The 72,089-nt window shown below is 39.5% G+C and overlaps 2 protein-coding genes and 1 long non-coding RNA gene across 7 annotated transcripts in view; 2 read left to right on the top strand and 1 right to left on the bottom strand.

Annotated features, from left to right (window-relative positions):
* The window catches only part of AADAT (aminoadipate aminotransferase), a 15,977-nt gene extending 9,740 nt beyond the window's left edge, over positions 1 to 6,237 (top strand). For both annotated transcript variants that reach the window (XM_039551422.1, XM_010401438.4), the window contains exons 10-14: positions 482 to 543; positions 2,764 to 2,828; positions 3,316 to 3,422; positions 4,071 to 4,172; positions 5,310 to 6,237. In XM_039551422.1, the coding sequence (XP_039407356.1) occupies positions 482 to 543; positions 2,764 to 2,828; positions 3,316 to 3,422; positions 4,071 to 4,172; positions 5,310 to 5,351 (378 nt within the window). In that variant the 3' untranslated portion in view covers positions 5,352 to 6,237. The remainder of the gene's footprint in view (positions 1 to 481; positions 544 to 2,763; positions 2,829 to 3,315; positions 3,423 to 4,070; positions 4,173 to 5,309) is intronic.
* A 12,269-nt stretch (positions 6,238 to 18,506) lies between these two features.
* On the bottom strand, positions 18,507 to 37,201 carry LOC104690543. 2 transcript variants are annotated; one of them, XR_002046012.3, is made up of 3 exons: positions 24,557 to 37,201; positions 23,477 to 23,557; positions 18,507 to 23,272 (listed from the first exon to the last, which is right to left on the bottom strand). It is a non-coding gene; the product is annotated as an uncharacterized LOC104690543 (long non-coding RNA). The 2 variants fall into 2 exon arrangements; XR_005601865.1 differs by having other exon boundaries at positions 18,507 to 23,557; positions 24,557 to 24,746; positions 36,665 to 37,195.
* Positions 37,202 to 37,440: 239 nt separating this feature from the next.
* MFAP3L (microfibril associated protein 3 like) lies at positions 37,441 to 58,040 on the top strand. 3 transcript variants are annotated; one of them, XM_039550292.1, is made up of 4 exons: positions 37,453 to 37,507; positions 48,832 to 49,232; positions 52,868 to 52,930; positions 53,048 to 58,040. In XM_039550292.1, exons 2-4 carry the CDS (start codon positions 48,950 to 48,952, stop codon positions 53,728 to 53,730), a joined length of 1,029 nt encoding a protein of 342 aa, XP_039406226.1. In that variant the 5' UTR covers positions 37,453 to 37,507; positions 48,832 to 48,949; the 3' UTR covers positions 53,731 to 58,040. The 3 variants fall into 3 exon arrangements, with proteins under 3 accessions (XP_039406225.1, XP_039406226.1, XP_039406224.1); XM_039550291.1 differs by having other exon boundaries at positions 37,441 to 37,482; positions 52,868 to 58,040; XM_039550290.1 differs by having other exon boundaries at positions 52,868 to 58,040.
* Positions 58,041 to 72,089: the final 14,049 nt, after the last annotated feature.

Genomic DNA, 72,089 nt, shown 5'->3' with positions numbered 1-72,089 from the left:
CTACTTTTCAATTAAAACAATACTGGCAGCCCACAAAGACATTTCAAAGCAAGCTGCCAACTACAGCCCCTTTATGGTTAGCAATAAGGAAAGGAGACATTGAACACATCTAAATGTGGCTTCCATCTTCCAGCTCCATTAGTTCGTCACAGAGGCACTATTAAAGCGGAGAGGCCGATGTGGACAGGAAGGTAAATCAATATACATTGCCTTCCTCTTTCTCCCCAGTTATCATATTTAGCTCTTCATCCATTTTTCCCTCCCTCCACCCCAACTTCCAAATACTGCCCTGGACCTTGGAGACACCAGTAACATGGACCTGTTGCCCTTGGCACCTCTACTTATAAAGGGCTCCAAGAGACACCACATGCATTTTCATATCTGGGGAATGCTCAATAATGCATCTGGCTATGGATCTTTTGATGATTGTGGAACAGTCCTCTTTAAAACATGGTCTTGATGATGTGTTTTATTTCTTTAGATTATGATATCACAGCTGCTTCAGCAATGGGGACAAAAGGGTTTCTTGGAGCATATAGACAGGTAGGGTTATGTCATATGCTGATACCCATCATCGGTCATTCTGCTACTTATTACCAATATCAAACATGCTTTGTAGTAAACAAGTCAGAGGAGGTGGACTAGTATTAGGCCAAGTAGGTGAGGCAGGTCACCAAGACTGCTGGGTTCACACAAGAGCCCTGAAGAGACACAGTATGAAGTTACAGACAAGCAGGTCAGGGTATATCACCTACCAATCCTCCAGTCCACTGGCACATTATGCAGCTCCCCTCTGAAGGGAACTTGAGAGGATCCTGGAAGCTTCAAGCCAGTGAATAAAGTTTTGATCCCTGCTAAAGTGTTAGGGTCTGTAGCAAAAGCTAAGATTTCTGAGCACAGAATCCATTGAGAAAGAGTTAGCATAGCCTTTATAGAGTTCTTGCCTCACTAAGTTAACAGGAATTCACACTCTTGCCATCCTTTATCTCCTGATTGTGGATACAGATGGAAAAGCAGTGAGGTTCATCTACACACACTAAACATTGCCTTGTTCACTACTCTTGGAGAGAGAGCACTGGGCTACTGTCTAACTCTCAAGGCATTTCTTGCAGACTGACTGAACCACATTTGGTTTTCATTTATTATGCAGGAGGAGCACAGCTTCTTTTGACTATCACTGTCTCATTTTGTATTCTCTACTTGGATATCACTAGAGCCCCAAGATTCCCACTTAGGTGGGAGTGTGCTACACTCTGCAAAGGTCCATAACAGAAACATGAGCAAAGCATGCAAAAAGTTCTTGTATCTGACTGTAACAGCCACTTCTGTCTCCTGGTGTTCATACTGTAAACAGCAAAATTTGAAAAAAAAAAAAAAAAACAAAAACAAAAAAAAAAAAAAAAAAAAAAAAAAAACCAAAAAAAAAAAACCAGACACACCAGCCTCAGCTTTGCCTTGTTTTAAGATTTAGGAACATAAAAGATAAGTCTCACAGAGAAACTTGGACCACACTTTAGCTCAACTTCCAAGAGTTCTAAAAAAAATAAAACCCAAATACATCTCTTCACTTACCTCTTTCTAGTAGGTCAAAAGGCAGCCTTACTCAAGCCCAAAAACCGTTCTTCTGCTTCAACTAATGAAAATAGAGTTGTAGGAGGGCAGCTGCAATCCTTTATAACCTAACTGATGAGGCCCCACAGCTGACTGGAATCTCTTCCAGCTGATTTCATTTGCACAAGAGTGAGGTGTTAGATCAATCTTTTGAGTAGAAGCTTGTCTGGTTTTTGGGGCAGCTCCATATTTGGGGAAGTTTTGTCTTACTAATGGGTGTAATTTCAGCATGTAATTAAAATAGTAACAGGTAAAAACTTTGCAACAGAATTTGCAATTTTGGTAAAAACTGCACAAAGGAGATTTACATTTCATACAGAATGTATGAAATATACACTAGATATAGCTGGGCCCCAAAACTATATAAGTTTCTGGAGCTGTTGGTGTTTGTGTATCAGGTGTAATGAAATACATCCACAAATCAAAGCTATTGATTCTGAGGGTGTTTTTAAAAGTACAAATGTAAAATTATGTAAATTATGCAAATTAGTAAGGATGTTTTCTCAAGACATGGGAACACATTTGCATCTGAATTACGAACTCAGTATCAGGCATTTCTCTTGTGTCTTCCATTGCACAGCTGTGTTATTTTATGTCAACAAAAGCCACTGCACATGACTTGTCCATGGTGAAACTTGGATTAGGGTTATTTTTCCCAGTAAGAGATTAAATTATTTGAAATTTTTACTTCAAGTATGAAGGAGGTAGGTTCAAAAGTTTAGAAAAGGGGAAGCTGTCAAATAGTTATGACAGGTTTATCATGTGATTTGCTTTTTACCTTGTCAAATGCCATTTCCATGCATACCTGTTACACAAATTCAACCCAAATGCACAAATATCAAGTCTGTGCTTTTGCATATGTTTAAGTCCCTAATTTTCTTCAGTATGTGTGCTTTGTGCAGTAAATACTGTTAACAGGACTTGCATCTACTGCTATAATAGACAGAGTGGAGGTAATATATAAAAGGTTTCTATGATACATGCAGAGCTGAAGAAGCAGCCATACAGGGAGTTCCTCTGTCTGGTTGATCAGTGCTTTGTTGGAGATGCTTTTGGGTTGTTCAAGTAGAAAAGCTTTGCTTCTGCCTTCAGAAACAAATGGACTCTGAAATTTTATGAGTTCATGACTTTCAATTGATAATTTGCTTTCAGAGTGGTGGATTTCTACAGGATCCAGCGGGATGCAATGCTCACTGCTGCTGACAAGTGGTTAAAAGGTCAGAGTGCAACACAGATAATCATTTAAAATTTTTTTCTAGCTGTTTATCGTCTTTGTGCTCAAGAAAAATCACTTAAGTTCATCTCTTGACTGAAGTGACAGATAAGCACTATAAGCAAATCAATTACATTAAATATTAAGCTTAGGACAAATTGTCTACTGCTGTGTTTTTATGCTTTCTGGTAGGACAGGGAGATAGATGGTGATGAAAAAAGCTCACCACATTACTATTTAAAGCAATTTTATGAAGAGCATGTATTTCACTTCATTATGTTCTTATACTTACTATGTTTAAAATATCTGTCTTTAAAATTTCTCTGAAATAGTGACCTTAATTTAAAGCAAGATATAAAAAATCACTATAGCAATAGTGATAATAATGTTTGTATCAGCAAATCCAAAACATCACTGAATCTATGATGTATCCATTAAAAGTGGGGCATAAGTTTCTTCCTTGATTCCATTTTCTCTCTCTCTTTCTCCAGACTTGGCAGAATGGTACCCTCCTGCTGCTGGCATGTTCTTGTGGATCAAAATTAAGGGTGTTTCTGATACACAGCAGCTGATAATGGAAAAGGCTTTGAAGAAAGAAGTATGACATATGATTTAATGACTTATGATCTTAAAATGAAAAAAGGGAGAGATAAAATATGTGTCCACATATACAGACATAAAAAAGCAGGGGAACTTGCTGTGCACCATCATTAAGTCTGCAAATCAGGCACTGTGGCATAGTTACTCATTAGCAAAATATTTTCATGACTCTATTCAGATGCTGATATTTAATCAGTTTACTTAAATTGAAACCAATATAACATATGGTACAATATGTCATTGTATGTTACATATATATAATATATATGTATTACATATGTAATATATGTACCTATATGTATGATGGCTGTTCACCAAATTTTTTTAATGAGAGAAATTACATTTGATTTTATTTCTCCAATTTATATGACCTAGCACTGTGTACTGAGTAAGCTACACCCTAGGTGCTTCTAAGCAATGTGATGATATAAGCCAGACCTGGTAACCAAAACCTGAGACCATTTGGTTTTATTAAGAAAAGTCTGGTTACACGTTGCATATTTTTGTCTCCTTGTTTTGAAGAAAAAAATATTACACCGTGTTCTGATACAAGTGTGTAAGCACTGATCTTTCTTAAATTTAATTTAACATAGTTTTTTTAAAGTGTAGAAGTGGTAATAACTGTGTGGTTAATCAATTTTCATAGGTATTACTGGTTCCTGGAGGAGCATTCAATATTGATAGTTCAGAGCCTAGTTCTTATGTCAGAGCCTCCTTCTCTCTGCCTTCTCCTGCCCAGATGGATCTGGTGAGGTTTTTTTTTTTTTTTTGCATTCTTATCAAGACAGTTTCTCACACAGTAATGCTCCCTTATTTTTATACCCTTCTCCGTATATTTTTTGTTAAATGTTAGAGGTTTTAGTCCGTAGGTGATTAAGCAGTACTTTTGCAGCAGTATTAGCTGTTTCTTAAGCAAGATACTCATCCAAATGACCTGAAAGGTACCAAATTTTTAGGACCACTTAGAATTTTTCTGTATATCTCATACATGCAGTGTATCACACTTGAACCTCCCAGACATTATTTATAAATGCTTTACTGAAGCCAGAGTAAGTCCTGCTATTTGCTTAAGTATTAGCAGGCATCATGTATCTTTGCATTCCTGAGATTCTGAGATTGAATTACCTGTGTTCTTTTGTCTGTGTTTTGGCAATTCTTTGTAAGAAAGAATATTTTCTGTCATACTATTCACATACATGCTTTATTTTTTTTCTCAGGAACTAATCTTTTATGTGTTTTAGGAGCATTTTTAATTTTATTTGGCTCTATCTATAAAATCAGTGGGAGAAGAGATAGGAGACATTTATTTGTGCAGATTTAATACTGATTTGATTAGGGTGCTTGAAACAGTTCTGTATCTGTAGTTGTACTTTCACGCAGTTGTGAAGGTTTGTAACAGCCAAGTGCTTCTATTGCCTTTTTATTTCTTCTGTATTTCTTCAATTTTTTCCTTTTTCTTTGTTAAAGTAATTCATAACCATACATTGACAGTCAAGCTGTATTTTTTATATATGTCTGTTCTTCCTTTTTTTTCACCTTTGGAGTCTCCAGGCTGTAATATTAAGTTAAAAGAGATACTCTTTCAGGGATCACCAGTTTGTTAGAAGTTACATCTGAACTCCAAATAACCTTTGAACATCAATATATGCATTTTTCTGTTTCAGAAATCTCTGCCTTTTATTTTCTATCAGAGAATCAGAAGCTTTGTGCAGTCAAAGCCCATACATTATTTTGTAAAAGGAAAAAAGAGAATATCAGCAGAACTTTGCATTATAAAATATTGATCCTATATGGTTAGGGCAAGTTTTAGTAGCTTTACAGGTTTGATGTGTTCCCTGTTCATGTAATGCTGAAATATAAATGTGAACCATATTTGTCATTGCAGGCCTTCAAGAGACTGGCTGACCTTATAAAAGAATCTTTGTGAAAAAGCTAAAGAGAAATCTTGCAGTAATAAAAATCATCTCCTGAAAATACTTATTGACATTTGGATTTCATCAGAATACTTTATAAGCAAGCGCAATACAGTGGATGTTTCCTTAGATCTTTTCAGCTAAAAAAAGACAGAAAATGAAAGTCAAAAACAATTTGCCTAATTTTTTTTGACAGGACATTGTATTACTAAATTTATCCAATTCAGAAGCATTTAAAATACTCAAAACCAAAGTGTTCTATTTCCTGTAAAATCCATGGTTTTATCAGATTTGAATTGATTTGTATTCTGACTTTTGTTTTCCATTTGAGATGGGAAACACAAATCATTTACTTAGAAAGTTGCACTTGAGGTGGTCTTAGCCACTATTATTTAATCTCAACTGATACATTCCTCCAAAACCTTATGCTGGAATTGTCTCATGTGTCACTTTCATTCTTGTCCTACTGTATGGTGTCTGGTTTTAATGATATGAGGATCACTATTTAATTTTACTTAAGTTTTGTCAGATAAAGCTGATGTAAGTATGTTAAAAAATTGAAACTGATCCAGTAAAATTAGGCTATGACTGCAGATAAACTGAGGTCCCTTGCAATTTGCATGGGCTTTCCAGCTCATTCTCTAATTCATTAAAGGTATTCTGATTGCTGGCTTTTACTACAGTCTGTGAATTATTGCTCTGTAGCTGTGTTAGAAAATCTCTGGTTTGCCAAGGCATGTGGATGTGCCAAAGGAACTGCTCTTGGCTGATCAATCACGTGGTTTTGAATGAAGAGTGTAAGTAACTGAACTAGGGACATGGTGGAATGGACACTACCCTAACACTGCCAGAGCTACAATGCAAGCAAATGAAAAAACAAATAAATGTTTCAGTCTCTTATCCCTTGGTCATTGTCATCCCAAACATTTGATACTTGGCAGCAGGTAAAAAACCTTCAGAAAGTTTCAACTGAACTGATTCTCCAAGGCTTCCCATTTGGATTAGTACTTAAGTTTATTTGCTGTTTGGATGAAAGCACTGGGGTTTTCCACCAGTATCAGATGGCTGTTTCTTTATGTGCAAGTGTTCAGGATTTCAAAGTAAAGCATTGTTCCAGGATCTAGTTAGCCATCCAGCAGCGCAGGTAACGCAAGCAAATAAGGATCAGGCACAACCTTGCTTCATTGGAAGTTTCACAAGAAACATGGTTTTAGTATTAACAATAATTTTCATTCCCTCTTTTCCCCCTAGCTATAAATAGCATGTGTCACAACAAACTAGCACAGATGTATGCCTTTCCCAGCATCCCTCCCATTGGCAGCATCATTCCAGTGCCTCCAGCCCAGCATCACTGTTCATGTCTATCTCAAGCCTTTTAATTTAGTCACACATCCAAGCCATCCTGAGCAGCATGTCTAAGGTCAATCCTTTGCTCCATTACCAGATTACTGCAGCTTTTAGGTAAATCCACTGGAGAGGAACTGACGTGGGTGGGCAAGGCGGTGCAGTGGTGGTGCGGTGGATGGGGCTGGCTCCTCCACAGAGTCAGGCTGGGTTTGGGCAGCCAGGACCCGTGGAGTGACAAAGTGTAGGGAGAGCCTGCAGTCCCAAATCTGCTCTCAGGGTGCCAACACTGTCTTTGAAGACAAACTTGTCTCATTTTACACTGTTTGAAGGTGCTAATGGGGGATCCAAACTAGCAGTGCCTCCTGTTCAGTGCTGCTTAACAAGAAGTATTCACATCTCAACTCACTTTCATAAGCATGTGTAGAAATTATGAAAACTCTGATGTTGCTGTCAGGCAATTTTTATATTGGGCTCAATTTAGAAAATTATTTTATATGACAATGAATGTGTCTTCAATTAAAATTATACTTTTATAGAGAAATAAATGTAAACATCATTTAAGACTGATTTTATTTCTCAGGTAAATTCTATTGTCATTGTCAAATACTTTTGTCATATTGTCATTCAGCCAAACCTGAATTAGAAAAACATAATCAAAATATTAAGCAAGCTTTATATTGGTGATGTGCGGAATAAAACATCTCTTAATTTTCAGAGATCTAAATGTTAATTTGGTTGAATGTAAGCAAAATGCAATTCCATTTGTGCCACATTACCTGGTTTTGCTATCAGCTAATTTAATTTAGAGAGAGGGGGATTTTTTCCCCAACTGTGGTGAAGCATCTATAATTAAATTAATATCCTGAACAATGCAAATCGAACGGTGACAGTGAAATCCTATATACACATGCTGTTTCCCTGAACCTCTTAATGCACATTTTCTAGTCTCCTGGGAGATAGCTTTCACTGTTATTAAATGTTCATGGAGGAAGCCACTCGAGACGAAAGGAAAAGGGTGGGCAGCCTGTTCACGTAGGAAGAAATGATACGGCAAATGAAAGTTTTGGTTTTGCCTTTCCATTTCATCTATCCACGAGCAAATAACCTCTCTCATTCATAGCTGGGTTTAAGCCATCTGATGCAAGTAACACAATCTGCCACTGGGGAAGAGAGGACACAAAAAGGGAAGGGCCGGGCTCGGTGTGGTGAGCGCAGCCCCTGTGCTGCTCTGGTGGGGGCAGTTGAAGAGGAGGTTGCTGCAGTGCTGGAGGGATCTGCCTGGTACGGACAGCACCCCGCAGCCTGGGTCTTACTTCTGAGTGAGCATTAAGCTGCCCATTCTCTTGTACCTGCACTCTGGTTCCACTGTATTTTCATGCTTTTGGCAGATGAAAACCACCTAGAAATTCTGGGCAAACTCTGGACACTTACAAATTCTATTTGCATTCTTAAGAATCTACTTGAATTTCGCTTCTAGTTGTACTTTAAAACCTTGTGACCTACAGATCCACAGTTCCTTTGGTCCTGCCTTTGCAATCGGGATTGTGACCCACTGAGGCAAATATGTAAAAGAACTCATTAAGCTGTGCTGTGCATGTCCTAATCTGTCTTGTTTTCTTTATTGTTTAATAACAGGTTTTGAGCAGCCCACTCTAGACAGTCTTAGATGGGAATAGAACAATTGCAGTGTTTGGACTGTAATCATTCTGAATAAAAATGCAAAGAAACATGCATTTTCATTCTTCTAATATTGCTCCCAGGAATACCATGCTGTACCTCACTTTTCCCTTAATGATTATGGAAACTATTGTGCAACCCTGCAAAGCACGGAAGTCACAAGGGGAGAAGAATAAGGGTCTTACTGATTCTTTTCGAAAATTAATATCCGAGAAACATGTTAACAAGTCTAACTACAGCTAGAAGATTCCCTATAGCTTTACAGAATTTGGAGAATGCCTTCAGAATTATATTTTCTTTTTATTTTCAAATTATATCAGATCTGGATTGCATGACAAGTGGATATGCTGTGATGTGGTCTGGAAAAAACTAACATGAAAGTATTTCTGTTACTTGATGTACACAGAACTTTGACCTTTTTCTACATTTGGCTAATAATGAACTTAAGATACTTTCTTGCAGTTTCATCCAATAAATCAAGCATTAACAGAGGTAGATAAAGTTCTTCTGACAATATCTAATTGCCTTATATGGAATGTATAATTTGATACACTCTCTCAGTGTCTGCCTCTCCACAAAAACTACTAATAAAGTGGAGGGATGGAAAGACCACTTCAGTTTTCTTGGTGGATTATATGAAATCTTATTTTCAACACAGTTCCAAGAACTTGGAAGATGTTATTTAATAAGCAAATAAACTAGTTTCTGCATCTGTGAGGAAGACTGTCTTAGTACAAGCCTAGCCAGGTAAATTGTAAACATTTTAGGCAACCCACTAACATGAAAGCAAACAGCAAAAAGTTTTTTAGTAATGCCTAAGAAAGAAGGTACTTTATTACAAACCCAAACTAATAGAGGACAGCCTTGATTTGTGCAGATGCTCTATTAACCCACACTTCTACATCTCTGCTTGCTTTTTTTTTTTTTTCTGGATTTCTTTGTTCAGCTCTTTTTAAGGATGTTTCTAATCCACAGGGGGCCCAGTTGACATAATTTCAGTAATTAAAGCAAATTATTTTCTTACAACTGCCACCATATCTTTTTTTATCCTTTATAGATATGCTATTACCTTATTCTCTGCATTTGTTGTAGGTCACATGATACCTAATCCCATCAATAACTAACCTCTGGCTGGTAGCAAGTCTGACCCAAATGCTTTTGCATTCAAAGCAGCCAGCATCCCTATAGGAGACCAGCACTAACTTTAGGGAGATGTAACTCAGACAGGTAACTATCTGGAATATAATATTGCCTATATCTTCAAGTAGCAGCAGTTATGCCAAATGAATAAATGTGTTCTTTCTGCCTCCCAATTGGCATAATGTGTCCCATTTGTGTCTTTTTATTTCTTTTTACTTAGCTATTCTTATTATTACCCTAGCAAGTCTGTAATAAACCATAGATGTTAAATTAGTTCCCACATAATAGATGTGCAGAGAGGACTTTTAGAAAGCAACATGCATGGATGGTTCAAACTCTGGATATCAGTCATGTTTGCAAGTGGTGTTTACTATGAACAAGAATCCCAGGGACTCATGAGTTTCAAAGCCAAAGGAAGTCATCATCAGGTTTATAAGAAAGGCCATGCATTTTCATTACCTCTGAGAAGGATATCCTATCTTGGTTTTAAGACTTGAAATTATGGAAGATCCACCAGAATAATCTGTTGGATTAAAGAGCCCTTCATTACATGGCATTCTGTCTAGTCATGTCACTTGTATTAATTCAGCTATTTCCCTAAAGTGAATAATAAGGGATAAAAAGGATATATTTCAAAGGTCTGGAGCTACACTCCTAATTAATGAGTTTTCAAAAGATTTTCCATAAGTCTCCTCAAAATCTACCCCAATCAGGGTAAAGGTATTTCCCTTTAAGACAGAAAGGTTTTGTAAAGTGGATAAAACAGCGGATAGGAAAGACATGAATGGAAATAGTTGCTGTATTGGCAAATTACTCTTTGCTGTCTGGTGTCAAAAATAAGGAAATCACATTTTAGCCTTTTATCATGTTATCATAAACAACATAGACATCTGATGTCAGGAGCATTTTATTTTAAAAGGCCAATGGATCCGCATTGTTTTGAATCTTGGCAATTCAGGTCTTGGGCTACTTTGTAAAAGTGGCATTCAGGTAACTAATTTGGAGTTTCTTATCTGTAGTACCAAAGCCATGAAGGTGAGATGGGGTATTCATACCCCTAACTGTTTCTAAAAGTAAAACTGGTTTTCAGACTGGGAAAAGTATTTAGGCAGGTGAAGTCCTACTGATTCTTTTTTTTATATTAGACTCCTGAATGACCAAGTTAGCTTTTAAAATGGAACTAAAATTCCTAAAATGATTACACAGGTTTGATAAATCCCATATAAACAGTTTCATGATTCAAAACTGTAAAGGCAAGAGGAAATCTCTGCCACATTCTTATAAGCATACTGAATGAAATGTTGCAATGCCGTGATCACACATACACCCACAAATTGCCTCTGAGCTCTAATAAGAGGGGAAAAGATACTTACAAACTGTTTAATAGTGTGCTCTGCCCTTTCTTTTGCTGTTTAAAATAAAATATCGGTGATGATCAGGACAACTGAAGTAAGAAGGATGACACTGGAGCTAAGTCCAATAGCAGAGGAGGAAGGGAGCGTAGGACAAGGCAGGTAAGAAAAGTCTAGTGGCAAAAGACAAGTAGCAATCTTCCCCAGAGCCACACACAAATTGTTAAGAGAGACTTGCTCTGTTAGAGATGGTTCTAATACTCATTCATGGCTCTAACCACACTTTCTGATTGTGAAATGGCCTTCCTTCTCAAGGAACAAAAATAATTTACTTCTCTAAAATTTGTATCAAATTGTATATCAAGGATGATAAACACCAGGCAAAAACAACCATAGATCACTATGTAACTACTGGCACTTCGAAGAATCTCATAGAAAATTTGGCTTACTCTGTTTATTCCCCAGACTATAATAGAATTCTTCTAATAGCTTTGCTAACATCTTTGCCTCCAAACTAGGCATTCAATAGCTGTCGCAGCTTGCTTCCACTAGCAGCTTCACAGACCACAGAAGATACAACATGCTGTGATAAATGAGCTACAGAAATGTTTTGCCCCTGCCAAAAACTGAAACTCACAACAAAGACTTGCTCTTGCTCTTATGCAGCACTTTTCATTCAAAAAACTAGAATCAGAACTGTTTCATATATGCCCCCAGCATCACAGCATTCAAAAGTGTACAGGGATATGAAACAACTTCCCTAAAGGATATATAAAATGGACCAGACAGTGCAGCTTTAAGGTGTGCAAGACAGATTTACAAAATGAGCAGCAGCACAGGCAAAACTCCTAGGGAGTAGTTGTGCACTGTTCTCATAGAAGACAAAGTAGTGGGGATTTAACCAGTGGATGCTGATTGAACAGGAAAACTCCTACATGCACCTTTAACATTACACAGGATTTTGTGCAGGCCAAACATACAAATGGATCTGAAAAAGCGATTAAACACAATGATTTGGAAAAGGACTGTAAGAGACTTTTAAACACAATGATCTGTGTGGTCCATACCAGGATTTCCTAATCCAATGATTGCCTGAATGGGGAAAGATATCAAGGGATCACTAAACAGTTCCCCATTTTTTATGCTCTTGCTTTGGCCATTGACAGACACATTATAGTGGACAAAAGAAAATTGGTCTAAACTAATACAACAATACAGGTGTTTAAGTTTAGCTGGTCTCTCTGATTTAGCAAAGACTGTTCAGCTATGACATACTATTGTGTAAGAAGTGAGTGACAGCAAGAATTAAAATCTAGGGCCAAGCTGTGGGGCAATCCACAATTCATGCATAGGCACTGAGTCAGTTTACTGCTAAGTTCATGCTTTTCTTAAGGTCACATCTTTTTCCAGTCTTGTGCTCAGCTCAGCGCAGTGGCTACATTATCATGCTGAGTCTATACACAATATCTCATTTCCCCATTCTAACTGCAGTTGAATACAGATGTACTGAACAGCTGCATTGGAACAACACATTGGTTATGTACCAAAGAGAAAAAAATCCTGATGGGGTCACCACATGGGCAGAAGATTGTAAAAGGGTTTTACCTGGATTTCCTGCTCCTTTCTGACTAACTTCAAATGAGTCCTTTTAGTCTCTATATCCCCATGGCAATTATATCTAACATCCTTTGTAAAGGACTTCGATATACAATGACGCTATTGACATTTCCAGGTACATCGAATTCCAGGTATATCAAATTACATAGCAGAACCTGACAAAGAATGCAAATTTATGTGAGTTTATCTTTTTCATGGCTGCAAAGAGGAAGATTTTCCATTTCATTTTCATGCTTTAAAGAGGTAAAAATTCTTTTCTGAATTTCCTAGTATTTGGGGGAGGGGAAGAAGAGAGCAAAGATAAGAGTATACATCCCATTGTTAAGAATCTAAGCTAGTCACCCTTGTATCACTTCCATGCTAGGGGGGGTCATCTCTCCAGTCACTCTGAGAGCAGTGGAGAAAGAGAGGTGCATCTGGATCCGGAGGCTTCATTGCTCTGAGTCACCCTAGCTGCACTCAAGGCAATTGCCCCATCTCTCCCCAGCAAGGACACAGAGGCCCGGGATGACAACCTGCTGACCCAGGCTCTCACTCTGACCCAGCCTCCCACACTGCACAGGTCTGAACGCAGAAACTGTGACATGTAGTTAGGTGATCCTGTGCTAAAATAAGGCAGCTGGATACTACATGCTACTTTCTAGCCTGCCACAGTGGTTCTCTCATGCTTAAGCAGACTGACAGAAGTAGCACTTGCCTTAGAAGTCTTACTATGGCAGAGCATCAGAGCTGGCACAGAATCACAGTGCCTGTCATTTGTAGATCCCTTCATAAGTGCTTCCTAAAAACATCTCCCAGACTGCAGCTATTGCAAGAACTGGTCCTGTGTTTCCATTTCAATTCCGTTTGAAACATAGGGCAGGAAGTGGGGAAAAACCATCAATACAGTACCCCTCATAAACAGTAATTATGAGGGGTTATTAATATTTACAAAGCTTTTTAAACTGGCTTGTTTACTAGATGTGGCTCTGGGAACTCATCTACAAAAATGTCAATTTATGAAGGCCACAACGTACATAACTTCATCTGAATTATTCACATTGGTTGATACAATTAATCTGTTCTATAGCTGAGGTTTAAAATTGGGTCAGATGAATTGTGTTACTAAGGTTCCTCTTTCCTCCTGTAGCCAGTGACTCACTTCAGTACAGAGGACTATATTTTAGTTACCGAAAGCTCTGTGAGAAGAATCTCATCTTTCAAAGTTCTTTTCATGACCTTACATTCTTGTTGTTTCATGTCATTCTGGATCTCCTGCTAGAGATGTGTGTTAGCGGCAGCCTAACGGAAGTTTTTAGAACTTCATGCAATTTTTTTTCTTCATTAATGACAGCAGATAATAGTAGGTTTGTTGTTAACACAACTTACTCATTTATAACTTTATTTTTCCCTTCATCCCTTGAGCACCAATATTTCTGTTAGTGGAAGCTGAGGGCCTGATGCATCTGCTATTTTCCCTCCTGGATAACCACTGCTCCAGAATAGTGACAAGGAAATAACTCCACCATGTGCAGACAGCTGTGGCTCCCAGAACTCTGTAATATCCTTCTCATGGCACAACTGTATTCTAGTCACATTTTTAAGCTCAGACACTCCACCAATCATCTTTGCAACTAGGTATGTTTTTACAGCAGGCCTAAAGAGTTCACTTTTCTACTTAGTTGAGATTTATTAAAAATAAAATTGGGCCTTTTAGCTTATCCTAACATTCTGATTATCAGCACAGATCTATGAATGCAGATCTCAGAGAATATCTTGGCACTTTCACACAGATGAGTACCACTGTGCCCTTCCTTTCCACATATTCCAGCTTCACTTTCTTGCATGAGATTAAACAGCAGCAGGGTTACAGTGCTGTCAAAAGCAGAACATGTGGAAACATTTTGCTAGTAAGTATTTTGCTAGTAAAGGAAAATTTTAAAGAAGAAAAGCTTTTTATGTTAAGTCTTACCAACATTAAGAATATGGTCCACATGGCTGTTTTAGAAGAGCATGAATATGTAGAAAAGTTAAAATATATCATATGAAAAGATAAAATGGGCTAGAAAGCAATGAGTGGTCTCAAACTCGAGTGTCATTCACCACTCCAGTGAACAAGCAGAGAGATAAAATATTTTAGCAAGTCTCTAGGTGATAATATTTAGGTAGAGCTTAGCCTGTAGTACTGCTGGCCTGCCTCTCAAACTGTAGACAAGATCGCTAATGAGAAAGCAGCATTCAAATTATTAAGCAGTAATAATGATGCTTCTTGCTTGGGTACCATTATTCCAATCTTTTCATTAATGAAAAAGAGGCTTCCTGAAGTATGTAGGTAAGTGATGGTTTTGTGTTACTATATAGAATTTTGATTTTCCATTGCAGAAAACAGCATAGGCACATAAAAGTCAAAGTAACAATAAACATGGAATAGTGCTGCTGAATATGAACTGCCCTGGGTGAACAGATACATCTGATAATGTTTGTCAGGAGAAGACATTTGGATTTATTTTGTATTCTAGGGCCCTATTTCTCCACACAGTCTTATCAGCAAAATAAGATTTTATTTTCTCCACCAGATAGTATCAAACCAGGTCTGGTTTTCTTTGGTTTGAGGTGGTAATAAGTCAGTTGCTGAAACAGCTATGACTTCAGGAAGGTGGTTTTGCACACGTGTATTAATTGCCTTTATTATTCACTGAAGTTATGTGCTGACCTACTTGAAGGACCACCATATCTCAGGGGCTTTTCAAGTGCATATACAAGCAGCTGCCACTTTTTTTTATTCTTGTATTTGTCGGATTTTTGATGCTAAGCTCTGGTAAGTATCATCTGTTAATATCTAACAGTATGGGTTTTTAACCAGCATGCATTTCAGGACTCAGCTTCAATATTTACAAAATAAGTGGTCCTTTATCAGCACCTATCTCTGTTTCCAGCCCAAGGATTATGCCACTTTGCTATCTAGTTTATACAGACAGGTGATGCAGCCAGGAAAAATGATCAAGATAAGAGTGAAGGTAATCATGGAAAGAGAAAACATAATTAAATGCTTTATGGGAAAGGTTCCAAAACATGGAGCAAAACGCTAGCATCCACTGCAGTATTTCTACAGCAGAAACAGATAGGATGTTTTTTGCCAACTGATTTGTGAACAATGTATCAGGTTTATTGAAAACAAAGGAGCAGTCGTCCTGTTAACAAGACGAATTATCCTATTGAGAAAGAAAAAGAACAGAACAGTGAGAGCATAGAGCATCCAGGCAATGGGAAGCTTTAGGAACCCTATCAGTGAGACATTGCCAATGTCATGAAGCCTGAAGTGAGGCCATGTGTGATCTGTTCCATTAGACTGTTGAAGTGAAAAATGTGCACTCTGGGCTGTGAAACCAATGAATACAAATTTAAATTCCAGTTTTAATTCTCCAGAATATTTTCAGAAAATTCAGCAAATGCCTTCATGAACTTAAGGGCTGGGCTCATAATAAGATAATGAAACTTATTCCAGCTAGAAAGCAATATACAGAATGTCCAGAAAAATTAGCCAGATTTCTGCACCCTTTGAATGTTGCAGAAATGAAAATGATCCCTTTTTGAAATTCTTACGGAAAGTTATTGCCTTGCAGGTCTTGTTAAAGCAAGATGGAGAGACCAATTCAGTACACGGTGGGTCTACAATGTATAATCTAGTTTAAATTGCACCACATCATAAGACTAGAATTTTAAACGTCATGAAAATTCATCCTTTTCCTCCTGTACAAAAGTCTAGATACAAACCACAGTGAAGACAAACTCTGAACAATGAGAGACAGTGGCTGGCACTGCTGAATGCACAACTTTCTCCAGCAAGGTCACGGACATGCTGGAAAATTTTGCTTCTATAAATTTTATTGACTTTCAGTGTCTGATAACACTAAATGAAAGCACACTGAACCCTGGCGTTGTGCCACAAGAGACTATTTAATTCTGACAGCCAAACCCTGCAGTTTGCTGAGTCACAGAAAACTTGCAGTGATAAGTCTGTGTAAATGAAAGGCACCTTTTGTCAAAGACAACTTTGTAATGTAACTTTGACCAGACTTAAGTTTATTTTCTGTCCCTCCTACAGGGGAATATAATCAGAATATAACTCAGAAAGAAAAATACAGGTTCTGAATGTTAAGTTATTTGAAAACCCTCCAGTTCACCTGGCTCATAACCATTCCTGAGTTTCCCTAGTGTCTGTATGGTGAAAGGAATAAAACAGCTCCAGGAGTAATACAATTTAATTCCACTGGTTCTCATTGCACAGTCACAGGTCACACACTGTCTGTCAGTATGCTTTGGTGGAGTGAAGAAAATGTAGAATATATCTACTTTATAAATACATTTTCCTTTTTGCTTGCATGACTTTGATTTCCTTATGACAGAGGGTGACCCAAATTGTATACTTCAGTAGGAATAGGTAAGTACTTGCTTCTGGCTTTTAGTATTCCTGTCATGAACAATTTTTCTTTCAAAATGAGCAGTGTATTTTCATCTGCCCCAGTTAAAACATGCAAATAGTAAAACATAGTGAAAGAATCCTTTGCTTTAAATATATTTTGGTAGTTAAGAGGCCACTCAGGCTATCATTCACCACTGGTCAAATCTGAGCCTACAAAATCAACTTATACTAATGCAAGAATGAAATTTATTCAATCATATATATCATAGAACCATTGAATGCTTTGGGTTGGAAGGGACCTTCAATATCATCTAGTTTCAACCCCTCTGCCTTGGCAGGGACGCCATCCACTAGACCAGGCTGTTCAGAGTCCCATCCAACCTGGCTTTGAACATTTCCAGGGATGGGGGAGCCACAACTTCTCTGGGCAACCTGTGCCAGTGCCTCACTACCCTCACAGTAAAGAATTTTTCCTAATTTTATTTCTAAACCTACCCTCTTTCAGTTTGAAGCCTTTACCCCATGTCCTATCGCTCCATGCCCCTGTAAAATGTCTCTATCCAGACTCTTGCAGGCCCCCTTTAGGTACTGGAAGGCTGCTTAAAGGTCTGTCTGGAGGCTTCTCTTCTCCAGGCTGAACAACGTCAACACTCTGAGCCTTTCTTCACAGGAGAGGTGCTCCAGCCCTCTGATCACCTCCTCAACTTAAAACTCAGTTTCTCAGGAGCTCTGTTCCCACAAAAATTAGCTCAGCATAATGAAGTTCTTCAGTGCTTCACCTGACCATCCACAAAGGTACAAAGTAAAACATGTTGTCTTCTTGCACTATCCCAGAGAAGCTATCCAGGCTATTTTTGTGCCATCTGGGCAATTTTAAAAAGAATATCAAAAGCCTAAGATGCTCTCTTTTCTCTCCATGAACATTAATTGTAAAGAAGTTGAGTTTATTTTTTTTTCCAAGATCATCTCTGCTGGACAAGCACAACTTAAAAATGTTTTCTCATACTACCAGCTTGCAGAACATGCTCAAGATTTCTGTACTATTCAAACAAGCAAAGACCGTCAAGTCATCAAGAGTCTTGCTGAAAAATTTTTTGAAGTTGGACTCTCATGTGCTGTATAAAGCAAGCCTCTGGTTACACAGTTGAGATCAGTGGAGAAGCAGTGCTTCATTACACAGGTCTGGGAACATCTTCCTTCTCTCCCTGACACCGTGCTCCCAAGCAGTGTGCTCTTTGTGAGTCTTCAAAGGACAGTGGCTGATTTCTATAGTCCTTCTCCTTTACAAGTCCTTGAGGAACCAAGCATTGTTCTTTCTCAATTGAATGGCTTCTTATTGATTGTACTTTAAAGAAGCAAATCTGTAGATGTGTGATTTCTTTGGGGCTTGTGCTTGGCAAGCTGTCTTTATCTTACTTAGTGAAGGCAAACATTAAACCAACATCACCTCGCAGTCTTACACTCCATGTGCATGACAACTCCTTCTTAACTTCTTCTTTAATTTTTACTTGTAATGATTAATGATAAAGCGAATTAAGGCAGACCTACTTCACATTATGTGCAATGTGCATATGATGAAATAGGAGACAATAACCCACAAAGATTCACTCATCACAAGTGCAGTGACTCAGCAACTTCCCAAGAACATGATGAAATCTAGCTAACAGATTTTAACAAAGCAAAATTACAGTCCAACATAAACTGCTGCAGATTATGCATGTAGGTTTGGATGCTTTTTCTTTGTGTCTAAGCACAACATCAGAGCAAAAGTAGGGAAAAGGACCTGTTTTCAGGTAAGAAAGAGAACTATCCCACGTCACAGCCCACAAGCCCAGATGGCTGCAACATGTTAGCGACCCAGAAAAAGCTCTTTATTCTGAGATTCTCTTTACAAAAAACTGTACATTTATGTCAAAGTGTAAATTTTTTTTATTCTGTCGTTTGGAACATTGAGACACAAACATAACAAGTTGTCCAAAGTTCCTGAGGAAGCCTGCAGTAAAGATGAAAACCTAGACTTTTTGACTTCCAGGTCTCTGATTCAGCCATGAGACCTTCCTTTGCCATGTAGAGTGGTGCTTTTCAGACCCAAGTCTACCAAAATTTGTGCTTATAGAACACATGTAATGTACAACAGAATTTTACATTGTCCTTTATTTTACTTATTTTATTTAGATAACACTGTGAGAAACAGCTATTGCCGAGGTGTGCAGCTCCACCACCAGATGCAAGCAGGCTGGACAGTTTCTCCAGTGACCAGGTAATAGTTATCTACACTTTTTTGCTTCCTCTCGAAGCCAGGCATTCAATTAACTCATCAGCTACCACTACTCAGCCATCAACTTTGTTCTTTTTTTTAAAGCTTTCATGAAAAAAAATATCAAAGGACTTGTGAAAAACATAGAAGAAGCCCCATCTAGGATAGCACTTAAAATTGATTTCCAATGAAATTATGGCTGGGCATGGCAAGAAGGATAGTAAGGGATTACATCTCTGTGACTGACTCATGTGCTTTGCTGTTCTTTGGAATCAAGAACATTGATTTTTTTATACTTGGGTTTGCTTCCAGCATCCTGGGATTCCCCAGGGCCCAGAAGGATACAATGCTTGACACACAGGGAAATTGCAAAAAGGTCAGTGTGCTCAGTACACATTGGTAGCATCTGTGCTGCTGCTATATTTGCCAAGATCCAAGCAAATTCAAAGAAGAAAATTATATTTGAAGAGCATTTTACCTGAAGTTTTTCAGCCTCCTGAGAAATACCCATAATTTCTAACTTTTATTTATGTATTTGTGCACAGACAGTCCACACAAGTTAAAACAGGCTGGCATCTGAGTTTTTCCACACTTAGTTTAGCAAGCTCACTCTGATTCTAAGTGCAAGCCTAGCTTTTTCCCTAAGTTAGTGACACCATCCAGATCCACATGTACAGACACCACAGGAACACAAACTAGCTCTGACACCCAACAGAGTCTGGCCAGCTCTGTGTAACCAGCTTGTCAGCAGCATTTACTGGCACTGGCAATGGCAAATTCCAGCTTGTACCCCAACACTAAGACTGATCTTTTCTCCAGCTCTGCAGTTAAGCCACAGAGCAAAAGGTGGCTCAGAAACCAAATTTCTTAAGTCAGTCTGAATCAAGTCATCACCTTAGCACTGACTGAACATATATCCCAATCTAACCTCCACCCTTTCACAGTGGGATATCCTAGCCCACCACAGACCTGACAGAAGAGCATCTCTGTTTCCCATGCAGACACTCTCCTTTGCCTTGGAGCTCTGTGAATTCAAGCCCCAACTCGAGCTCCAGCCTTTGCACCCCACTTATTTTCCCCAGACAGGGTTTTGCCCCATTTCTCTTCCAGGCCAGACAGAAATTACAAGTAGGTTTATGGTGGAGTTTGGATTACTTTGTAGGTTTGCATAAATCATGGTTTTTACTCAGTGTAGCTTCTCACCTTCATCCCAGACAAAGCTGTTCATAACCTAAAAACTGCTTTAAGATCAGCTTTTTGCCTGAACTCTGAAAAGCTTTCCCAGTAATCTGCTATGAACTCAAGCTTTGCCTTTTTTCTTTTATGTCTAGAGGTCAAATCCTACTTTACCCACCATGTTACCCAGTGATCCAAGCTCCCATCTCAGAGTTTATTTCCCAATGACACTGGCTCACACCAACTCTCAGCTTAGTTTAACAGGCCTGTCAATTGTTATATAACTTTATAAATTTACACAAACAACCTCTAATTCCATGCAAAACCTGTTTACTTCCAGAAGGCTGCATAACCTTAATTTGGAAGGAAATATACAGCCATGAGCATCAACCTTTCATATCTGCCTATCTTGCAGAAAACTGTGTCTTTCATTAAGGCAGAAGCAGTGCCAAGAGAACTTCAAACACGTTAAAATGCTCAGAGCTTGACAAGAATCAGAGATTTTATTTGAATTTCTATGAAAATTAACTTATTTTTCTTGCAGTAGAGATACAGTGATGTTTTAGAGATGAGACAAGTCTACTGTGCACATGTACTGTCTCATATTACTCTGGATGCCACATTTCCACTTACATTATAGCCTCAAAAGGCATTATTGACTAACTTAAAATAATAATCAGAAAGGTTTTATATGGCAAGAGTATTACGAGCTGATAACAAATTGCTATATTTTGTTTTCTTCTCTTCCTACATCTAACAAGACTAAATTATATCTAAGAGCAATTGGTAATAGCTAAAAAGGTAATCTGTTAGCAGCAGCAGTGAGCCACATAATCAAATGAGGGAAAGAGGTGATGCAGTCTCTGCCTGTCACTGGAAATGAGAGTTTGCATATGAACACTTAGAAACGTGCAGCCAAACTGAAAATATTTAAATTAGCATAATCATCTCTGGATTTAAAGTTACAGGTCACACTCACAGTAACAGCTCACCAGGCTACCAGAAACTAGCCTGACAGAGAAGTCCCTCTTCACCTGGAGCACAAGGTCACTCCAGAAGCACAGCAGGACACTATGGAAGAGACACACATTAAGGGCTACAGATGAACTCCAACACAATTTTCACACCTTTTTGAACATGGCAGTTCGGGAGATTTCAGCTGGGAGGCCATCCTGAAAGGCACACCCTGTCATGCATCTTCAGTGAGCTCCTCAGAGGAAAACGGAGGCTGGTCAGGGGCCAAGAGCAGAGAGCTCCAGTCACCCAGGTTATCACAGACTGTAAGTGATACCTGCAGTTTTACCAGAAGCTCTCAAAGCAGTGTGCAGGCAGGACCCAGCAGTCTGCAGTGCTCACAAAGCTGGTGGCTCATCTGTGGCAGGAACGTCACAGGGATCTGAAGGCAAATCACCCTCGGCTCTGCCAAGGGTTGTCCTGCTGTCTCTCTTGCTTAGTGAGGAAGTAAAACACTGCAAACAGAAGGACCCTCACAGAGAGAGCAGCAACTGAAGGGACCAGACTTTGGAGTCACTCAGGTGATGGGAAGTGACTGTGCTCTGCTACATTCACCTCTCCCTGGGAAAGTCATGGCTTTCAGATAAAACATAAAACATGAGCTAATTAGACCTTTATTTTATTTTCAAATCCAGATTACAGCTTTCGGCAGAGAAAAGCATCAGTGACTCTAAACCCCAGCAGCTCATGCAGGCAAGAAGTTTTGTGCCTGTCCTGCCTGCCTTGGGGCCAACAGCTGCTTGACTCAGAATTGTTCTGTGTGATAAGCAGTGTCTCAAGTGCACAGCTAAGGCAATAGTCTGCTGGTTTGCAGACTGTGAGCTTGCATACAGGTAGTAAAGGCTATAGTGGGTTTATTTCCTTTAGGGAGATATTTTTTAACTTGACAAACTGTAGAGGTAGTAGCTCACTGTGGAGTAAAAAAGTTATGCAAGGTGTTTGTTGCTAAAACTGCTGGACTTTCCTTCTTAAGAACTGCATAAATATTGAAGCAATTTAGAAAGATTCCTAATTGCATCAAACAACTCTGTGGTTCAGATTTATGTTCACAGCATAATTTTATTCAGAGATAATTATACAAGACATGTATGTTCCCAGGAAGTTTTTTTGTGATGCTGTCTGTTTTATTTAAACAATAATTGCCATGCAAAATTGACTTGGTAAGCTGGGGTTTCCACAAAAAACTTCAGCTTCTTTGACAATAAGCAGAAAATAGACAAGAATGAGGGAATAATAAGTATTGAAACAGCTGCATATGCTGATAATGAAAAAATTGATCTGTCAATGAGCCTACAGTCCACCATTTCTGTAAAAGCAGACAATAGCAAATGACGTTAGCGGGCCCCCACTGAAAGGTGCCAGCTGCAAATAGGCTGTCTGGATGTCTGGAAGGAAGGGGTTTCAAGAGGGTTACAGCTTGCACAGTGAAATACAAGACAAAGCAGTACCATGATTTGCTGCAAATATAATGATTTAGCAGCAGGCACAGATCACATCATGCAATGGTGGAAAGAGCAAATGTACCAAGCTGCTGAACTCTGTGTCCAGAGGGTCTACATATGCTGCCTTGCACACACACACACATGCTGCAGAGAAAAGGGTCCAGTGAGCATGACCAATGCCAGTGCAAATGAAGACAGTGCTACTGAATTGCTCTGTGTTTTCTGCCAGTATACATCTGGTAGTAATGGAGGATAAATATGCCTTTTCAATTATTTTAAAACATTTAATTTAAAGCAAACATTGATTAATTTATGCTGAACTGCATACATCACTGGTTGGGAATGTCATTGGCTGACAAAAGGAAACCTAGCCCAGGGTCCAGAAAAAAATAATTTCTTGGTCATCTCATAAAACATTATTGTAAAAAAATTGTGTACTAAAATACCCATGGTGTTGCAGATGAGATCTTGCCCATCTTGAAGCTATTTTCAGTATGACAGTGTTGGAGATCTGCAGGATCAATAAAACATTGATTTTGTATCTTTTGTCAGGCTTGGCAGAGAAAAACTGTCCTTCCATTGGAATGTTTTCACGGATTACAATTAAGGAAACCTTCAAAACACAACAGCTGATCATGGAAGAAGCCACAGAGACAAGGGCAAGTAAAAACTATCCACTCAGGGGAAAAAAAAATTATTCTTAAAGTAGTTTTACCTGTATTGTGAATTTTTGATGTTTTGAATATGCTATGAGTCAAGTGACGTTTTCCTTCAGAAGACAATAAAATTTCAAGGGCTGTGAAAGGGAAATCACATGGTTACTAAGATGATTTGGATCTGATCTATTATTTGCCTGTCATTTCTCTTGGGAATATAATATAATAAAATTCCATTAAATGTGAGGGACATGGAAAATGCCCACAAAGAGAAATGCTTGTCTCCCCAGAATGTATAAATACCAGGGTGAATCTTTATATCACTCTCTTTCATCTTCAAGATTAGCAAGACTAGGGTGTGAACTTTTAGCAGTTTTACAGTTTCTACACTAAAATATGTGAAACACTAGAATAAACATAAATATGTTAGCAGGACACCATGAACCAGGAAGATCTGGGTAACCACACTCTCATATTCAAAAATGCTGTCTCCAACACAGTATTTCCACCAGTATCTTTCAGCCCCAGTGAAACCTGGCCTGTATCTAAGATGCAAGTATGAGAAATGTATTTACCCAGACTATAGAGAATTTTAAATGGTGTGAGCTTGTTGGTTCTTGTAATCCCCATAATTAGTTTACTGATTAACTTTTTTTACGAATAATTGTGCACATTGTGACACAACCATTATGGCAAAAAAAAAAAAAAAACCAAAGGAAACTAAGAAAACCTCTTTAGAGTGTAAAAAACCCCAGATATTCTAAAGTCTAGGAAGTATTCTGGCAACAGTCTTAGTTTTCTTCCCATCTTTAATTTTTGTTCTAACATCAACTTAACTAATGTTATCAAGCCACTGACTTACTTTTTTTCCAGAACAAAACACATTCCCAATCCTACAGTCACTGTGGACCACTTTTTAATTAACAGAAAGGACTTCAGAGGAGTTTTCTAGGTCTGCAGTATATTCTCCTTCACTAGAATATTGGCAAGAGACATCCATGCAATAACCAAAGCAACACCTAATTTTTTTTCCATTACTGAACAGGAATCTGTCTCAAGACTGTTCAGGCAGCTGTTACAGACCACATCGACACATACTCTCCTTTCCTCTGTCAAAGAAATATTCTGAAAATACTTACTGGCCTTCAGCCTGTTGTCAGAAAGTCCATGGAATGTTACGGTGTGAGGATCAAAGTGGTCAGTAGTATCCAAGTCAAGGCACTGGAGATCTCAGCAGTTCCAGCTGTGGTAGCAATGGACCATGGACATTCTCACCAATCTCAGTCAGCTCAGGCAGACAAGGGATTTGTCTACACTGACCAACACCAGCTTGAGTACCAAAAAGCAAGATAACAGCACAAATTTAACACAGGTTAGCTTTCTCTCCACCTAATGGGCCCATACAAAAAGCCACACATCTTTAACCCCTCACTAATGTGTGGTTATTTTTGTTATTTGTAAGTAGTCAAATTCATTTTTATCATACTGGTAAATTCATAATTGTTAATGCCTGAAGACTTTGACCTATACAGATTATTATTACAAAGTTCTCCGGGCTGTTTTGGTGCAAAGCATACAGTGCAGGTGAGAAGAGCAGGACAGAATGAGCACTGAGTGTCTGAAGTGCCGAGCTCCATTGCTCAGAAGGTGCTGAGCAGAATCATGCATCTGCCCAAGAGAAGGGAGCAAATGCAACATGACAGATCAGTGCAGTTTTCCTGAGATACTTCAGTGTTTCCTGATTACAGATGTTGGAGACTGTCCCAGGCAAGTAGAAGTGCTGCCCATTTCTCCCCCATTCCCTCAGACTGATTATTTGGTTCATTTCAGAGCAGAGTTATTTCCAACACTGACAAGTTGCTGTATTAAAGTATTAATTCTGAAGCCTAAGACATCAGTCTATGTGCCATCCTCAACCAGTGAGTCAAGTCAATTGTGACTTGAGAGAATGAAGGCCCAAAGTCAAGTAGAACAGCATGGAGAGGAGCAAGATGCAATGTTTGCCCAGGGCTTTTAAAATGTATAATGACTCTACTGCCTGAAGTTCCTTACCAGCACAGTATTCCAGCTTGATATTAGTGGTCAGTGTGTTAGTTGCTGGTGTTTGGATTAAGTCAACTCCAGCTTCTCTTTTAGGACACTTGTTTTACCTGTTTTTTCCTATATTTTCAACAGCAGTATTTTAGGACACTATGAAAAATTGTAAGAGGAATTGTATGAAGAGATCAAAACAAAATTCTCTTGCCAACTGACACTTTTTGAAACCTGCATTTATTGATTCATGGAAATTATGTGTCTAAGTTTACTCAGACACCAAAAAACAAAAGTAACAATCTTACCTTCAGTAACTATCAAGAATTGCACAATAACTCTAAATAATAATACTTCGCACAGTACATGCAAACAACAGAACATCCAGCAAAGATCTCCTGAAAGTATCCCTGTAACCTTATTATGACTATACAAACTCCCCTGCTGGAGGTGTGTAAGCTGTATCTCAGAGCAAAGAATTTAAGCAATTTGCTGAAGGATACACCACGCCCTTCTGGGAGCCCAGGAGTTCAGGGCATCCAGCCCCCTGGACACGTAACTTAAGACTTAATTGGCTATCTGTGTGGCCAAAGTGCACAATGATTTTGTTTCCTTTTTAATAAGTTTATTTATACTCATCAACAAACAGTTGAAGAAGAAACATTGGGTGCTCAGCAGTGTCACTTCCTTATCAGCCGTGAGGTCTGTAACATCAAAGAACACGGCTGCATAAACCCAGTGCCTTCATATTCTTTTTATAGAACTCTGAGATCCTGAAATATAAAAGAGTAGATCCAAAATGATGAATTCTATATTTTCCATGTAAAATCTGAAAGAAGCCTGCAGCCATCCAGCAGCACCTCTACATAACTCCACACAGGACCTAAGAAAGTCTGATGCATTAGCCTTACATTCCATAAAGAAGTGTTGACAAAGTTAAATCTCTTTCACAGCACAGAAGGTGCTTCAAAAGAAAATGTAGTTTTGAAAATGTCTCCATAAACTATTTACAAATCAAACAAATAATAGGAAACCCCCACTCAGATAAACTGAGTTTGCTTTATCTTTATGAGAATGAATGGCATTTGAGTGAATAACCATTTCATTTATATTTTAAGAGTCTCAGTGGACTTTAAAATCAACAGATTTTACAGCTAATTCATTTTACCACCCATTTATATTTTCCAAATAAAATAAGAACGCTGTTGATTTCTAATACATCTTCATTTCCTATCTTTTTTAAATAGGTATGATATCAAATAATTCTCTCACTTTTTATGCTTAAATATTGTTTTATTTTATAAGCCATGTTGTACACATGTTAAGTTACTTTACAGACCAGGATATTTTACAGCAGTTTCATAAATTAGTCTTCTAAAGTGATTAAGCTGTTCTCTGGACTCCAGAAATAAACTCCTCAAACAAAATGATGAATTCTTCATCAAACAATAAACACTCACAGTGGAAGCACTTTATTTCTCCAGAGCTGCAAATACTTTCAACAACTACATGTCATCAGTACATGAACTATATATATATATCATGCAAAGAAAAACCAATTACCCACATATCAAGTGCAGTGAAGAGAAAGCCACGTGATCCTGTTGCTGTTTCAATTATCTTGAATTACCTATGTCCTTGAAATGCACAGCCACATCTCCCACCAAATACCTGGTGTGTATACATTGAATATATTTGCCTGACTGGACCTGTGAGGTAGCTGGACACACCTCACACCAGCTGGGTTTACCTAAGATGACTCCTGGCTTCTAAGTGCATGAGGAATGGCAGAAAGAGCATCTCAGGGTGAACTGTCCCTGCCATGGCACTGGTCCCCTCCAGAGCATCTCCCTAGTGAGCAAGAACTGACACCATCCTCCTGTTCAGAGTGGAGGCACAACTCATTGCTATTCAGCAAGTGCTAAAGGTGATGGGTATTTGGCACAACTGAAAGTAAGAGACAGAAAATTCTACAGAACACATAAGAAACACCAAATACACCCTGTTTGTTCTGCCAGTTGCACCCTTTCCTGAACATGCTCAATGTATTCACAGCAGCCATTCACCTTCAGAACAGGAAGGGTTACTGGTGGAAGGCTGGGCAGATGGATACTCTGCTTTGTTCTTCCTGTTTTCCAAATATGTTTAGTGCGGCTGTGTATTCTGAAAAGTCCATAGATAGCTTTCTGCAAACAAGAATTATCCTATTTAACTCCACAAAAATTAGTATTTTGGCAATCTATGAGTCTTAGAATTTCTTGCAATTTTATTTATTCTAGTAGATGATACCATTTTCTCCCTTCTAGGCAATCTATCTCTTAAGATTTCTCCTAGAGTGTCTCATTAATGCAGGCTTGGGAACAATGAAAGTCGGCAGTAAAATCAACCTGTGTTGTGAACAAAAGGAAAGTTTTATAATGTAGAAATATCTGAGTCCTGTGAAAAGGAAGAAGTAATTTTAATGAGCTCTTAAAACCTACCAGAAGAAAAAAGGAGGTATGCATGCAAAAAAATAACATGTTCTCAATAGGGTAGACAGTAGCTGCTCTTTCAGGATATGAAATGCAGGGTAGATGGAAGAGACTTTTCCAAGTACTGCCACATACACTATGATGATGTGACAGGAGAAGCTAAACCAGAATATTTTTGGTTCCCTCTAGGATTCAGCCATGACTGAAATCGTCCTTCTTTTGTTCAAGAAATACTTTAATTTAATATGCAGAGATGTATTGTAGCCAGAGGAAAAAAAATAAGCCAACTCACACGATTTGGTTGACTGCAAGAAAGAGACATGGCATTCACAGGAGGGTAGAGCAACAGCACAGTAACTTATCCCATTCTGTCCCACCCATCTCTCAGCCTAAGGACAAGCAGTTCTAGTTCAGTGCTGGAGCAGAAAATTAGAACTTATTTCATTGGCAGTCACCCAAAATATCCTTCTTTCTTGTCTTCTGATCATGAAGAGCTCAAGCAGTTCCTGTGCCCTCTCCCTCTAAAACTACCCCTGTTTATGCCCAGTGCAAAGATTCTTCTGCTAAGCCCAGAGCCCGACCCCACCAGTCCCATCTCTGGTGCAGTACCTTCTGCAGCTCATCCCATTTCAGTCCTAGATAAGTGATATCCTGTGCCTGGGGCTCTAAAACCTTGCCGTCTTAAACTGCCATCTATTATAGTGTAGGAGACAATCCTCCATAAAGCTAAATTACCTAAAATGCAAGTATTACACATAATCACAGTAAGCCTATGAATGTGCCAAATCTCCTCCCTTCTAATATATGGTGGGAATAAATTACTTTTTCAACAAGGTAAAACTGAAATATTATTAACATCCAGACAATGTGCTGCTACCAATTACATTTTTTCTTTTGATATCTGGAAGTAACACCAACTCTATTCAAGGTCTTTCTGTGAGGAGAGGAACCACAAAATGACAATTTTAATGGAGAGTAGATAACAATTTTGGTCTTTTCTCCTATCAAAGAGAAAGTTACATAATTTCCTCCATAATAGAAAGGTCTTCTACCAAGAAATATCATTTCTTTTAAAAACTACTACATAGAGGAAAGGCAGCACTAATGAGACTTTGATTGCATCTCTGCTATTGCTATTACACGATAATCTTTAAAATTACTCTCCTGTTGTATCTTGCTTTTTAATCTAGTCTTAAAACGAAAACTGAAGCAGATACTTAATATACTTCATTTGCAAAGCTGTTTCCACTGAAGTCATTCTGGAAAAACTTCTGCTTCCTAATGGGGAGCTATCATGGTTGCTACGCTTGTTGTCACTATGCATAGCTGCATTGCTGGCACACCTAACCTAGCTCCTTCTGCAGGGAGCCATATCCAGTGACACAACCTCAGACGTCTGGGAGTGAGTCTGACCAAGCACTGTGTCCTGCTCAGCACAGCTGAAGTTGCTGTTGGGTTTATTTGCTGGGACTGAACACATGTTAACAAGTGTTGTGTCATGCAATACATATGGCTGTACCCGAGCTGGTGAAGCCTGTATTGTGTTAAGGGGTACAGACCCCTGTATGGACAGCTTTGGCTGTGAATCAGTGCATGGCAGTTCACTAAAAAGGGACACAGCTTCCAGTCCTTGCAAACCAATGCAAGATGACTTATGAATTCCTTCAACTCTTTTATGAAGCAAATTTTGCTTTACTGTTTTGCATTTTCCTGTCTTTCAGGGTTTCCTTTCCCTGTCTTTCAGAGGAGATAATGTCTTGTAGAACAACTAAAGCAAAACTCATCCACAAAGAAGTTATAGGAAGGGTATAGGAAGAAAGTACAGAAAGAGCATGACATGAAATGATAATTACAGATCATTAGAGATATCAGCTCTGATGCCTTTGAGGCAAGATGCTCCCAGAATCACAGTGTATGTCTGACCACATTACAAGAACCTCTTTTCACTACTCAGCTACACAAATGCACAAGGCAAGAAAAGCAGGAGTTCCGCAAACCAAGCAGAGCCTTTAACTTTTACTAAACCCAGTATTTCCAGATGCCAGCAGTCTATCAGCAACTTAGAGATAAGAGGACAAAATAGGACCAAGTAGCCCCAAAGCCTATTCCACAGCATCACCTGCAAGCAGAGATTGGCAACACTGACACACGCACAACTCTAGCACAGCTGGTCTACTACACTTGGCCTACCCAAATGCTTGCTTCTTTCTTCCCTCCAGATGAAAACCTGGTGACCTTGAGGGTAGAGATGCACACTCAACTAGAAATCAGACTCACACGTGCGAAATCTCTGAGCCATCAAAGAAGCTGTGCACCCCCTGACTGCCCACTCCCACTCCTGCTTTCTGATCATGCAGAGAACAGTGAGACCACGGGACCACCCAGCCAACTTCTCTAGTTGTGGGACACCACCCAAAAAGTAGTGGGAGGGGATGATGAGATCTGATAACTTTTGATGGTGAAAATGTTGACTGACTGAGAGTGAAAAGCACTTGTTTACTATATATTTGATCCCCTTCCATGTAACTCTGTGCATTTCAGGTGCGTGTTTCCTCTGTACAACAGGGGAAACACACTCTGTGTGTTTCAGAGTAGAGGTGGCCTTTTCTGTACATAAAATTTGGAGACATCCCCACCCCAATTTTAACGACGAAAAGCATTACTAAGTACTTTCCAGTAGATGGCAGGGTTACGTTGTGGCAACGCTGAAACTCTGAAGCTGAAAGGGCTCCTGTATAAAGGTTCAAGTACTGGTTAGGTAAATTTAATTAGCACAATGAACTAATATGTGAAAAGACATAAATACACGTTGGATTAACTGATAGAATGTGATGGTGGAACTGTAAAAGTTATGTTTTAATGTAGTGAAAGCTTAAAGCTCAACATGGCATTAAAAATGAACTTTGTTAAAAATGAGCTTCATTGAGACAACCATTTATACCACAGAACTGACATGGCAAAAACCACAGTATTTAATATGAGAACCCACTGAAGTTACCAGCCTAGAATACAGTCAGGAGAAAAGCAAAAAGCCCTTGCAAATGTTACTGAAAATGATCAGCAAAAGTGGATTTCAGGACCAAAATCAATTCAGCCGGACAGTGTAGTGTTTGCCTTTTTCCAGGGACTGTGCAAAAATGAGCACCCCTTAAAGGGAATTCAGTACTGTTGTCAATTTGAGAAATCATGACCTCAGCAGGGCAGGGAACAGCTTCACAGGGTGGTAGCCCCCTCAGAAACAGCCAGGAGAAAAGCCTGATGCAGCCTGAGAATTTCAGGAATGGTTTTTTACTTGTCAGGAACCAAACCACTCAGCCCAGGATGACTGGCTGCAAATGCATGAGGTTTCAGTTTCTTAAACCTACAATTCTCTGAATTTACTTTTCTAGACAGGGCTGTAAGATGTGCCCCACTGAATTTCAAACACAGTGACTCTAGTGAGTGACTTCCCCTGTAAATGTCCCAAGTTTATATGGTTTTATCCTCTTTGAAGGATAGATGATTTACATGGGGTAGATATAAATGTGGTCACTTTGTTTGTGCCAACACTGGTCTGAGAACATTTGTGGACAACTGCTAATGTCAAACTTCTGTACACTGCAGGTAAAATGAAATGGCTGCAGGCAAAAATACCACCCTACTTTTTATATGGTTTTCTTTAGCAGAAAATATTCAGATATCAGACACTCAATACTTTTACTTCCCATTCCGTGTATGCTTGACAGTTTTGGCTTGACTCACTGAAATTACTCAAGTAATTAATTTCACTATTCTACTGTGGAATTATAAGATTAGTTGAAATACTCTATTTATTCATGAGAAGAGGTTACATGCTTTCTTTTGTGAATATCTAATAGGAAAATGCAGGGGCTGATGACACATGGTTTCTGAAAGTAAAAGGGCCCAGCCTGGCACACCATCTCTGTCAGGACATACTCTGCATTTATTGCACCAGTGCCCCTCAGCAGTGCTACTCAACTGCAGACCATACCAAAAAGCAAAATTCTCATTCCTAATGATAAACAGTCTCTTCAAAGACACATTTCCTATTATTTCCTGCAATAATACACTCAACTTCCTCTGGTAAGTGTATATCATCTCTAAAGAACTTAGCTACATCACTGAAAACAGTTTTGGGGTTTGTTTTTATTTTATAAAGTCCTTAATAGTTTGTTGTCTTTTTTTGTTTGTTTTCACATATTAATGCATGCTTATATTATATTCTTTTAAAGTTTCATCTTATAATCACCTTATTGATGATTCACATCTATTGATTCACCTTGTTTCTGAAAGCATTTGTGTCGTAAAAAAACAAAACCAAAAAGAAATAAAACCAGTATTGACTGATCTCTAAAATCCTATTGTATTTTTGCAGTTGGAAAAAACACACAAAGCTTGGCACATTCCTAAAACTCTGACTCTGGTGAGAGTGCAACATAAATGGTAATATTAACATAATCATCTTGATCTTTTCCCCCAAGAATAACATAACTCTAACTGTTCCAAGATCACATGTCCTTTCTCCCCCTTTTCAGCCTCATGAATAATTTGTCTCATCTTTCTTACTGACATAAACACTGAATCTTGCTGAAGGTCATGCAACATGCCCAGTATCTTTTCATTCAGTTGCAATTCAGCACTGTATTCTGTGCCTTATATTATTTTACACTCATGACATGCAGTTGTAGTTTGTTTGCACGGTGGTGTAATGCCTGATAGTTCATGCAGCGAATGGTAAACACTGATGTTTCAAAAGCTAATTAGTGGTGAAGATTTGTTTTTTATTACCCTCAGTTTATTCAGCTGGAAAGCCACGGGCCAGGCGAGGTCAGCAAAGGCGATTAGAGAAATGATCATTGTTTCTTACTACAGAAAGTTGAAAGAAATAAGATTATTTGGGAAGAAAAGAATTAAAGAGTCTGAGACATCTGACATTATTAAGGTAACAGTTCTTTGGCTCATCCAGCATCCCCACTAATCCATTTGTCATCCAATATATCTGTCTAAAGACAAAAGCCTTCTCAGGCTTTGACAAAGAACTGAAATTCTTCTGTGCCTGCCTCAGCAACTTCATTTCCAGCCTTGAGCTTCATCTCATCAGTGTTCTCTGAAGCAATACTCTGTCTCCAGTTTTCAGTAGCTAGAAGGAAATGTACAGGAAATCATGGGGCAGGGAAGTGGTACAGGATGCAGAAAAAGAAAGGAACCAAAACTGTTTTATCTATCTGAAATGTTCTCAGTTAGCCTCAGCTTACACATGGAAAGTTTTGTGCTGGGGGGAGGGATGGGGACAGAGAGGCTCTCACCAGACCTTCTTTTATCTCTTCATGTCCTAAAGAATTTGGTAGCTTTTTAACAGCGATGCCAAACCCTCTGAATCCTGTTTTCTCTAACATCATTGTGGAATATTCCCTTCAGATCACAAGAGGTGTGGATTTCACCCTTTCCTCAGCTGCCAACAATTTATGCAGACATATCTGCCCTTGCCTTAGCACATCAGCACATCTAGACTTTCTGCAGCACACATCGCTGATGAGCCTGAGCAACACTTTCAACACAGCTACAAGTGCATGTAGAAACTGTCCACACACATGCTGTAGGACAAGGAGAGACCTTTCCATCAAGAGAATATACTGCTAAGAGAACATCAAAAAGGAAATTAAACCACAATAAGCTGTTAATTTCAAGAAGAATCATATATGCACTTACATAAGATAATGCTATAGTGACCACATAATCAGTGGGTTTGTTTCATTTACAGACTGTCTATGACACAGTTCAGGAAGGAATTTCCCCCAGAAATGAGTGACAAAAGTGGATCACTGCAGAAAAAGTCATACTCAAACAAGCTGAGAATTTTTCCTCCTCTGGGACGAGCAAAGGGGGGAGTCACAGTAAACGTATAAAAACAAGTTACTTTTGTAAGTCCATGTCTTAAAAAATAAAGCATAAGGAGGAATAAAATGTAATTGGTCATTCCTGTCCACTTGTAGAGGATAAAAAAGGAACTACCAACAAAACTGGAAAGTAACAAATCCAGAAATGCAGAAGAGAAACAGTTAGAACTACATGATATTAAGAGGTACAAATAAAAACCTCCAAAAGTTCATGAGCTTCATGCCTAATATTTTTTAATTTATTTTGAGTTATTTCAAAAGGTAGGGAGGAGAAACAAGAACAAAACACAAGCCACAATTCTCTGGGACACATCACAGTAAGATATTTCTGAAAGGACTGATACAAAGCATGGTACCAGAAGAAGTGTGTCCTTGCTGCAAGAATGTATGCTGGTTAAAATCAATTAATAAATCAAGTGCTTTGAGCTAACACTCCAGCTGTCTCATTCAAGGTAGGAACACCTATCCCCTCCCGTAACGCCTCCTCCCACACCAGTCTGGCACATTTGGTGTAGGCCAGGAGCTCCCAGGACCATGCAATTTCTCCAACTCCATCCCAACCAAGATCACTTGCAAGCCTTTCAGTTGTCCACATCTTTCCCAAAAAATGGGGTGTTACTCAACAAAGAAAGCAGTGAGGGTCTAGCCTGGAATTGCAGTCTTTCAGATGAGAATAATGTGATTACAGATTACAGTGACTAAAGTTACAATCTCGAGTAACATATAACTAAAATTAAAACACAGTTTATATTTCAGAAAACAATTTAGTTGATTTAAAGTAGCACGCTGAAGATATGTATCCTAATAAAGTCAGTATTTTCTCATCAGTATTCATGCAAGATCTAATTATACTTGGGTCTAGAAATTTTTTAAAAAAAACAAAAGAGTAATATCACCATACTGAAACAAGATATTTCTCATAATCAAAATTTCCTTTCTACTTTATGAGAAATATGGCAAGCTAATTTTTAATGGAATATCCCCTCATGTATCTATGTTGACTGGCATATGAATACAGCTGGTTTGCTCAATACTATTTAAAAATTTCCCTTTTTTCTTTAGTTTCTCTGCTGTTACCTTACATTGTGTGGCACACAAGTTTGTCTCAGCCATTCCTGTATGTCGCTCCGCCTAGTGTATGGAGGGACTGTAACCACACAAAATGTACAGTTTAATCTTATCTTAGATTTTTAACTGCATGATTACAAGGCTTCCCTCATTATGCTGTTCAGATAAAACTATTAGCTATACCAAAGTTCTGTTTGCTCTAAGGTAAAAGGCTGCCTTTTATCAAACAACCTTATAGTTTTACAGGAGTAGAACTCGGACACTGTAGCACTAAGTTTTAAATGTCAGCAGGTTTATCTACAGCAGGTATTATCTAAAAAAAACCCCAACACTGCCAATTTTATCATTCATGCACTTGCATGTATCTATAATAACATCATATAATAATTTAATCTCAGGTAAATTAGGGAGCTTTTTATAGCTTAACTAGAGCTAGGGTACACATCCAGAAGATCTGTGTTATAGCTCCTGCTCAAATCAGCGTGCCAGTCATCTGCGTGCAGCTGGTGCAAGCACTGTTGGAAGGTGGGATGGAAAAATGACTCACAAAGTCCACACAGTCACTTGACAGGTGATAGTGATCTCCCACGAAAGGGCATGGAGCAAGTAATGTGGTGGCTGGCTCCAGCAACACAGGCTTATGTTCACCGAAACCTGAGGAGCCTGAAAGAGTAGCCCCTTTTGGAAGGAAAGATGTGTGACTTTTCCAAATACAAAAATTCAGCCTCATATCACACACAGATCTGACAGGCATCCAGAGAGTGGCAAAGTGCTACCTGACTTAAAGGAGTTTGTAAGACTTGGGACTCACCTGTCGAACTACTCCATCATTAACTGATAAATAAATGTCATTCAATTATGTTCAAAACCAGTACTTCAAGATAGGAAGAAGGAAAAACAAGTGCATAATTACTGGGGTCAAATTAGCACAAATCACAGGTCAGTGGCCAACAAGGACCTATGACTTAAACAGCTCCTCCCACCAAGTAAATGCTTTGCTGGAAGAGTAAGAGGCATACTATTCCCTCAGCTGGCAAGGTTGACAACACCAGATGCATCTTCCCCAGTGTCTTCAATTTTCTCCATTCTGGAGACACTGAACAGAAGAACCCCTGGCTGTCAACAGCTCTCACCAGTGACTGCACCACTCCCAAGCACTGGATGCACCCATCTTCAACCCCTGCACTCTATACACACCCCTTGACATAACTAGCCCAGCTCCTTGGAGTGGGTCTGCCTCTCTCTTTCTGAATCCTTTGTTGCTATTCCTCTTCAGTTTTCCCTGTGCAAGCTAGAGACCTGCTTTGATGTACACCACAGTACACTTCACATACACCTCTCCCCGCAATGAGATGCAGTCCTAAACCCAAGATTTTCTGGCAGTTTCAGCAAATGCTTTCTCATATGATTACTCCTCCATGAGCAGAGGAGCTTGAGCTGCTACTCCCTGGAAGCAATCAGAAGAGGACATCAAAACCAAGGTGCAAACCTGGCTATAAAAGTACTACAAATACCTGGAAATCTACACTTCCATGGTTTAACCCACTGGCCTTGACACTCAGCTGAAGATCACCCTGCATCCCTCTTCGGATGCTACAAGGTCAGGGAGAAGGCATGGAAGAGTGGCACAGGACAGCATCGGCACACACCAGGTCGCTGCCAGATTCCTGCCCGCAGCTGTCCACATACATCCTAATCCATTTTGGGGCAGCTGCACAGCCTGCACAGACAGCACCAACCACATTCAAGCAGTTTTGCTCAAGCTAAAAGACAGCTTTACCCTCTGCTGACAGAGCACTTCGACATCTGTAGTCAGTGTCAGCTTCCCACAGGCTGGAACCTCCTGAGACTGAGCTCAAACTGGAGTTGGGTGCTGCAATCCCGTTAGGAATAAAGCTCCTGGGGAAAGCACATGTGCCATTTCTCTGAAGCGCAGCATTCTGTTTCTCAAGATTATCTAGGCGTGCTGGGGTGTTACCCTTTTCCTGCAGCGCTTGCTCCCGCAAGCGTATCTGAGAAGGGATGCGATGACCGGCATGTGCATCCCGCCGGCCGAGGCTGCGCCGGACCGCCGGCCCCGCGCAGGCACAGGGGGCTCGCACGCCCCTGCACCCCGCCTTCCCCACAGCGGCCCCGCCGCCGTCCGCTCGCTCGCTTCAGGTACCGCCGCCTCGCCTGCGGCCGCCGCACGACCCCGGCCCCGTCTCAACCCCGCGGCCGAGGTCTCTGCCGCCCCCCGCGGGCCCCGGGGCCGCCCCCCGGCCCGGCCCCGAGCATGCTCAGTGCCGCCCTGACCTACTTTCCCCGCCGGAGCCGGCGGGTGGCGGAGCGGCGGGAGCGCACGGCACGGGCACGGGCACGGGCACGGGCACGGGCACGGGCACGGCACGGCACGGCACGGGCACGGCGGGGCACTGCGGCAGCGCCGCGCTCCGCCCGCCCCGGCCCCGGCCCCGGCCCCGGCCGCGGGCCCGGCCCCGGCCCCGGCCCCGGCATGGTGCTGCGCGGGGCGCGCTGAGGGGCGCGGCGGCGGCGGGCGCTGCCGCGGGGCGGCGGCAGCAGCGGCGGCAGCACAGCGGCAGTGGGCAGCAGCAGCGGGTGAGCGGGAGCAGCGGGCGGGCAGGTGAGCGGCGCGGGGGGCGCGGGCCGCGGTTCCCTGGTGGGCGGGCGAGCGGCGGTCCCGGGGAGGCGCTGCCCGCCGCTGCCTCCACCGCCCGCGCCGCCGGCACCTGCCGCGGCTGCCGGCGACCTGCGAGCCGGCGCGGTGGCCGCAGAGCTCCGCGCTGAGCCCGGGCGCGCTGTCCCGCCGGCGGCCCCGGGGGAGCCTGGAGGGCCGCAGCAGGGTCCGGTGGCCGTGCCGGGGGAGCGCTGCAGCCCGACCAGCCCGGCACGGCGCTTCTCCCGCGGCGGCTGTCGCTCGCGGCCAGCCTGGCGTGGAGCGCGGTATCTCCCCGCTCAGTGGGAGCCCAGTAATGCTGTGTTCAGCATGAAAGTTCAGGAGATTATTTCATATCAGCACCGGGGCTTGAAGGAAAGTGGGTTTCGTTAGGCAAAAAAACCCCTAATGAGCCCAAGGCTTTACTGGAGCCTTCTGGCTCCTGCCCGCAGGATGCTCGCTGCTGTCCCGTCCTGGGAAGGCGAATGGGAGGTGACACCTCAGTGCAAAGACCTCTTCGATGGAGCTGACTTCTAAGAGAGGTTAACTTGTGCTGCCTTAAATTTAAAATAAAGGATGCCTCCTGATACTTTGCTTTAATTACTCATTTACTTCACAGGATAGCCTTGTAAGATAAAACTCAATTTCATAAGTGTCCTGAGGGAACTAGAATCTAACACTTCAGAGTGGTCTTGCAATAATCTTTTGAATCCTGTTTCTTAACAGGGCCAATTCGAGCAGTATCGGACAAGGGAGCTTAAGAGAACAGAGACTGCTACTGAGCAGGCACTTTTCTAGTGCATTTGTCTGGAGAGTCTTGTAAGAGACTGCACTTCCTAACAGCCCTCTTTCATTTGTTAAATTGAAGCATCTCAAATGGAGCTACCCTGATAAACCCACTTGGGGAAATAAAAGTACCAACTGTGGCAAAATCCTAAATGCAACCTCATTTGGTACATGTGTGTCTGAAGAGCTGTGAAATTATTTCAAAGGGAAGAACACAAAGGAGTTAAGGGGGGGAAAGGTAGTATTTTAGTTCTTTAGAGACATTATATTAAGAAAGAGTTCCTCTTTTCACTGCAGTAGGACAAAATACGGCAGATCTTTTTTCAGTGGAGATGATGTTTTGCATGACAGGAATCCTTTGTCTGGTTTAGCATGTACAGTTAGCAACAGCACCATTGATATACTTGTGGTTGCTGTAGTAGAAATCCTTTTTTATTAGAAATCCATCTAATTCAGACTGCAGCATATTAACGTCAGATGATGTTGACTGCATCTTACACAGCTGGAGTGCACATTGTGCACCCATTTTTTTCTGAAGAATTTGGAGTTTTCAGAGGCCTGGACAAACAGCAGAACATCTTCAACAAACAAAAAAATATGTTTTGTGTCCAATGCATATTTCCCGTCCTGAAAGTTCATAAAGTTTAGAGATAAAATCAGTTACTCTTAAAACATTTAGCACATGGTGGGAGTGTGGTAGTGAATTCTGAAGTGATCCATATCATACAACTCCAGTTGCCTTCCTGCCCTGTCCTCTTTGCCTCCCTGCAATTAGGCAGGTCCTGCACGAATGTGGAGGAGGAGGATGGAGTTGGCACAGAACCTGCTAAAGTGCATTCATTGCTTTAACCAGGGAAATAAAACCCAAACCCAGGCAACAGAGGGTCACCTTTGTGACACAATGATAGGGCTTCTGGGAAATTATTTAAATGGAACAAAATCAATCTCCATTTCAGTTCTTGTCTACAAAGTTTGGAATGTGGGACTGGCATTTCTTTTATGGTTTAAGCTTCTTGCCCAGTGTAAGGCACCAGTGAGATGTGGATGCAATTTACAGCAGGGAGAGTGAGCTTGCCAGGAGCTAAAGCAACCTGAACCAAGCTCTGCTAGCAGGGTCTTCTTTCTCTGTCAGCAAATTGCACCTTTACTAGAAGTTTTTGCAGGCACAGATGCCTATGATACTACTTTGAGATGTCCTGGATTGTATTAATATGTCACTAGAAGACTGGTGTAAGTCCAGGGTCTTGGATAGTTCCTGGAATTTTTCATTCCTGCAATTCTGAGCTGCCATCCATTCATGCAGACTTGTGGGCTTTTGCAAATGTCTCTCGGTATCCTTAATTTTTTTATTTCGTTTTGATGATTAAAACAGTGGCATTTTCTGCCTATATACAGACCCACTTTAGAGACATCATTTCCAAGACAACTGAGAGGTTATTACTTTCACCAGTTACTGTGATTAAAATCATCCATAGCAGGATTTTAGAGCATTTATCAGAAATAACAACCTCTGTACAGATGTGTGTAAATAACTTTATTTTGGAAAAGGGCCACTATATGTGGAGGAATTGGATTAAGAATAACCTAGCTAGCCCAGACCTAACATTTAATTGACATGGGTCTGCCACACCGAGCGTTTTATTCCAAGAAAAGATTGTTGCTGATATTTTTAAGTCACACAGGGGCCAGGGCACTGCAGCTGCACACGTGTGTGTGATTCCCAGTCCTATGTGTGTGACCGTGTGGTTCACACACAATACTGGATGCTGAGAAAGGTATGTGCCTTTAAAGTTGCACTTTTCAATGTGACGTCGACTTAACTGGCACACAAGTCTGAAATTATAGAGGTTCTTGAGTAAACTCTTGAGTGTCTTCAGCTAAATTATTGCATATACATGACAATATACAGTCATGTTTGGAGAGGGCTGAATTGATCACGTTTGGGTACAAGCAAGACTTAAGGTGCTGTGTGGTGCAGGGCAAACTTTTTCCCCTTTGTTACTTGTGGAGGAAAGAGGTGCAGACACTTTTAACCTGATTGCAATCAGTCATGAGCAGTTAGATTCCTTTAAATTCCCCCTCTGACAAGGTTAATCCTGTCCTAATCATGCCATCCACATGTAACCTCTTTGCCCTGTATCCCAGCAACCAATAAACATGAAAGCCAATCATTAAAAATTATATCCATCTTACAGTTCCATAGGGATAGAGGAGAATTAGTCATACTTAAATATGTTTTCTCCTATTCTTTTTTCTTTTGTGTTCCAAATAATATGGGAGCCTTTTGTTAAAATAGCATAATAAAAGCTATATCAGTGCACTGAAAACATTCAGTTGTTCAAAATTTAGACTTTAAATAGAATTTTTAGCCTGCAAAGTCCTTCATATCTTTGTTTAAGCAAAACTTAATTTTTAATTTCGTGTCTTATTTAAATGTTTTACATCTGGATTTTTCCTTCTTCCTTTGGAAAAAGAAAACCACTAGATGTGTTTAAGGAATGGTTAGGTTTGACAAGCAGAGCTCAAAGGAGGAAGTGGAATAAAGTGAACTGGGTGACGTTCTACACTGCTATGTTCTTAGCAGAGTCTCATAAGCCTTGCCAAGAGCGTATGAGATCTGTTGCATTTGCTGACTTTGGTTATTTAAACTGTTGGCAGAATAATGCTTACAGAGTGCTGGAATAAATAAAAGATACAAGGTGCATAAAGAAAATGAAAGATATGTAGATCTTGGTGAGGCCAGGAAGAGCTCAGATATACATGGAAGTGTGGGAGGGATTCTCTGTGCATCTTCATTGTTCCTCCTTTCTCAACAGAGGGAACTTTTAAGCATTGATCTATCTGCATTTACTGCAACAGCAAACCAGCAGCTATGCTGAAAGTTTGCAAGGAGTTAAGCAAGGGACTCTTAAAGCCATACAAATGTTCCTGGAATAAGAGCTTTGTATACAAAACTATACTGAATGGTAATTGTACAGCCTCCTAATAAATACAAACACTGAGCAAATCTAGTTAAGCTATATAAACACAGCTTTTATTTTTAAGAATAAAATTCTTCAAAGCACTTATACATAATCAGACATAAGATGGGCCTTGAAAAATCTCCACTATCAATAGTGTTGAATTTTCTTCATGATCTGGGTAGCCTACAACTCAGTAGGACATTTTCCCAACAGTACCTGCCTTGATGAAAAACAGCATGCTTCTCCACTAAATATAGAACTTTGCTTCTGCTGCAGTCATTAAAATACCACATAGAAAGAAAACTCAGATTTATCAGTCCATATAAATGTGGACATCTGAATTACTACTTTTTAGTGAGAAGTTAAGCATCTAAGGTGCCTGAGTGCTTTTGTTGCTTCAGTGTATTTCGCAAAAAGTTGATTTAATACAGCAGAGATGCTGGAATTACAGGAGCTGTGGCATCAAAAGGGGATTTTCCAGAGATTTGGCATTCTTAAGGTACTTTTAAATAACCTCTCCAATAATTACCCACCGACAGTCTTCATTCATTCTTTTTTAGGTTAATGGATTAGCATCTCTGAGTGTGCATTGACATCAGGAGAGTGCACATCAGACCAAAGACATGGTTAAATCAATGGGTCCATTCAGATATTTAAAGTGAAGCTCTAGGATGCCATGTGATTGCTAGTTTTGCAATATTGAGACATGAAGTAGGATAAAGAGGAACAAAACTGAGGAGAAATTTACAGTAAAAGCAATCTGAAACATTTACACACTGATAAAGGCAACATGAAAACTCTTTCATTGTACCACTGCTGAACAGAAAGGCATTTTCATTTCCCTAAATGAAAAATACGGATATAACATTAATTTTCAATTACACATCTAAAATATGTAATCACCTCATTGCTTGCTGCTTTCTTGCTGCAGTCTATTGTTACACTATGGAACCCTGAAACTAAGACAATTGTATCTTTACAATACTTCTTTCCTTTGTTACCCACTACAGTGTTGTGTGTATTCAGACCAAGACAATTTTAGAAGACAAAAACTGATAATGAGTAAGTTTTGCTCAGGTTCTGCCATTAATGGTAGAATAAGCTACAGTCCTTGATTTTTCCATTTTCTTTCTTTTGTTATTTATCATTTATCACCTTACAAAACAGATTGACAAATGTTTGCCTGTAAGAACTTACCAATGCCTGCAAAATGTACGATTAATTTTAATTTATAGGCTTCTTTGTTTTAATTTTTTTTAAGACAGGAGTGCTAGAAAAGGTCTCCAGGTTGCCATACTGACATCCATTCCTGTTCACTGCCCAGGGTCATACACTCAGAGGACAATGCATACATAGAAGTTAAGTCCCCAAGTTTATCACAGGCTGTCATAATCTATGAATCTGTGCTTGTAAATTATATACAGTTTCTCTTGAATCTTCATAGGTTCCCAGCCCTTATTTTATCCTGTGTCAAGAAATTGAGACAATCACCTTGAGGGAGATGATTCTCCCCCTCTACTCTACCCTTGTGAGACCCCACCTGGAGTACTGCCTGCAGGTCTGGGGTCCTCATCAGAAAGATGTGGAGGGGGTGAAGCAAGTCCAGAGGAGGGCAACAAAGATGCTCAGAGTTACCTTGGCTGGAAATAAGTCTTCTTTTTATGCTGAGGAGGAGATGTACTGTTCTACTTACTTATCACGCAAGTACAGTGCAGAAGGCCAAATACTATTTTTTCCAGGCTGTAGTCAACACTCTCAGCCTGTCTTATCATTCTAAAATGCTGCTACTCAACAAATTATGAAGGGATCATGAAGACAATTTCCCAGCAACCCATATAGTAATTTTTAAGATCAGATATATTTTTTCACATTGACTTCTCCAAGGCAATTCTTGTATTTGTGTTTCTGGAGTATTAGAGTTTCTTTTGGTTGAGGGGGGCCTCTGGGGGTCATCTGATCCAACAGCCTGCTCAAAGCAGGGCCAGTGTATACCAGCTCAGTCAAGTTTTGAACTTCTCAAAGAAGAGGGATTCCACAGCCCATCTGGACGACTTATTGCAGGGCTTAGCTGACCTCCTGCTTAAAAGTTTTTTCATAAATAATGATAATTTCTGTTGTTACAGCTTGTGTGCCTTGTCTCATGTCCTTTCACAGCACATCTCTGAGAGGAGCCCATGTCTGTCTTCTCTGTATCGTCCCATCAGGTGGCTGAAGGTAGCAAGTGACACCAGGTGGCTGAGCACACATGGCCAGGGCTCAGCCCTGTTGAGAGGTTTCCTCAAGTTCCCAGGCAGCTGAAGGCAGCTGAAGAGACTAAATAAGCGTATAGCTGAGGGCTGCTGCCCAGCTGGGAATCCCCAATCTAGATGTGCAGAAGGAAGCTTTTCATCTTACAAACATCACCAGCAGGTCACCTTTTCAACATAGCCAGGGAAACAGAAAGCCATGAAGTTATGAAGGACTGAAATCCTCCTCTCCAGGAGAATGAACAGAGCAGCTCTTCCGGAAACAAGCATTAATATTTTATTAACTGTCAAATTAGTAGAAAAATAAGTCAGAAATTTTCTGCTAGTTGTAAAAGAGTGACATTTCTTTTCATCTGCATGTCTGCACCCTAATAATTAGACCTTTTCAGTAGATGGTTCTCACTCATAAGCCTATGAACTGGCAGTGAGCTTCTCACCTGTGGGGCATAGGTTCCTTCATTTGCATTCCTGTTTCACTAACACCTGTTACCTTTTACTTTTGCCCACTCTTTAAAGACATTGCCTATGGAAACTAGGAAAAGTTGCAAGCAGTTCTTGAATAATAAAAAACTAGGCTTAATTTTCTCTTGTAGCATCAGCCTTTATACTTATTTTAGACAAGTGAGAACTAGAATGAAAATCATTTAATTTTCTTGGTCACTTACAAGCCAAGGAAGATGGCATTGGGATGTTGAAGCTATAGGAGCATAATTTATTCATTATGCAATAAGCTGGCTTCTTGTGCTTCACTTCTGAATTGAATAACCTCGCAGTTAATAGGATTACACATTATTCCAAGAACAAGAACAGGCCAGTCTTACAGATGTGAGTGAGCCAGTAAAAGGTATGCATCAGTGCTCTCCTTTTCTGTTCTTTTGTGCTCTGCTATCATGTTGTTCTGCACAAATGTGGCACTTACAACCATGACCCCACACCCATAGTCATTTTCTTTGGTGGCAATAGTATGGGAAGGAACATGAAAAACTAAATGACATGAAAAAATAAATGGTCAGTCAGAACATGTCTCTGATTAATGTTCCTAGTCAGTCATAGCTGTGTCTTCTGTTTAGACTGATGTCTGATTTTGGACAGAGAAGTTGTAGCTGTAGCTTTTGTCCGTGTTTCACATTAATTAGGAGTAAAACTATCACACTGCAGCTCTGCTTTTTCTGGAGCACATTCCAGGGGATTTCTCTGGATAGAAATGCATAGAGAGCATGCTAGAGCTGGCTGTCATGTCACTTAGAGGAAAAGCTTGTCATGTGTTCTCATGTGGAGCAAGTCTTTTCCTTGGAAGCTAATCTCACAAGCAGTAAATCTGTTACTTTAATATTTTCAATTTATACCATTTGGGTTGGGGAATTTAAAAACAGAACTATTTAATCTATGGACCACTGGCACGCATTGTTGAGTGGTAAATCTTGCTCCAGATACAATACAGCAGGAGAGTTTCCTATATATATGTTCTAGGTGCTGGAGGAGATTTCATTCATTTCATTCCATTTTTGGAGGTAAGCCTGTCCCTATCCCACTGCTTTGGATGGAAAACATAGCTCAGAATAGCCAGGAATGTTCTTTTTCCAATTCATGCACCACAAATTTAGAAGTAAAAAAAAAAAGTATGTGTTACCACATGAATTATATAGAGTTTTATTTTCTGTAAGTATTTTACAGGTAGCTCGTGTGCTTTGGGGAATTAGCTTTTTGTTTATAGTGACTTTTTAATGGCAAAAATGCATCAAGAGACTCAATCTGTTCCTACAAAGTGAGTCTCAGGATTGCAGGTGTCCTCCTCCTTTAGACTACTGTGTTAGTCTCAAGTAGTTATTACAGGAATCTTTGTTTTAGTCTAGTCAATGCAGCTTTCTCTGACTTAGGTCATATTAAAAGGTTACAATTTTGGCTGCCTTCATCAGGTTTATCATGGGTCACAGCTAATTGCTGCCTCTCGTGGCCAAGATCCTGGGCGACAGCACTGTACCCACTTCTCCATTGCTCTGGATTCTCTTGCTGCTTTGCCAGACATCACTAGCAGTCCTATTTTTGTCTCAGTCTTTTCCCCATTTAGTTGTGTGATTAAACCATAACTTGTTACATCACGTTTAGCAAAGCAACTGGCTTCTAGATCTGTGTTCCCTGATATCCTCAGGCAATCTTGTGCCTATGGCAAAGCAGGAGGACAGGAACTCTCAGCAAATCTTCCTTTGCATCAGCGTCTGGTGTGACTACATTTTCTATCCTTTCAGTTCTCTCTCTGCTTCTTCCTGCTTTCCTAACCTGACTCTAGCATTTTTGTCATGCCCAGCAGGTTTGCAGAGGGTCCTGGACATGCAGGTCCCAGCATGGCCACCCTGTAACTTTCTTGTATCAGCTGGGGCTAAGAAAGCCTTCTTTGGTTTCTTCCATCTCTTTTGTTCCCTGATAACATTGGAGAGGATGCACACCAAAGGAAAGATTGCCTACTGCTTCCTAGTTGCCCTGGGAACATTTGTCTAAACTTGCATCCTAAAACACTGTTCTTCAGAGAGATCTCTCCCTGTCTCCTCAAACATACTCAGGCACTTCCCTGGATGGCATATGAAAGCAGCAACCTTCATTTCCAAACATTCTGCTTTAAACCTACTGCCTGATTATTCCTCACATTAGCCATCAAACTGTATTTATTTCTAATACAAATGTATCTAGAGAGGTATTTAGTGTTTTCTTAATAGTCTACATTCCAGGAACATACATGAGAAAGTACATTCCCAGGAGTAAGAAGGAGTAGGTAAGAATCTTACAGAGTAGATAGATGTAAATTACTCATCTCTATTTTAACATTTACTGCAGCTATTTATGGTTCAATTCTGTGCCAGAATGAGGGAGTCACTGTTAGCTTCAGACAAGTAATCGACCCTTTGGCCATACAGTGGACCAGTCACATTTGCTATCACTACACAAAGGTACAGTTTCTGCTTTCATATGCTCTGCGTTCAGAACAGGTAAACATACAGAACAGGCAACACCTTACAGCCGTCACAGAGCTTCCAAACCTCTGCCCACACCCCTGTGCTGTGGGGAATCAGTGGGCCATCAGCTACCTCGAACTTCCTAATACACTGCTGGTCCCTTCCTTACAGGTCTTCTGTTCACCCACTGGGGAGATGCTATTTCATTTCCTTCTGGAATGCAAACTGCTCTCCACAATAAACACCTTTTTTTGATTGCTACTTTTTTTTCTGCTATAAAAATATATGATAGACCCAAATACAGTAATAACAAGCCACTGGCAGTAATTAGAACACAAAGCTTAATCAATTTATGTTGTTCTTTTTCCCTTCCCATTGTCTTAATCCAGCCAGTCTCTGTTCCTGCTCCTTTGCCAGGAAGTGTGATTTTGGCTTTTCTGTATGGCGCAATGCAGATCTATGACACTGTACAGAAACATTTTATAGAATGAATATCTGTAATCATGAAGAATGGCAGTCTCCAAGGTTAATGGAGTAGTAGAAATGAGATGTAAATAGTTACTGAAGTGAATAGGCAGAACTGAAGGGTTTTTTTCCAAACTGCTGACTCAGACGGAGTGTACCTATACAGACCTTCAAAAGCACAGCCTCTACATGCTTTGTATAATTGGAAATAGATTTCTGAAGTCATTGTTTATATAGCTTTATATGACAAATGAGACTTGAATATTAATTTAAAGTTTAAAATTATTCTGTCTCTTCGAGAGAAATACTTCCACAGTCGGTAATTATAAAAGCAGAGAAAAAACAAGGACAGGCTTGAAGCTGGGACAGACCTCTGCATCATGCCTGCAGTTTATCTAAAAAAACATAGGTTTTCATTTCTAGTAATGATTCATCCTGTAAAATGGAAGAATTAATTTGCTTTTTCAGTAACAGCAGTATCTCTTGGTATGAAAACAAGTTCATTGCTTTACAGAGAAGAGAGGATGCCTAAGAAAACAACCTAAGTAAAATATTACCAGTGAAAGACAGTAATGTTGCTTTCTTTCCTTTTTGAATACAGAAGATAAGGAAGGGAATATTTTGTTTGTTTCTTTTTATTTTAGTGGTTCCTTTATATATGGAACTGATCTAGGGAAATTATCTTGTCCAGTTATTTTATATGCTAAGGCAGATGAGTTACCATGGGTCAAATGTATATTTAAGAAAATATAAATAGTTTTGAAATGGAAATGTTCATTTGGGGAAAGTTTGTTAGACAGTTTCCTATATTTGGGTTCCAGATAGATTCCTCTAACTAAAAGTTTCACTAAATTTCAGTTATTTACCTTAGAAACACGTTGAGTAAAACCAATATAGGGTTGGATACTCTGTGATTTAAACGTGATTTGTGGCTTTTAGACTCTTGAGTGAAATTTTCCAAGGTGCTCATTTTGAGGCCAACATTATGCCCTCAGTCAGTACTGAATGCCAATTGTGTTCACTGGCAGCATAATGAGGCCAATAGAGAGCCATTTGTAACCCCCCGCCTCTGTCCAGAAACTGAAATCACTGCTTTAGAAAGGCCTCATTGTGGATGATTAGTTGAGGGAAAATACTGTAGGGAGAGTGTGCAAAAAGTACGCAGGCAAAATGCTTAATGCCGCATAAGGAACAGAAAAGTCCTACCTTCATTTGTATCTCAAAGGAACATTAACAATTATTATGTCACTAGCAAGTACTCTTCTTTACAAATCTGCTCTAAAAATAACACTGAAATTACTTTATCAAGCATGTAATACCCTCTTTTAAGAATATTCTTCCATGTTTTATCTCAGACAGCAGTAGCTGAAGAAAAGTGAATGGTCTGAGATGTTTTTCTGTATGTGTTTGGGAAAAATTGTGTATATCAAGGATTCCAACATTATATCCAAAAACCCATCCTGGAATTGTTCTTTCTTACACTATGTTTCACCATGCACGTGGTAGAGTTGCAGCACCAAACTGGTAGTGACAGTTTTTAACATGCTGTCTGTTTTTCCTGTTGATTTTGCAAATGTTTAAGAAAAATTTAAAAAAAAAAGAAAAAAAAATCTGTTTAACTTTTGGCATAAAACTGTACCTGCTAAGTGTCTAGGTGATAAAAGCCTTCTGCTATGCCTGTCACTCTGAACAACACCATTGTCAGGAAAATGTATGCATCTTTTTCCAGTAAGGATAAGGACTGTGATAACATTAGCATTTAGACAAGACACTGCACTGATGATTGTGAAATGCATTAATGGATGTGTCACTATTTTAAAAGAGCACATCTAATGGATTGTTTATATATGCCATCTCACTCTACTTATTTATTTATTTTATAGGATATTTTAAGCATAAAATTGCACAGATCAAAGTAGAACTCTTCTGTGACCTGCTCAACTCAAGGACCGCATTCAACAGAACCAGTTCCCAGCCAGTCGTGTACCCCACTGAAGGAAAATGGACATACTGAACAGCCACCACTTTTTGTACTTTCTGCCTACCACACGCCTTGTCATCTTATTAGCAGCTTTGACCACTGCTGAGGATGTCAGTAACAGCACTTTCAACCGCACTGACACACACACAGGGGCTGCGCCTGTGGTGATCTCCCGCATCGACCACATCATAGTCAAGGAGGGCAGAAGTGCCTTGATCAACTGCAATGTCCAAGGAAGTCCCAGTCCACATTACAGATGGTACAATTCCAATGGCCGCCTGCTCCAAGAGGAGGAGAGTAAAGGTAAGATCTTAGTGATAGCACTGATGTAGCCTGTCCAGAGACACTTCTGATTTCAGCAAGTTGACAAATAACCTGAATTTAATGGCCTGGCTGTGGTATTTTCCTGTGTGAAAATAAATGAAAGCCTGGTGGCAGTTATAAATTTTTTATGTGCACCTTGGAAGAAAACAGTAACTTTTTATGTGTTATTTATAGCAACACATAGCAAGAAGCTGAAGCAGTTAAAAGAAGGTGTAGACAGGCTTATTTTCATTGGAAGACTTCGGGTTTGTTCCTGTTTCTCATTCTGTCCTCCTTTGTTCTTCTCTGGCACCAAAAAAAGATTAAAAAGCTGTTTCCCAGCACAAAGGAGGATTCTCATGACATATGAGAATAGTTTGTTGGCGTGAACTCAACACAGCTAACTCCCTGATAAGCCTTCTGTCTTTATGTGCAGTGCCATGGCAGTGTGAGAAGCAGGAGGTGCCCTGAACAACCAAGTGCAAAACCTATATAGGGCAGCAGTCAGAAGGACAGGCCAAATTTGAGCCTTCCTGGCTTTAGTTAAGACTCTTCAGTGCCATTTGCCAGAGACCTTAATTACATGTGGGCTGATTTTCCTTAAATGGAAGGTTTGGGTGATAATCCTAGTTATACTTCTAAGGAGTGTTTGAGCGGAGTGTGGGTATATGAAAGGTGTTTTTCTCATGTAATCCTTCCATAGTGACTGCTTTGTTCACAGCATGATGAAATAAACTCTTAGTTGTAAGATAGCGTGCCTAACTAATGGCTGACCTGACAGAGAACTCTGCTGTGACAGGAGTAACGATTGACCCAGCTTGATGTGAAAGAGCAGTGTGTATCTGTAAGAGCTTACTGCATAACTGGTTATGTTTTACATTACAGCATGTAAAGCTAGAGAAAGGACCTACTTGAGCTACTAAGCAGACTTTCGAACATGATTTGTGTGGTTGTGGCAACATACAGCAATTAGTATGCTGGAGTGTTTTGCTAAGGTTCACTAACAGAAAATTTCCCCTCTAGTTAGGCATCTAAATTTAGGTCTTTGTGTAGTCAGCTGAGAGAGCTGGCTAAAACAGACATTTAGGTAGGTGAGCGAAAACTTTGACCAAATCAGTAAAAATTGCAGATGTAGTATTAAAACAACATCACTTTAACTTAGAATTTCAACAGTGCAATACCTCCTTTAAGAAACTGTCTTTCTGTAAGAAATGTTTCCTAGCTTGAGACCTTTCTTTGTGATGTTAAGTATGGCATTGAATTGTTATCAAAACCCAGCAATGATACCTTCTCTAGTCATTGTTTTCTTATTTGGCTTAATATAGCTGTCAGGATCCACTGGCATAGACCCAGTAACTGAGTCACAGTTCAATGCCGTTATGCCATTTATAAGAGCTGGAGCCAGGTTACATCACAAGGTGTCTTGTTATTTCACAATTAATAGAAACCTACTTTGCAAAAAGGACCAGCATTGCAATTCAAAGAAGTACTGAGCAGTGAATACTCTGTATTTTTTATTATGCTGGAGGTGGAGGATGTAGTGTCATCTGTTACAGATGCTAACGTTTCCTCTGTAAAGGAGTTTTCTTCTGAATTTGCCTAACTTTAGCAGATTGGGGTGATTTTTTTTTATGTGAAGGTCTGATTTAAACTGAGCTTTTATTTATTCTGCATTTTTTAGTTTCAAGCAAAATGATTCAGGTGTTTTCAAGAATTATGCTAGGGTAAAAAATAGTGGTTTAGTTAAGTTAAAACTTCTAAGTAAGAGGATAAAAAGATGTAATTAAGAGCACGTCTGTACACATGAACTGAGGCAGGGATCTTGTGGGAATACTTTCTACACAGGCTTCTACTGGGGATAACGTAAAAAATTTGGGTAAGCCATGTTTAATTAGAAAAACTTTGAACATTGTAAAAGCCCATAACTACTCTGATTTAGAGGGGTTTTTGACTAATGAGTTTCGGAATTGCCCACAGTTTCTTTAAAAGAAATACAGGGAAAGAAATAGAATAATCTTTTTAATAATGAAAGAACTTCTGTGAAAAAGATAAAATAAATGTAGAAGCAAGGGATACACCAATCTGTGGCAGGACTGCAATCCTGCCTTGTGATTTACACAACTGCACAGGCATTTTTCACAGGTTTAATTCTCTGATCACAGGTTTTGTGTCTTTTTCAGCTGCCTTAATAGACTTAAATAGCAGCTGGTTAGGTTAAGTTTAAGGAAAAAAAAACTTCTTTGATGGTAAAGACGGGTGAACACCTGACATTCCTTTCTGTGGAAGGTTATTGAAATTCCAGCACTACATTCAGCAAATACCTGTCTGGAATGGCTTGGGATTGTGTTACAGAGATTGAAAACAGTTGAGTCTTCCTCTGAGCAGTAGTATGTACTAGCTGATCTTGTTGGCTTATATCAGCCTTTGTTACTGCTTCAAAAGGAAATCTTCTGTAGGACATCTCCCTGGAGGAAGTGTTCAGAAGGCACAGAGACACTCCACTTTCTGGCTGTTCTCTACTGTGTGAACACTTCCAGGAGTGGGTTTACATAAAGGAAAGAATTGACACCAGGCTTTCCTGTTGGATTTGACTTACGTTTTTTATAGCAAAGTTGCAATTTAAGAAGTCATGTCACACCAAATGAAGAAAAAATATACGTCCTCAGCTCTTAAATAGTGTAGTGGTATTTGAATAAAAATGAAGTTCACTTGAGGAACTAAAAATCTTCATTCATTACCAGTATATAGTGGCAAATACAGTAACTAGGTGAATCTTGAATCACTTTAGCAGTGACAGGAGTGATGGCTTTTTAACATGTTGTTTTAAATGCAGTTTCATACCTAAACTGTTCTGCTGTGCTAGGTTCAAAGAATATGAAGTGTTCATGTACGTGAAATGTATATGTCCATGCAGCGGACAAAGTTATCAATTATATTACATTGACAGAATTTACTTTTAAAGGTAAAACAAGTTCTGTCGTAGTTTGTAGAGGTGACAAACACAAGGTGTTCACTGTCATGGCTCTTCTCCTTCCCATCTTTCTTACTCCTCCTATCCTACTTCCCTCTCTTTAATATCATACTTCAAAATCAGTTTCTCAACACCTCATAGGGCAGGCAATGTAGTATATGGTATCTGAAATGTTAGGGTTTTTAAAGTTTACATTAACAGAATTATATGAGATACTGTAACGAAACACCAAAAATAACCCAGTTGTACGCAAATGCATTCATTGTCAGGGAACAAAACAAGGAGGGTTTAGTAGGTTTTTCTGCTGCACAATCCCATCGATCCTGTTCTTTGAGGAAGTGTGACCTGTGTTTGGGAGGCTCTCTGGGGTAAGTAGTCCTATCTTTCTAACTTAACTGACCACAAGATTGAGATATATGTCATGCATATTAGTATTTTTTATGAGACTGTTTTAGGGCATGCTCTGACTATCCACAGTTGATGTCAGGAATTTGATAGTAACACAGCTAGGATCTCAGGCCTTTATGATGGTAAATTCTTTGTCTTCTTGTGAGCATTACTTCCTTCTTCCAAAACCTGAAGCCAGTTTGACAAAGCTGATGTTTAAGACTATGCTGATCATGTGACAAAATACTTCTAAGTTACTCTGTTTCCTCTCCAACAGGAAAATGGTGGTTTCTTGACAATGGGCTACTAAACATTACCCGCGTGTCATTTGAAGACAGAGGTAAATACACGTGTGTTGCATCTAATATGTACGGCAGTGTTAACAATACTGTGACGCTGAGGGTTGTTTTTACCTCTGGAGATATGGGAATCTATTACATGATTGTCTGTCTTGTAGCTTTTACCATTGTTATGATACTGAACATTACTCGATTATGTATGATGAGCAGTCATCTGAAGAAAACCGAGAAAGCAATCAATGAATTCTTCAGAACAGAAGGGGCAGAGAAACTTCAGAAGGCCTTTGAGATTGCAAAGCGTATCCCAATTATCACATCAGCCAAAACGCTCGAGCTTGCCAAAGTAACCCAGTTCAAGACCATGGAATTTGCTCGCTATATTGAAGAGCTTGCTCGGAGTGTACCTTTGCCACCTCTCATCATGAACTGCAGGACTATAATGGAAGAAATTATGGAGGTTGTCGGTCTGGAGGAGCAAGGACAGAATTTTGTACGGCAGACAGCAGAAGGCCAGGAAACCACTGAAACAGATGAGCTTTATATGATCCCAAATGCTTTGACGCGCAGTGAATCTCCCACAGCTGACTCAGATGCATCGTCACTGCATGAGCCACCTCAACAGATTGCAATAAAAGTGTCAGTTCACCCATTGTCCAAAAAGGACTGCATAGATGGTCAGTCACAGGAAAGCATGCAGTTGGACACCAAGGAAGAAGACCCTCCTCAAACACCAGCACTTCCTGCAGAGCCCCCTCCTGAGCCTTCTGCTGAACTCAGTTCTGATGACCCAGCATTGGCAAATGACAAAAATACATGCGTTATATATGAAAGCCATGTATGATAGTTACTCCTGAATCTATGCATAGCAGGAAAATCAGGTGGAGCTCTTTTAAAAATACATATTGTACTTGCCGCTAAGCCTTACCTGGAGACTATCATAGCAAAAGCATGTAAGTGGATTATTTGGCACTTTCTTCTCAGTTTAGTTTACCGTGATGTATGGCAGAGTAATTGCTATTACATTAATATTAATTGCTCTTTTTGATTAGGAATATTTCCAAGAAACATTTACCTCAGCATTTTCTAGGTCAGAGTCACCTGTAGTGGCCTCCTAGTCACCGGTAGTCTTTGATGTAGGACACTTGAACTTACTAACATAAAACTGGTTTCTATTTTTCTCCTTCACTCTCGTTATTTCCATCTATTGCATTTTTGCAAATATTAACTTGTGAATTTGAAATATTGCCCAAGAGGCAGCACTCCAGTAGCCAAATAAAATCCTAATAGATCCCATTTACAAAGCCTGTTTGCTCAGCTGCATTGTGATTTAGAGGGCTATTAAAGAAAGTTAAAATGTTTCCATTTCATTTGAGACCACACTGCTTAGCCACATGGGAAATAGTTTTCCCTTTTTCATGGAATGAAGATGCCAACAATTGTTTGCTTTGCATGGAGAAACAAGTTTTAGGTGTATATTACAGATGGGAAAGCCCACAAATATCTTACAGAAAGTTGCAGTCCAACAGCTCTGCAGGGGTTTTTTTTAGCATTTTCTGTGTTGCCAGAAGTTTATATGGCAAACAGCTGCAAATATGCAAGATGTCTTGTTTTGAAGTAATTTGGAAGCAGTAACTATGTACTACCTTACGAGAATGTATGCACGTTCCGTAACAGTCCTGCAAATGCCAGTTGATGACAAGGCTGAAATGGCAAAATACCCTTTTATTTGGCTTCTTAATTTTGAGCAAATTCATATATTCTGAAGATCAAGCCTAAATTCATATATAAGCATCAGTTTGAGAGTGTTGTATCCAAACTGGAAAAAAATATATGATCAAGTGTCCTACAAAATTACAAAGACAGTCACACAAACTGTTAATGCGATATAATTGTGTTGATATTTTGGGAACCTCCTATGTGTAGGATGTTCACTGCTTGAGTACATTTGACTCTACCCCAGTAAAGCTTTAATGATCACAGCAACTGTGGCGTTAAAAAGGATCAACATTTCTGCCAGGAAATGCCAGGAGTGGAAGGGAAGTGGTAATTTCTCTTGCAAATAGACAATAAAAAGTATCTTCTCTGTGAGTCTGGAAAGAAAGCACTTAGAAGGAGTTTGTATAGGGTTAATAGCATATTACTTAATTACTTTACACATTTAGTTTGGAACTAATGAACAAACTATCACTTTATAGTTTTTAAGAAAGATTCTAGTGTAAGTATAGATACTTAAAATAAATCTGGAATCAAGTATTTTGTAGAAAAAGAATTCTCTTAGGTCTGTGGGGAGATGATGCATGGATGGCTCTCTGGACATTTTAATGAAGCAGTCACATCTCCATAAGGTGTCTGTTGGAGGCAATCAGTTATATTAACTGCACAGGTAATCAAGACCAGACAAAGTCAATGTTGCAGGTACATAAAAGAACCTTTGATAATGAACTGAGGTCTTACGCCAACTTCCTCATGTTAAAGTGCAGAGCCTCACTAGCAGTGTAATACAGGAATACCCCATGACTTACATAGGTGATGCAGAGAAGGCTCCATATTTAGCTTTCTGTGGTTGTTAAAAAAATTTAATAATGGCCTTCAGATCTGACAACCAACTTGTGAGAAATGGCAGCATTCAGATGTCTCATGGTTTTTTGTGCTCACTAGTGGCAGGCTTCTATACAAAATGCATTTGCACATGCCCAAAAGGAAACATGCAAGGGCAAAGTCCCTTTAGGAACGTGACTGGAAATATTTGAGTTCCAGCAAAGCAATACAAACGTAGAACTGAAGTTAGATTAGGAGAATACCATAAAGAACCTCACTTCTGACCAGTGTGATTGACAATAGTATTGATGCAAACTGTTAACTTCTTGTATGAATCCAAAGGACATTTCTGTTTAGTTTTCACATCAGTTTTTCAAGTTACTTAATTTGCTTCTCATACAAAAAGGACAAGGGCAGAAACAAAAGAAGAAACTTGCACTAAACTCCTTTAATTCACTGTAACCTCCTGAGAAGAGGCATGTTGATGTTTCTGCCTGTCCAGCATTTACAAACAATGCCCATGCATTCTGAAGTTACCTACCTGGTGCCCAACTAAGATTGCACAGATAAGCAAGGATGTTCTCCTTGAAAGCATAAAAATAACTTTTAAATTACACTTTAATTTTTTTTAAAGTTATAAAAGTATTTATTAAACTACAGTATTTTAATTTTAATTTTTTTAAACTATGAAGTTTTCACAAAAGAGATCAGACGCCTTCATGTATTTCTAAGGTGTTCTGACCCTGATGCTTCTCTCAGGCTGTCCTCCAGCCTCTTTATTATTTATTTATTGAGAAACATTTGAGAGCAAACAATCCCCATGGATTTCTTCAGTATCACTGTGTAAACTTCCTTGAAGATACAGATGATGTTTTTCCCCAGAGGTTGCCCACAAAGGGCACGTTTGAAGTACACACAAACGCACAGTGCAAACCACATATAAGCAACAGGCACTTGGAATAGATACATGCAGTACATGGAGTGCTGGATTCCTGCTGTTGCAAGGTCAGAGGGAACCCTGAATTTTCTAGAGCTGGAGTCACTCAGAGCCGAGAGTTCACAGACTGCTCCAACCAGTCTGAACATTGAGCTTTGTGTTATTATCAGAATAAAACTGAACAGCAATGTAGCTGAAGAAAATACAGATTTTATACCGAACCAATGGTTCTGGTTTATGTGGTTTTTTGTGGTTTTGTGTATGCTGCTCAGTATCTTATGCATCCATTATATGACACTTCTAAGCCTAAAGCTTTTTATACACTTTCAGGAACTTCCTTTGTGGAAGACAGATGGGAAATAAGACCCAAACTTGTCTTTCCTGTTCCAAACTTTCTGGATGTGCTATTATAAAGTGTGCAATTGTGTCTTGCAGTATTTCTTAGCAAATGGTCCAAGAACACAATTAACAAATATAAAATTAATAATGGCTCTAAGAAAACATTAATGTTTGCATTGTTATGTATTTTCATGCACCTTAAGCACTTCAGGGACATTAATCTGTTCCCATCGTTGGACTATGCACACCTTTTGTTACATTTTTCTATTTATTGTACCACCAAACACTAATGGTTCTTAAAACACTCAGAATCTGGAAAATCCAGTCCAACTGAAATTGCATTCTAAAAGCAAAGGAACACCAAGCCAGGCTTAATAAAGAAAAGAGATTTGCACAATATATTTACACCATTTTCAAACATTTTTGCCAAAACTTCATGAAAGATGACTAGATTTCTTCAGCAGAAGAAATCAGTGTTGGATTTGAATTTTACACTTACTATTCTTTTTTTCTGCAAATGTAAGACCACATTAATCAGACCATTTAAACATAGTACTCACTATCTATTTTCTCAACATTTTCTTTTTGAGCAGCATTTGTTTACTGCTGATCCTTGTTTGTTCTCTGATTTGAGCATATTTGTGATGAAACCTACCCTTCAGTTATTTTTTGTCTGTCATACAAAAAATTTAAAAGAACCCATAGACCAGCATTTTTGTGCAGGTTTATTGGTACTTGGTAAGGCACAGAAGTATGCTCCTGTGCTTAAAAAATTACTGTATAATCATAAAACTTGCAAAATGGCATATACGGGCAGATGTTGATTTTTTTTTAATCAGTGCCTGTTTTATTCTAATGTACATACTATGTCAGTTCCTTGATTTGCAGTTACCTTTTAACAAAAGTACTGTAACATATAACCAGGGCTTTCTGACTTTCAGTTTGGTCAGATTAACTAATTCTAGAAAGTGTTAACAGTGTCGAATTTTCAAATGGGATATCTTGGCAGCATGCTATTTTAAGAGTTGGCCTCTTAAGTATGCCATATTTAGTGGGACAACTGAAAGCTTCTTAGATGCAAAGGAAGTGCTTGCACTAAAGTATCATAAGTTATATTTCATTTATTATGAAATCCTTTTTGATTTTACAAGAAATGTAAGACAAATATGAATGTGTTCTTTTGAGAAGCAGTTACTGTACTTTGATTTAAATAACTGTTATGATTTTATAGCTCACAGCCGTAAACCACAAAGAGACCAGTTCATGCTGAAGTGGCAAAATGAAATGTGATGTAGCTTGTACATTGATCATTGTTTCAATAAAGAATTTGCACATAATTTTGCTGAGTTTGTACACATTCAACAAGATTATGATTTCCTAGTAAGTGTATGCCATGTCTCCACTTCAAATGGAAGTAAATTATATCTCTCATTGTGCATCAGCTAAAATTCCAGAAATTTAATCAGGAGAAACAGTTATTTGCCTGGAAAGGAAGTTTTAATAAAGTTCTGAAAGGGAGCTGATGTCATTTTCAGAATATAGAATTACTGTTGTTACCAATAGCTTAGATTGCACATGTATGTAGTGTCCTTTAGAATCGTGGCAGCACTTCCATGTGTAATCCAAAGGACTTTTTTGCCTGCTGTGTCCTTTCTGAGCTGTGTCTCTGAGCATTGCAAAAAGTCTTGCTGCTGTTTTTAGACTTGGGGCCAATGAAATCAACATCTGTTCTCCCAGAGGCACCCTACTACCAAGACAAAAGAGAAGTGTGGGTTGCCATACCTGCACCCATTTCTTCATCCACCCTAAAAGGATGAGGTGAAATGAGTTTCCTGTCCCACAGCAGTTGGGCTGTTTCACTCCCTAACAGTCTTCAGCAGGACTCAGTTGAAACAGACACTCTAATACCTTGTCCTGGCTCTGCTGGTGCTACACAGCTAGTAACCAAAGTCAGTCATTGATGGACTGGGGAGGGAGGGAATTGCCCTTTCACACATGAAAGATTTGCTCTTCCCAGCTGCCTATTCTAGGCTGAAAAACATAGCCCGTAACAGAAAAATTATAACTACTTCATGTTTTAACACTGCTGTTCAAAAGAGTGTTCTAAGTTTGACAAATATTTTCAGAAGCATTTTTATTCACCAGTTTTAGCTGAGATAAACTGAGAGGGACACAAATTATTTACAAATATCAATGAAAAGTAGATCAGTTGCAAGCTGATTACAAAAATGGAACACAAGGTCAGAGCCATATGCTATTTTATTGTCTTAGAATGGGACCCTGTCTTGCAACTGGAACAGTTTGATACACAATGCCTGGGCTTTTTTATATAGAACACACCTTTTCAGGATGCTCCCTTCCAGCATGCTGAACTCCTCCAACAGGTTTGTTGGAACACTTTTCATGAAGGCAGAGTGCCACCAAACAGTTGGTCCCAGTGAGCTACACACCTGAACATGCTGAAACAGGCTGCTGCCAGTCCCGGTACTTACTGCAATGATAAGATGTTTATCATTTGGAAGAGACTGCCGTACATCAGTACTACAAAGGCACTCCAAAACTAAAAGCTGTTGGTGGGTACTGTGTCCACAGGGACAAAGATGAGGACAGTGCTCTCTAAGACTGAAACCAGGGAAAGCTGGTGCACAGCTCAGAGCTGGTACCCCAGATATTTGCAGTGCCACACCATCACTTTCCCACAGAAATGGATACTTAATAGCCTACATCCTGCATTGGTTTTTGGAATAACCAGCTCAAACCTTTTGTGTCCATTTTTTTCTCTCCCTGTCTTACCTTCCTATACTTTCTTCTGTCTCCAGCAGCTCTGCTGTTCTACTTCTCAAATGAGAACAAAATGAAGTTAGTTGTCAAGGCAAGTGTTTCTGCACCCCAGGCACCTCTGTTCCAAACAGTCCGTTCCAAACTGACCTTTTATAAGTCCCCAAATGGATTTTTTCCCCCCAGCTGTATCAAGCTCTAATGCTGTGTACTATATTTAGCTCTCTGGCTCCCAGGCCCAAACTGAGTCATTTTACTCTTACAGTAAAGGCTGACTTATGTATCATGTGTAAGTCTGTAAATTGGGCAAAGATAGTAATGTAAACTGAAGCTAAGTTACTAATTTCTTATTCAAAATCAGAATGTATGGCGGCAAATGATAAATGTGGCAGACTTAGGGCACTCAAGTCATGTAATGAGAAGCTGTTTCATACCAGAAGACAAGGCAAAAACGAGAAAAGAAAAGGCAGCCTTGAATAGCATGAGGAATACATGTAAAACCTTGCTTTTGATTGAGTAGAAATTCAGCATCACTATCAAATCATTTTGCCATTCTATGGCCAGTTTCTATTTTGAGAACAGATTCCTGTTATATCTACTCTAACCAGAACCTTTCCTATGTGGATAAGGACCTTAGGCATGACAATAGTACCAGAGTTATCAAAAAGAGCCTTGTCTCCCTTATCTGCCATTTTAAAAATTATTTTCAGGACTACTTGGCTATGTGTCAAATGCCATTCTTAGACTACCACCCTGTCCTATTGTGGAGCCACAGAGTTTGAGATCTCACATTGAAGACACAGAAGCTGGCCCTTCTGAAATGTATTTGCCTTCTTTCACATAGGTTTTGATTTTACCACACAATAAACCATTTGTATTTATTAACAATTCAGGCCCAGTCATTCTCAATTGATAAATACAGAGAAGCAAAATAAATTCCAGCAAGACTTCCCTCTTTCTGAAGCCTCTTACTGCTTCTGCCTCAGGATTAGCCCTGATTGACAGAGAGCTCCAGAGTTTGGGTATTGTTTAACTCCTTCCTGCTGGTGAACACCTTAGTCAGAAAACAGAATTCCAAAAAAAAAAAAAATACTAGCCAGAAAAAGAAGCTCCCTTCTAAGGAGAGAAGCATAGAACTTGGCTGTTTAAAATGCCTTGTTATCCTTCTCTCTAGTATGTGCAGAGTAAACAGCCTCAGGAAAAGGCAGTAAAAAAATAGAGAGAAATTTAAGATGGAAAATATTTTTGCTCACTGAAAACATCCAGAGGTGATTTATCTTCAAAGTATATTACTAACTTGCTTTACCATAAACATACTCAAGTGAAGAAAAAGGAAATTCCTAAAAACAATGACATTTTCACTCCCAATATCAAAATAAATTATCACAAAACTATGAAACATATTTCCTAGTCCTCTCTTAGAATGCCTTTTATCAGGGAAGATATTTTTAGTCCTTTTTATGGTTCTGTCTAGGTGACTGCAGCTTCTTTATGAGTTTAGTGGAAATGCATTTCTTTTCTGCTGTCTTTTTGGTTAAATATTGTCTACCCTGCATGATCTCCTTTTGTGGATAAAAATATTCCATTGAACATTTATCTTCTTGCTTCATTTTCCCATTTGTGTTTTGTTTTACTGCTTGGATTTTGTTTTGTTTGCCCTAAAATTCTTCACATTTTAAAATAAATCAGAGGATTCTAGTGGGTTTTTTCAGTTGCCTGTTTTGGGGCAGGATCACTCACATCCATCTGTATAATTCAATATTAATTATGCAGACATACAATTAACTACTCCCAGATTGGTGCAGGATGAACTAATCAATAGACTGCAACAGATTTTTTGCAGAACAGCATCAAGAGAACAGGTAAATCCATAATTCCCAAGATACGAGTGGAATAAATTTCATCATTCATTTGTGGGTCTATGGGCATGTTATGTTGTTTTGTGTGTTCAGTTGAAAAAAGTTATATATGATACACCTCTGCCTTAACACATTTCTTTTCCCATCATGGATGGAATAGCACATTTGCATCGTTCATACATCAGTTATCCACTACCTGGATAGGTTTATCTTATTCATCAGATAGCTGGCCAAGTGCAGGGCCCTCTCTAAATTTGGTATTTCTGAAGAGACTGCAGACAGCTTCAGGACACTATGTAAATTATATGAATTTCAAATGAATCGATAACTATTTTTCCACTTTTTTTTGACTGAAATGCTGTATTTCTACATTGGCTAATATTTACACAATAATGGAGTCTGTTTTTAACTAGAAACTCCAGTTTTCATAAGCATGCAGTAGAATGACGGTAATCTGCTGCCGAATAAAACTGCTCTTTGCAACTACAGTTTCTACATTTCATAATCCCCATGTAATCTCTCTTAAGCACAAAGCTCATTCTTTAATACATGTGCCCCAAATGAGGTGAAAGGATCCAAATCTCTGTTATTCATGTAGACTGCATCAGACTACTAGTTATTTCATTAGAACATATAATAGACCTACCCCAACACTGTAACTCCTGTTGCAGTTACCAGAAATAGCCCCAGAGCATTAGCCAAATGTTATATGATACACCACCACTGAGAACTATGTTCCCACTCTACACCAATTTCAGAAAATAACTTCAGAAAAAAATCCATCTCTTCTCAGCAGGGAAGCAGGGAATGAAAGCCTCTGAAAGACTTCACATGTTTTTCAGTGAAAAAAAAAAAAACAACAAAACTGTAGGAAATTACTGGGGACCTTGTAAAACTGATGCAGGAGCTAAAATATCACCCAAGACATCACCTCCAGAGAGGAGATCACTGCAGCACAGAAGCTCATCTCAACAGGCAGCTCTCAGTTGTCAGACAGTAGCTACAGACACTTCTCAGGGTAATCCATGATATTGTAAGGAGGCAAACATTATCGTAGATCATGTAAATTAGCAGTGTCCAGGAGACTGGACAGTGTTGCAAGATACAATCCCCAGACTGCTCAGGTGATTGTGCTGCATCTGAAACTCAAGCCCTTTTCCTGACTAGAGATGGGCACTGGGAGCCCAAAGACTCTGTGCTGTGATGGTGGAGTCAGACCCTTGCATGAGAAATCTATTCTTTCCTTTTGGCTTCATGTTGTGACCAAAGTACCCACAGGTTCTTTATTTGCTGTAGCGCTACCTTATAGTTGTTCTTTGAGGGGGACTAAACATGGGCTCTTCAGTGAGGCAACTGCTGAAGACCCTGTGAATGCACAAGGAAAGAGCTGTACTGGCAGGTGTGAGCTTGCCTTTGTACTGTACCAGATAAAGACTCTCCCGGAGGCCTGCCAGCATTCAAGTGGAAAAGGACTGTGATGTTGTGAATCTAGATAAACCAGGTGCAGATGAGAGCAGGTGGGTGGGAGTGAGCTGGAGGCAGCCTAGGACAGTCCAATAGACATGGAGTTAAGATGACAGTCCCACGCTTATTACTGGAAAACACCTCCAGCAAAATCATCTCCCTGTCCCTATCCTCTCTACTCTGAAGAAGTATGTCACACTTCGGCAGCTCAGAAACAGCTCCTTGTCCTACCTATTCATACTCTGACCAACGAGTTTTCACTTCTTATTGAGCAGCTACAAGGTCGTCTAATCCTAATAGATATTTGCTGTGGCTCTTCTTGCCCTGTCTCTCCCTATTACTAATTTACAAGAAGGCATGGGATTCACTTGCCAGCACACATGTAAAAAGCTGGTCCTCAGAGACCTAACAGACTGACTATTCTGTTCAATAGGAGGATGGTACAGAAGCTAGGCACATAAAGATGAATTAATAGATTTAAAGCTTCTGTCTGGTAAAGCCCTGTGTATTTATTCATCTTCTCATTCTGTAATGGAAGAATGCTGGCCAGATTAACAAAGTACAACATGACCTATTGCTGTGTTTTAACAGAGTGTTTTATATTTTTTCTTTTAACCTGTAAAAACTGAGTACTGAAAGGTTAAGAGAACACAGATTCCAGACTTAATCACAACATTTTCTTCTCACCATGACATAAACTGTGTTCTGTGCCTATTCGCTATTTGCAGAACAAAGACAGGATATCCTACAAAAGTCAATATTTTCTCAGTGACGGTGGTTGTCCTCAGCTTGCCTCCAGGTAACCAAATAAAAGGTTTCAAGAAACTGTCAATTAGCAGAATTGATAGCAAATGCTTTTGGTCAGGTACCTTGTTTGGAAAGTGACTACAGTAAGGATTCCCATTTTGTAAATGAGGTCTTTTGACTTTATATTGACTTACCATATAATGGATTGTAAAAAGCCAATTTTACTGGAACGGAATTACACAATCTTTCACAAGCCTGGCCTACTGATGCACATTTTTTCTTTTCTTGTAACTGTCTGCTATGGGTTATAATATGTACTACAAAACTTTATTACTCTACCCATGCAATTAGACAAATTTTGTTGAAATACAGAATCATAAAAAGAAAAGTCTCCCCTCATAATTTTTCTTTCAAATGCTGTCATCAATAATTCTGTAGTTTGTGTCACATTGTAGCCACAAACAATGAGACAGATGCTGATAACTTTTCTGTCCACTTCAGCCTAGACCATGCCATTTCATAAGGGTGTTGACAATTTGCTGGCTTTGGAAAGGCCAAAGCATGTATTCTCAAGTGGCTGAAAGGAAAATGTTCCACAAATGCCAAGCTGGAACTTGGCACCATGATCATTTGGCAGATGAACAGCACTGTACATAAACAAGTAGAGAGAGGGAGCTTAAATTCTAAATACCCTCTTGAGAAAAGACAAAAAACAGTTCCTAGGAACAGTGAACAAAAGCTGTCAGAAAAGCTAAGATCATTGATTTTTGTCATGAATGACTGATGGCTGTGGTTGTATTGTTGGGATGGGAATGGAAGATTATGCAGTACAAAGTACTGTGTTCTCCAATCTCATGAGAGATTCCACTTACACTCATTAGATAAGGCACTGTGTCATGTTTGTTAGATCTTAGGACTTAAATATTGTATTTTACTCATTAATCCAATTATCTTCCTGTTTTACCGCATCCTTAGATGACACTCATGTATCATCATCAATTAATACAAACTTTTTCTATTTCTCTGCATATCTGTATAGGGGAAAATACACAGGCTGTAGAATAGCCACTGATTTTCCACTTGAATGATCTGCTTCAAAATGAAGCTGACCAAGCTGCAATTTTATTTCCACACCTCTCATACTTTTACTACGCACACACAAACACTAAAAATAAAAATATATATGGCGCAGAGTTTAGACTGCCAACTGGCTATCTGACAAAAGAACAGGTTAAGCAAGGTGGCAGGATCTCTGATCCAGCAGATGAACAAGCTCTATTCTGCCTTCTGCATATTAACACTGTCGAGATCTGAAGGGGATCTGCTGTGACCTACATGTGCTTTAGTTCTGCACTGCACAGCACTCAGGATATTCAGCGATCTGTCACCACACTCCACACCCTTGATATCTTTCACAGTTACCATCCCATACCAATTCATGGTTTCATAATGCACTCTTAACAAAAGCTTTCAAAATCTTAGTCTGCACTAAAACAGTAGGCATCCTCCTCAGACACCAAAGTAGAGCCATGCTCGTTACCTCAGAAGGAATTTAGTCCACATCCAGTCCCATTCTCTTAAAATACAACCAAAGATTAACAGAAGGTGAAAAATAAACTTTCAAACTCACCAAATAAGAATATTCAGTTTTAAATAGTAACACTAAATTACTACTGGGCAAAGTGGCATTCTGCTGTCTTTTCTTTTCCAGGTCTTTTGGAGTTTTCTTTTATAGTCTGCGACTTTCTATTTGTGGGCCTGAACTACGCCCTTCACTAGAGAAATATATGTTTGTATTCTGCTTTTTCTTGCACTTACTTGCAGCTTGAAAGAAATCCAGTTGTGCAGTTAGGTCCAGATCCAGAAAAACACATGAGCATGTGATTTATATATATGAATAGTACCATTGTGCAGGATGCAGGCTCTTTTCCAATATTTGCCATTAGTCTTTTCCCTGCTATTGCTTCTTTGTTCCCCATTAATGCATGTGGCCTTTCTGTTTATTCCAAGATTTTCCTGTAAATTCAAAACCAGCTACAGTCTATGTACATGATCATGCTCAGAACTGAGGGGAGTGGGGTCTCACTGACATGAACTGAGACATGAAATACACATGCAATTGTGTTTAAAATGAGATGTCAGAAAATTCTCAGCACTGCTTTCCATCTCAACCAATTAACGTGTATCAGAACAACTCTTGGATAGCTTGCTTATTCAACTTTAATTTTAGGAAGCTCATTCTGGTAGCTCATTTAGTTAGGGAAATACCACTAGAGAAGAAGTAGTGAAGGTTTTATGCGTTACAATATAGTTGGGACATTAGGCACTAAATATTCTAAAACAAAACAACTTTAAATAGTGTGGATTCTGTGATATTGTGAACCTTTTAATATTTTCACCTATGAGCAGTGGTTTATATTTCAAGGAGAGTTAGCAATATGTTTCAAACAGTCCCATAAGTCCCATAAACATTTACAGTTAGGTATTAACTGAGACTGATCACTAACATGAATTGTCCTGGAAATAATTTCACATAATCAAGTCATTTCAGTTAACATACTTTTGGCTTAGGAATACCTCTTGGAGATTCCCACATGTTGAACCAGACATTTGTAAGTGCTGCTGGGATATTTACTGTGGAATGCCAGACGTGAACTCTTTGCAGATGTGCCCAACATGGTGCAAGTTCACACTGGACAATTTCGGTGTGAAGGTGCACCATGGTCTGCTGTACTTCTGTAGTATAGGTATAGCAGAAATACCAGTGCTGGTCAAACACTTTCATAAGCTCTAATGGGAGTTAACAGCATAACTCAGGAAGGTGTTCACAACCTTGCAGAGTCAAAGTGCTGGCATCACATAGCAGATTTCTCAGCTTTCTGAGAAGAAAATCAGGAAAGAAAATTGAAAGTTGAAAAAGCAATTTTAAAAAAATAATTGTATTGCATTAGTGACTCGTAATGCATGAAACATCATCAGTCTGGCTCTCAGAGAAAGGGATAATGGTTTTGGTGAGAAATTTTGGTACAGCAAGGCATACAAGGTCAAGAACAAGAAGTTGATACTACTGTAAAAATACATTCAATGCTGTTGTCCTGATAAAATTAATTCCTAGTTGCTCAAAGCCCTTTAATTTGATATTGCTGAGATATTTTGAAAACACAGATGATAAGCTTTTGCGTTAGAGCTCATTCGAGTTGAATCTTAAGTCAGCTAATGCTCTGGCACTAACAACTTACTAAATGTTTCCAGGCAACAGAAGGAAAGTAGCAAAAGGCAAACAATTCAAATATGCTAAAGAGGAACAAACTGATACAAAAATAAAACCTCCTTCTGTATGAAACTCCTCACTTCTAAGCAATGTTTATTCCTTCTCTGTTTCATGCATTAAGAGGAAGTAGAGAGTCCCACAAAACGAGGTTCAGTGTTTTTCAGTGTTTTTTTCACTGTGTTATTTCCAAAAAAGCTCCTCTGATTATTTTCAACACTTCGGCAGAAAATTGCTTCAACCCATGAAAACCACTACAGAGATTCCAAAGACTTGATAAAGTCACTGAGGTCAACTGAATGTCTCCTGTGCTTTACATACCTTTGTTGTGTGTGTTGGGGGTTAAGGGTTTCCCACTTAACCACTCTTGTGAGGCATACTGGGGTGTGGTGTCTGTATTTTGTGATACTTGTATTTTTTACAGCTTGGGCAAACTAGAGGTGCTGAAATTGCAGTTTGTGCCAGCTGACAGCAGTTGCTGACTGTAGTGAACTCCCCTTGGGCCAGCCAAAGTCTAAAAGTGCTCTCCAGTATTTTTCTGATTGTCAGTAAGTTCTGCCATCAACTCTAACCCATCACCAGAAAACCCTTATTTTCTAGACCCCAGTAATCCATGCTCTCAACCTGCTGCCTTTTCGATACACTACAAAACACACAGGCACTCACTCAGACATCTTTGATGCCCTGGCCTGTAGGTGTGATGGCTTTAGAGGCACCACAGTTCTGGGTATGGAATATCTCCTAATTACACAGCTACTTCAGAATGACTCTTAGCACAAAGCAAGTTAAAGGTGCCCATAAAAGCATCTTTCTACCTACACCTGTTTTTTCATTGTACAGTTGAATAGTTTGCAGATTTTTCCAACAAATGGTTCCCTTGTTCAGTGACACACACCTCTTGGGTAACAAAAAAGTGTTTTATCATGCTGGAGAATGATACCCTCTATAAGCCACCTCCCATATAAAATCCAGCCAGTGGTCATAAGTCATATTTTTTTCCACCTTATCCACAGTAACAGTCGACCATTTCCTCTTTGTTAAAAATAAGCATTGTTTAACTCTCTTGGAGCGGAAAAAACACCTCTTTGCTAGACAAGGTATAATGTCCTATGCTTGACTGGCTATACCTAACAGCATGTATTAGGTTTACATGGCAAGGTTTTGGTAGCAGGGGGGATACAGTGGTGGCTTTCTGCAAGAAACTGCTAGAAACTTATCCTGTGTCCAATAGAGCCAAGGTCAGCCAACTCCAAGATGGGCCCACTGCTGGCCAAGGTCAAGCCCATCATTGATGGTGGTAGTGCCTCTGGGACAACAAATTTCAGGGGGAAAGTTACTGTGCAATTTTAGCCAGAGAGGGAACAGAGAATATGTGAGAGCAACAGCCCTGCAGACACTGAGGTCAGTGGAAAAGGGTGGGGAGGAGGTGCTCCAGGTGCCAGAGCAGAGATTCCCTCACAGCCCATGGTGCAGCCCATGGTGAGGCAGGTTTTAAATTTCACTTCCTTTACCAAACAGATATGTCTTGCTCAACTTAATGCACTTTGAAAAGGAGTTAAGCCAAAAATGAGAGTCATGCTAATTATGGAACAAGAATACCCACACATGGTGTTACTCAGAAATAGCCATTCTTGAATAACATCATCTAAGCAAGCCTGGGACATATTTTTAAGGTTTTCTTCATAATCACAATAAATAGGGCTTTAGGAATTTAGAGGTTTTTTACTTTGTGTTCCTTTCTAATTTTTTTTGGGGGGGAAGGGGGTTAGCATGGCTTGGTTTTTGGTAGTGGGGGGGCCACAGAGGTGGCTTCCGTGAGAAGCTGCTGGAAGCTTCCACCATGTCTGGCAGAGCCAATCCCTGGTTCTTCCAAAGATGGACATGCCGCTGGCCAAGGCTGGGCCAATTAGAAATGGTGGTGATATCTCTGTAATCAAAAAATAAATCAAAACAAAGGTTGTTGTGCAGTTGTAGTTTTCCAGCCAGAGAAGAGCAGAGTGAGAACATGTGAGAACAACTCTGCAAACACCAAGGTCAGTGAAGAAGGAGGGGGAGGAGGTGCTCCAGGTGCCTGAGCCAAGATTCTTCTGCAGCCCATGGTGAAGACCATGGTGAAGCAAACAAAACCAAAAAGAAACTAACCTGTGGAACCTGTGGCACAAAATATGCTTCAGATAAATTGTTGAAAAAGCACATGAGTACTTGTAACTCCAAGATCTATCCAAAATTTCAGTAAAAGACACCCATTGCAATGCAACTAGGAACCCAGAAAAAATTTTCCACATTCCTAATAGCAGAAAAGTGGTAAAATTTTAATCATATCAGGGCGTATTAATTCAGCACACAATGGGAAAAATATTCTGGTCTCTTATGTTAGCTTGGTGACTCAGGCACCACGGCAGGATTTCCTTCTCTCTAAAAATTCTCTAATTGGAGTGGATGATGAGGCATCTGTTGCCACTCCTTTGGACCCAGTACAGCTGTCTACGGAAAGACACAACTGTTTTCATAAACAGACAGTGGAAAATCTTTTTGACAAAGTACAAGAGGCCAGCAAACAGTGGAGCCAAATCCATTCCTGAGATCCCTGAAGAGTATCAGTGGCATCACGGCAGAGATTATTACAGCCTACATGCCGGATGCTCTGCAGCAAATGGAAAGCACTGGAATAAGCTCACAAGCCTGATCCACAGAAAGAGCTAGCTGTTGGGATATCTGGCTGTGGGTTAATGTTCCACTTCTTCTAGGAAAATGTTGCTAACTTTTTTCTTAGGAAGACAGTTGACTATTTTGCCTTGTTCCTTCTTTCCCTGGCCCTGCAGAAAATCTGGGTGCATATCTAAGGAACAGGATTATACTGTTGCAGCAATATTGCAATATAGTTATTGTTTCTGGCAAAAATGGGAACTATTTTTAAGGACAGGTAACTTCAATTAAGTATCCTTTGTTTCTCTGTACGTGCACAGAGTAGCATAGGGGAGAGAGCAGGACAGGCACCTTGAAAGCACTAAAGAGCATAGAAACAATTTGACCATATATTTAGCGTCTGCTTATTAGGAATTTTTCTGAAAGGTATGAAGTCTTTTAACTTCCACATATTCATAGTCCAGTGATGAGCTAACTGAACCTAAGGAGAAAAAGCTCCCCATGCAAGTGCCTGCATGCCCCCCCCACCCCCATGTACAAGCACAGAAGAGGGGAATCATTCTAAAGGAGGAGACACACTCACTGTAACAGCTGCCTTCCATTACCTACAACACACTGCAGTGCTGACCTTGCCAGGAACTGCTGCAGCAGCCAATTTACCAGCTCAGGAATCACTGAAGTGTTATTTTGCCAAGGACTCGGAAACATTTTAAGGAGAGGTAAAATGCTTCTGTTCTCTTGTGTTCAGAAGAGTCAAGAATTCTCTCACACACATTATGAGGCCACCCAACAGAGACTATGATATCATCTCCCTGAGATGATCAAAGGTGTCTTTGTTAAAGACACCCTGTATTTTTGTGTACTAAAATATGGAAATATATGCATTCTAGTGAAATCATGCATTGAAACTTGACAATAAAAAAGGGAGGGGGGAGTGTTGTAAGACAGACACATTTACAGACTGATTTGCTCCCCGTCAGTTTTTTTCTGAGCGTAACACTGCTGTTTGGAAACTGTATTAAACTTATTTCGGTAAGAATTTATATAGTACTCTCCAACATTTATTGGAAGCTGTTATAATCACACAGTGCAGGAGAAATATACATAATATTCAGGATCTTGAAGTCATAATCCCAAGGATAAATCTTTTTGAAAATTCCTGAAAAAGCCTAATTTTAGCCAAGTTTTCAATAACAATATATAAACAGAGAGCAAAGTAGAAGACAAAAAAACAGATCCATGCATAGTTTTCCATCATTACTATTTATAAGTACACTGAGGGATTAGACTGCATGGGATTTCAAACAGGAGAGGATCTCTACAATATTGCTCTCCCCATTAGGAATTAATGATGCTTCAAGTAGGATTAACTTACAAATTTTGTCCTACTGCTGGTTCTACACAACTATGACAACATCATGGCTTCTGCCCAGGCTGTGCTCTTAGGGGAAAAGATCTGCAATAGAAACAGAGAGGCACCAATTCCTCAGGGACATCTTACTGATCTGCACATCACTCAACTCCATTAACCACATATCTGGGATTCCCAGACTTTAATGTTCCCACTGAGTGCTCCATCATCCCTAAAGCTCTGAGAGGACAGCAAATGTCAGCTGACCCTCATGAAAACTCTTGCTTTGTTTCCCTTCCCGTGGGATGTTTTTTCTGGGGTACAATGATAAATATGTATTTGCATACAACTTTAATCAAGCCTATATTCATCCTGTCAGCAAAATATTGGGCTTATCAGAATAAACAGGTGGGAAAACACTGCAGAATTAAAGGAAGCACTCAACCTTTTCTAATTATACACTGCATTAAACTTTTATGAGAGAAACCATATAAGATGCTTTGCTGTGAGTGTAATCTCAGAGTAGCTAATTTAGTTTGGTCAGTTGAACTGATCAGGCAAACAAAAGTTTAACCCAATAAAGTAAAAATATTCATGCAAGGGTGGAATCCCTCATTAATCTCTGAACACAACAGAAACAAATCTGAAAACTCATTGCTGGCTTCAAAAGATAATAAAGAAATAGCACTGTATCACAAAAAAAGTCCTAAGTCTAAAGCAAAAGGTTGGTCTAAGGCACTGTTTCCAAGCATACATGTTTGTCTTTTGTTCATTTTATTTATCTGCCTTTGATACACCAGCTGATGCTGGATTTTATTTATATTACACTATTTATTTCTTCAGCTCCAACTCAGATGCATGTCCCTGCTGTGCAGTACAAACATGCACATATTAAAACATCAGCTTTGTTTCAGAAAGCAATGAACTTAAGGGCTAAACAGACAAGACAAGAAAATTGGCAGGGAAAAGGAAAACTCAGGATACCCATTTTCCATTGTGCAGTTGAGGCACAAGATTATGATTTTACACTGGTAAATTGCAGCAATGTTTCATTACTGGCATACATAGGGATAGGGTTACATTTTACATCGTGTACCCAGGGAGACATAGAACATACATGGCAGAAGGGAGGACTGAGCCCCAGTCTGCTGCACACCATTCAGAGGTGCTGACATTCTTTCTTTGACTGTTTACCGACACAAAATACTTTTCATAGAACCATGGACTCACAGAATTGTTTTGGTTGGAAGGGCCCTTAAAGATCCTCTAGTTC

Source organism: Corvus cornix, chromosome 4 (assembly GCF_000738735.6).
Source record: "Corvus cornix cornix isolate S_Up_H32 chromosome 4, ASM73873v5, whole genome shotgun sequence".
Taxonomy (NCBI): domain Eukaryota; kingdom Metazoa; phylum Chordata; class Aves; order Passeriformes; family Corvidae; genus Corvus; species Corvus cornix.
This window is presented reverse-complemented; position numbering and strand designations above follow the sequence as displayed.

Bases quoted from the DNA above. Each gene is read 5' to 3' on its own strand.
- MFAP3L (XM_039550291.1), top strand. From the start codon at position 48,950: ATGGACATACTGAACAGCCACCACTTTTTGTACTTTCTGCCTACCACA. The intron at 49,233-52,867 runs GTAAGATCTTAG...CCTCTCCAACAG, and splicing joins CCAAGAGGAGGAGAGTAAAG to GAAAATGGTGGTTTCTTGAC.